Raw genomic sequence first — 71,036 nt, 5'->3', positions numbered from 1 at the left:
AACGGCTCTTATGCATATACTTCCCCTGTGCACGAACGCCACGAGCTTTTCGTGCCCGGACATTTTAACATGTATGACAGCGTTGCAGGAAGCGGGAATTTTGAGACCGCTAGTATGGTCTCGGGCCATGTGTGAACGCTTGCCCGACAATTCTCTATGGGTGTTACGCACGATTTGTCATGGATACACCATTCAGTTTCAATAAGGCCCGCCTCCTTTCCGCAGAATTCTTTCCACGGTGGCGAAACCGATGGAAATAGCGGTGCTGCGACAGGAGATGTCAACTCTGCTGAGCAAAGGGGCTATAGAGGAAGTAAACCCCTCTCAGATGGAGGCAGGGTTTTTACAGCCGTTATTTTGTGGTAAAAAAAAAAAAAAAAAAAAAAAAAAAAAACACGGCGGATTACGAGCCATTCTGGTTTTACACCATCTGAATCTTGCACTCAGGCCGAGGAAATTCAAGATTTTGATGATCATCAGGAGACTCAGGAAGTTCCTCAAATTCGCTTTAGAAGGCAAAGCGTATCAGTACTTCTCAAAGTGCATGGATGGATCTCTGGCCCCGTTGCGGCCCCAGGGCGTTCGTGTTTGTACTATTTTAGGCGATTGGCTGGTGTTAGCGCAATCGCAGACTCAAGCACACTCTCATGGGGATCTTGTGCTGAGTCATTTAACAGCCTGGGCTTACGCATGGAATGTTTCACCCCGTTGTCTCCGCATCGGGCGATTCCGGTGACACGGCGGTGTGTGATGTCGCTAAAACTTTGTATGTCAACCGAATTCTCCTGACCGGAGTTCGGCTGGGGATTTGCGCTTCCCGAGAGACTGTCACGACGGATGCGTCTTTGACCGACTGGGGAGCTGTTTGTCAAGGGAGTTGGCACATAAACAGGTTGGAATTACTGGCGGTTTTTTTCTGGCTCTCCAGTATTTCTCGAATCTGCTGATCGGCCATCATGTGCTGCTCAGATCAGACAACACAGCGGTTGTGTCATACCTGAATCATCAGAGAGGATTATGCTCTCGCCCCCTGTGCAGGCTGGCGAAACATGTTCTTTGGTTTCAGAACTAAATTCTATCGATCCGAGCTGTTCATGTCCCCGGACGTTGGACTTCAGAGCGAATTTGCTATCCAGGCAGACTCTGGAGCAAGCGGAGTGGGGATTGCACCCCCAAACGGTGAGTCTCCTATGGCAGATTTTTGGGGAAGCGAAGTGGATTTATTTGAGTTAAGCACGACTACGCATTACCCGCTTTGGTTCTCCCTATGCCCTCCAGCACCCCTGGGCTTGGATGCATTAGCCCACAATTGGCCCAGGACCAGTTTGTATGCGTTTTCCCCCAATCCGTCTGATTTCGGCGGTATTATGCAGAATACGGGTGGACAGGGTGGAACAGCTGCTGCTGGTGGCTCCGCGGTGGCACACACACAGTCGTGGTTTGTGGATCTGATCAATCTGTTAGCAGGCTCTCCATGGGAGATTCCCCTCAGACAGGATTTATTATCACAAGCACAGGGACTGATTTGGCACCCGAGGCCAGATCTATGAAATCTGTGGGCGTGGCCTCTGAGCGGAGTGAGTTCATATGTCCCGGTCTTTCTGCTGAAACTACCGAGACTATACTGAATTCTAGAGCAGCCTCTACGAGACGCTTATATGCTTTCAAGTGGAGACTGTTTACGACCTGGTGTGAAACTCATAATATGGATCCAGTTTTACTTCCCAGTGGCGTCAGTACTGGAGTTCCTTCAGGAACGTTTTTCGGATGGAGTGACACCAGCTACCCTAAGGTTTACGTGGCAGCCATTCAGCTTACCACGAATATATAAATGGTGCCTCAGTGGGCCGTCATCCACTGGTTTCTCGTTCATACAGGGTGCGCGACGGCTGAGGCCTTTCCGCCCCGTGCGAGTTCCTTCATGGGTTTTCCATTGTGTTGCATGGTTTATCATGCTACCTTGGAATTTGTTCCGGATAAATCCTGACTTTTATAACACGGACTCTGTGGAAGTGTTGTTGCGACCAAGGCCTAATTATGTCCCTAGGTCGCATCTATCCCTTTCGCTTTCAGCAGGTGGTCCTGGAGGCTTTTTCCCCTGCTGTGGCGAAGTCTGGAGATCTAAGTCTTGCCCTGTGAGAGCTTAAGACTTGTTTGGATCGTACTGCCCCATGGTTGAGTCTGACCAGCTGTTGTCTGTTTGGACAAAGGAATAAAGGCCATGCGGTTACAAACAACGCATGTCCCATTGGCTGGTGGAGGCAATATATTTAGCCTATGAGGCGCGCGGGCTCGCTTCGCCCTTAGGAGTAAAAGGTCATTCCACGAGAACAGTGGCTTCTTCTCAAGCCTTTCTCAGTGGATCTTCTATGGATGATATCTGTGCTGCGGCAGGCTGGTCCTCACCGAGCACTTTTATCAGGTCTTACAGTCTGGATGTGAGGATGGCTCCTGGCTCCCGGGTTCTCTCCGTTTGAGCAGATGCTTCCTTGGATCCCAGCTATCAGGTACGTCAGGCGTTATGGTATAGCGTTCCCATAGTGGTGACGTCACCGCAGCATTGAAGTGACCTATGAAAGGGAACATCTCGGTTACGTATGTAACCTTGGTTCCCTGAATAGGGAACGAGATGCTGCGGTTCTGGCCGTGCCGTACCTTGATAGCATTCTTCTTCAGTCATGAAATCTGAGTGAAATGGCGCGCGGCACCAGATATATATATGCGTACGCATGCATGGGCGGTGCCACGTGCTATTTGGCCAATAGGATTGGTGGGATGGTATAGGGCTTCAGACATTCGTCACACCGAAGGTGTTCCCATAGTGGTGACGTCACCGCAGCATCTCGTTCCCTATTCAGGGAACCAAGGTTACATACGTAACCGAGATGTTTCAAATGATCAACTGAAACACGACATGTCGCAATCTGTGACGAATTATGTGAGAACCAATGAGAGTTCGATATTAGTGCCGTAAACCATGTCGTAACTTTCCTGTGGCGCACTGGCGCTATTTTAAAATTCGAATCATAACGAGCGCGGGCTTTGACTGTGACGGGCGCTGTTGCTGAGAATGAAGATGAAGATCGATTGATATGGATATGTTCCTTGCAAACATCTGGATTCTAAAGATATGGAGTACAGCAAACAAATAAAATGGATGTGATTTGTAATTTTATGCTGTGCTTTTGTGTATCTATGGTTTGCAGCATGCACAGAAATGTTATTTCCTATTAAGTAGATGAGTAAACTGCTTTCAATAAATTCAATAAAAACATTTATTGATATGACAATTAAATACAACAGATTTAAATCATTAAAGCCACGATTTTAATATTAATACATGGGAATTCATATAAATTCACACTTTACGTTAGATTATTTATGTTTTTTTAGCTGCTAACACGTACGTATTTGTACGTTTTACTGCTATAAATACGTCTAAGTTGTACGTTTTTATGTGCATGAAAACGTAAGTAAATGTACGTGTGGTAGAACCACATTTAACGTAAAAATACACACGTATTCTCATGAGATCACGTTGGAATATTAAATAATCCATCAAATACATTTTAAATGCTGAACATTCTATTAAATGTCAGTTGGAATTTTAAAAAGTTAAAGGAATACTCACACCTAACATAAAAAATTCTGACATTATTTACTCACCATCATGTCGTTCAAAGCCTTTATGCTGTTTTTTTTCTGTGGAGGATAAAAATATATATATATATTAGAGAAAGATCAATCTGTTAAGCTCCAAAAAGGTCAAACATACACTATAAAAGCAGCCCACAGGTCTAGTTCACTATATTTAGAATTTTAATACTTGCAGCTAGATGTTTAGAACAAACCCAAATTGAAATGTTTGAGGGAAATCAATGCTGTGCTGGCTTGCAAACACTAATGATTCTGTGTCTTTGTGCTTTCAGTTTGTTCTTTCCATCCGTCTCCTGGCAGGCATTCAACTGAACTCAAACGGAGATAATTCACGCGTGAGGCAATTGCAAAGAAATCATCTGAATTAATTACAACCACTTACCATTTAGATCAAGCAAATTCTCAACACAAAAATCTTGTGACACAGGAGGTGATGTGGCTTTAAACACCAACAAAAGATATAAGTGCGAGTCGCACAACAGGTATCTGATTTTCTTGTCTTTTTGAAGCACTATTCAAACTTAAAATGAATGATTTTTGTATTTTAGCATTCACTATTTGATAATTTGGAACCAATTCTATTTTTATTCTAATTTGCATAACATTCTCATTTGAATCAGGTCAAATACAGATTGTTACCTCTGCGTGTCTTGAATTATGCTGAGATCTGCATTAAATAAATTGAGGCCCTATTATTTTTCCAATTAGGTTTTAGGCAAACGTGATTAAAAGATAAGTGCGGAAACGCAGTGCGGTGCGGAACTGACGTTCCCCTCCAGTAGACTGGAGAGCATCACTCCGCCTGAGGCGAAACCTTTGAACAAACAACAAAGATTTGAACCTCTGAGCCAAATAGCATTCATTTGAATGGAAGTAACGCTTTCCGAATCGAAATATCAAAATGAATGTTCATTTTGCCAGTAACACATGGTAGTTGTAAATAATTGCTAATTTCACAAAACACAAAACTGGCGGTTATGGTGACAGCTGATAATTAAACTACATTTTTACATTTTCTGGTGCAGAACTTACCACAACGATGCTAATGTTCTGCAAATTTGCCAGAAGCATTGGCATTATTAAGATGACATCCATGGCATTTGGATATGTGGTGTGTGGCAAATCTGATATCACTCTGAGAAGGAATATAATCTGGCTTTGAGAAATTATTTTGCCATATTAAATGTACACTGCAACAATTATTTATATTCCAAATTTCATGTTTAATTCCATGTATTGCTGTTTCTTTTAATTTTTCTTTTTACTAGCAAAATAAAATCAAAATCAAATTTATAATTTTTAATTAGAAAAATGACAATAGTAAAATGTACTCCAATAATCCAATAAACATACTCCAATAAAATAGTAAAACATTCCAAACAAATAATCTGTGTAATATTTTTTTTTAAATCCTTAAAAATCAATAAATAACAAATAAATGCATAACATTTAATTAACAGTGTGCACTTATTAATCAATTAAACAAAGTGTAACACTTAAAGATTTTGTCTTCCAGTGGTATTGCAAATCAAAACCTCACTTGATTTTTTAATTGGCCTGGCCTGGACTTCTGAACTGCAATACTCTCTGAGCACAAAGTCGTTTAGTTTGTTCTCCAGTGTTTCTGTGGTCCCCGAACACGCTTTAATTGAAATTGTCCCCCATTGTTCACGCCGACAGTTTTGATTTACAGAGATAAGCGACTTTGCCGTGACCTTGGAGGGCTGTGACATGGGTCATGGGCTTAGGTGCTTTTGCAAGCATCCTCAATCAACTCGGACTAGCTCGGATTAAACCGCACCATTGGCCCACAAAGATTAGTCCTTTATTTGCTCCGTCGTCTCTTTCTTCTCTGGTGGCGGCATCCTGAGGTAGGGGGGAAGGAAATGTGTAAACAGTGCTTCAGTCAGCAGCTTGGCAGCCCCTTTAGTTCCAAATGACCAATGATATTGATTACATAACACTGCGTGGACCACTCCACTGCCCTTCTATTGTACACGCTTATCAAACGAGGTGCACAAAGTAAATTCATTTACTGTTTACTGTCCCTGAGAGGGTGGAGTATAAAGTATGTGTGAAAAAATTCTGTGACATAAGGCTTCTTTGGTTCTTTCTATTAAATAAAAAATGTAATAAATAATAATAAAAAACAACTGCCAATTATTCCCAAGGAAACTAGGAATAAAAGACATGATTTGTATGTCACCTTGTCTAGAAGGAACAGTTACAGTACTTCAGAAAATGTATTTAGTTAGCCTCATGTTGTTTTTCTTCATCAGAACAGATTAGCACTACATCACTTGTTCTGCAATGGTTCCTCTGCAGTGAATGGTTGCCAACAAGTCCTAAAGATGAAAAACATCACAATAATCCACCAGTAAGACTCCAGTCCATCTGTTAACGTCGTTTGTAAGAAACCAATTGACCTTTAAGGTATCTTAACTAAAATAGTACAATATTTTACAATAATTTAGCTTCTAGCTAAAATACAGTGCAAAATTCACAATAACGCTTCCTCTAGTGGAAAAGCCTATTCCCTGTAGTCCTCTCACATCAAAGTCCACCGACATGTTTGTTTCAAACTGTTTTGAACTGGTTTCAATTCTAATTGGTGTTTGATGAGTGCATATTTCTCTCCTGATTCAGATTAGATGCCTTCTACACTGGAGAATGCAATGGGCAGTGGACTCTCATTTAACAATGGAAGCAATGGTTTCAAGTTGAAATGCCTTAATGATGGCTGTTTCTTACAAACATGCCACTTTTTATTTCTTAAAATGTTATTATGGACTGTAGTGGTGTGGATTATTGTGATGTTTTTATCAGCTGGATGTTTTAGAAGAAACAAACTCATTTACATTTTGGCTGCCGTGGGGGAATTTTATTTTTAATTCATTTTTAATTCTGGTGTGAATTATTCCTTTAAAAAGTCATAAAAACCATCTATAAGGTTTGTAAGCGAATAATAAGTCTTTTGGTTGATTTTGCTCAAGGGCTACAGGTTTTAAAACAACACAAATGAGTAAATAAGTAAAAGTTAAAAATTTTGGGTGCACTATCCCTTTAAGCAGTTACCGCACCAGTCACACGTCAAACGTATTCGTTCACTTCTATCATTAGAGCCAGTGAGTCTCAGTGAAGTGTGAAGTGAGTTTATTTCACATTAACTGTGCTCATTCTAGTGACCTTCCTTACTGTAATTGATATTAATTGCCTGCCACACATCTTGTTCTGTATACATACTTGGCTGAATCTTTGCTCTCCTGCTTTTAAGCTGCATAACATAATGAATTATTGAAAAGTCATATATTCCTCATGCCTGGTCAAGAGAAAATTGATTGTGGAGGATAAAGCTGTCAAGCTGCTTATACCGGCCTGTAGCTGCTTTACTGTAGCATTGCAATCCAAATAATCGAATGATTCACAGTGGCTATTGATCCAATCAATGAATTCATGAACAGAATTAAAAGTGCTGGGTGTGAAATATGTAGCTATGAATAACGCTTTGAATTATTAAAAGAAACAAAACTGTAGATAAAGTCTTTGGCCATAAAACATTCAGCCATTTATGGTTTCGGTACAGAAAACCAGCCTACAAATGATAATATATATATATATATAATTAAAGTAACTAACTAAATAAATGTACATGCATTTACCACATACTTTTATCCAAAGGGACTTACATTGCATTCAAGGCATACATTATTTATTAGTTCATGCATTCCCTGAAAATTTATCCTATGACCTTTCGTTGCAAGCACCATGCTCTGTTTGAGCTGCAAGAATACATAAATAAAATACATATAGAGAGAGAGAGAAAAAAAGAGAGAGAGACGGGTGGGGGGTGTTGACAAATAGGTGGTTAAAAATGCTTTTTTGTAAAAAAAAAAAAAAAAAAAAAAAAAAAAAAAATTTACTAATAATAATAATATTTCAAAAAGAAAAGCATGTGTTTATGTAGTGTGAAGTCTGATCTTTGAGAAAATATAAAGGTCACTAACTTTGTCAGTTCAATTATTTTATTTTATTTTTTAACATTTTTAAATAGTTTATACTTTAGTTTATACACATAAGTTTATACTTATTTTCATGACACTTTATAATAGTACAAGTTTTCTGTAAAAACATCAGAAAATTCGTTTAATGTAATAATTGCACTTAAGAACACTGAAAATGATTTTTTTTTAAAGCATAAAAAGGAGTTAAATAAATCTTATTTAATTATTTAAAATGCTTTTTAAAGAGACCTTGTCCTGTGGTGTGACAGTACAGGCGTCACATGGGAAGACATTTTCTGTTACACCAAAGGACATTTCAACATTTTTTGGTCAATTAATGACCTTGCTATTCTAAGCTAACCTGCCATTAGAGGTTTGCAAAGACACATCTGCATCATTTTCCATGATTATGTAGTTATACACACATTTAATATATACAGTATAAGCCGAAATGTTGGTATCAGTCCAACCCTACTTCATGGCGCCATTGGCAAACAAGATCCAAGAAGATAGTCTAACACAAAACTCATACCAGCTGTAGGACAGTAGACTTGAGATAAAGAGTGAATTACATGACTCTTTAGAGGAGCCAGAATTCAGAATCTTGGAAGTGGAAGTCTTTGAAGACTTGCACAATAATCCCGTCTGCACCCGTGCCGCCCCCTCCACAGCTTTAATTCCTGAAGTCTAAGCCCTTCTCCTGCCGGAAAGCAGACTGGGGGTCAATGCAGAGTGCCAAGATACGAGCCTTGCAGTGTTAGGATTGAAACAGATCACACTGTAGCCTTTTCCTGAATGCGACATTAATCCAGTATGGATAGTAAGAGGATAGACAGCTATTGTTGGGGAATTGTGTAGGGTGAATTCACATCTGAAGCTGAATGCTTGTATTTTTTTAATAATGGGTTATGCTTAGCATTGTTTGGGTGTTCAGTGGTCGATTATTTGCAGCTGTAAGTGGGCTGTCAATATCCTCTGGGTAATATCGAAAGCCAACTCGTATAACACAGACTAAGACTAATCCAGGATTTAAAAGAATTTTAGCATTTGCAGCGCTGCACTCGGTTTAATTTTACAGGCCGAGGATCGTAATCAATAACTAATCAATGAAAAAATGTAATGTTTCACATCACGGCTGATCACCCAACGGTGAAATGAGGAACGGTTCACCAAGAACCTATAAAAACGGACAATATATTTCATGTTTGTTCTGGCGTTGTGTAAGAAGAATGACTGTGGTCATACTTCTTAAATGGACGTCGCGTTTGATTTACACTCCAACAATAAGAAGCTCTAGAAAGACAGATGAGAAGACGTGAAAAATGGTGGGTGATTTTGTGCTCATGGGCCACTCTTTCTTTAAGAGTAAAAAATAAAAGAGATGAATGCCTTGAGATATGAACGAAACTGCTCATTTGCTTTTAAAACAAAGACAAATTCATAAGACTGGTAGTCAATATGTGGGATACACCATTGGACAAAGGTCAGGGAAGGGAGGGGTTATATCAATGACCATTAGCATACAAGCAGACGGTTGGTCGTGTGATGCAAATTCCATTCCATTGGTCTTTGAAGTTTTGGAAATTACACAAAAATAACTAGTGGCATGAGAATATTTAATTGCATGCTACAAAAGAGAAGAAACAAGTCACTTTAGTGAGGTTTCGAGGTAGATGTGGGTGAGGATTTGAGGTAAATATGATTTATAAATGAATACAGTTATTTAGAAAGGATGCATTCAGTTCAATAAAAAATGTCAGTAAAGATATTTATAATGTTACAAAAGATTTCTGTCAAATAAACTGTCAAACAAAGTTTTTGTTTTTTATTTATTCTAATAAATTAATTAAAAAAAACTATCACGGTTTCAACAAATATGCTGTGCAGATACTATAAAATATTAACTGTTTTACAGTTAATTTTTTTTTACATTTAGAATAAAAAAAATGTTTCTTGTGCAGCACATCAGCATCATTTCTGAAGGATCATTTGATGCTGAAAATTGAAAATTCACATTTTCAAGACAGGAATAATTTAAATTTGAAAATATATTAAAAAACAAAACAGTTATTTTAAATTCTTTTTTCTTCACAATTTTTGATTAAATAAATGCAGCTTTGGTGAGCATTACAGAATTTGTTTAAAAAATGAAAAACTGCAAACTTCCACATAGTGTAAAATTTCATGTAACACCAATGAACAGTTTAGTTTAGATTCTTCATGACTAAAGCTCTGTTCTGAAATCTAGTGATCAGCCCACCTATTTAATATGATATAAACTATAAAGCAAATTACAACTTGAATTGCCTTGTGCTAAAGCTGAATTGCAGGAGTGTTGTTGTGTAGATTGCTATAATATTGGGCAGCAAAACACCAGCCCACCCAGAAACGTGAATAGGATCAAAAAACAGCAAACGTGCCAAAATCCTCTTACAAATCATTGAGTGGTTTGACGTCCGCTGCTCGATCTATCATTCTGGGTGACACCGTCTGCCCTGCATCAGTCTGACCTTTTGAAAAACCAGCTGTTCCTTTTTGCAAAATGTGACCAGAGGGGCGGTTTTGCCAGACACCAATTGATTAGACGAGCATTAATCAAACAGAAGGATTATCCCCTTCCATTTCTATAGTAAACCAATTATAGCTCTCATCGCCGAGGAAGGTTAACTGGCTGGATGGGCAATCCGTTTAAACAGCTGACGCTTGAGATGTGGGAGAAGGTGAGCAAAGACAATGTGCAAGATGGACTTGTGGTGGAGACAAGCACGAATGGACACAATTGACCATTAAAGTTAATTGAGAAAATGGCCTTAAAAGGGGCATAAGATTCAGGGATGCATAGCACCCACCATGCACGTCCTGAAAATGGCCCTGATGTTGTTGTGTCGGACTGGGGGAGGCCAGATTAAAGCTTCACTCTCTTTAAATGAATGATGATAGCCACTTCTTAAAACTTAATGATCCTTTGCATTTCCAGCACAGCTAACCGACCTTGTTTGGGGCAACACTGAACCATCGCACCAGACTCCATAAAATGTTATCAGGTTCTCTAAACTGTAAATCCTTAATTTGGGGGGAGAGGTCTACTGCAGCCTAACTGTCTTTTCATTAAGTCCTAATACATGATTATTTCCTAGTCACTGCAGTCATATTCAAATGAATGCAGCAGTATTTAATGTGAAAATATTAAGCAATTTTCATAGCCATTTTGCCATTTGGATGCACTGCAATTTTTAGTTTATAGTTAACTAGCACTTTTTTTTCTTACCTGCTTTCTTCAGGTGAGCAGCCATGTCAGTCCTGGCACAGCTTATGTCCTATGAGATATGACATTACAAAAGAGAGGGAAAAAAACATTAATTCCTAACATAAGGTGTGAGATGTGTTAGAGTCTTAGTTTTTATTTAGCATGCAAGGGCACCGGAGTTCAAAACCCAACCCAACATGTGATGTTTTTAATTAAAGTTTAATTGTAAAAAAAAAATAATAATTGTACATTTTTTGCAGCTCTGGTATTTGCATAAGTTTCGGTACTCTATGGGGGAGAATTTTAAGTCACATGAGAGAAAATAATAATCAGAAAATTCTTTTTTTTTTAAGGCAAATTATCTGTTTTTCTTACACAATAACAATTATCAAAAGACAATTCATTTTTTGAGGAGTTGCATTTAAAATCTGACTTCCATGCACAAAATTTTATGGTGTCTGTCATTCAAGTTCACACTGTCTTTGGAGAGCATACGGTTGCTTTCAGGCATCTTTGATGTGGAAATGTACAAACTTAATGCTCTGAATGAGAAAGGGAATATACTTTGTGAAACTCATTTTTTAGCATCTCTCCACAACATATCTCTTGCATGATTGATCATATTCCACTGCAGAGTTTATCATCTATTCATGGGGCCAAAACAACATGAATTAATAACATAAATATGAAACTTTTCCCTATTTAACACCTTATGACTAAAAATATGTGGACAACTTCAACTAATAAACCACTTGAAGACAAATCTTAACACTACTAGAATAGTATGAACTTAAGTTTGTTGCCAAAGTCTGGGAAGGGACTGTAGATGTTTTTAAGAAATAAAGAGTACCGTAGTCATTTATTGGCATGTACAAAGGCCAGCCCTGAAAACATACAAATACAATACAATAAAGGTGTGACATTGGCCAGATGGATGGATGGATGGATCCTATAAATTAAAAGAGAGAGAATTTTTAAAATTCTGAATTTTGACCTACTCTGATGTTCACATTTTTAAAACAGCAGGAAGCAAAAGAGTAAGGCAATTTTCTCGTTTTGCTCAGTTGGACACCTAAAAACAATTTCGAGACCTCATATATTGTTATTCACACATCTATAACACCACTGCTGCTTTTAAATGCTCCAGTGGTCTGAGTCAGTGCATATGATGCAGTAGGAACAAGCCGAATTTGAAAAGGTCACCATGCCGATTATTAATGGCATGTCAAATACCAGAGATCTCTATTAGCATTTTAACAATGTTGTCCCTGATATCTAAACGTCGGGTAGCTAAATATAATCTCAGGCTTGATATGAAGATAAGCACACATCAGTATCTGGACTCCCAAAAGCTGTACTCAAACATGTCACATCTTAAAAAATACATGTGAAATTCATCTCCTGTTTCGGTTAAGGGGTGGTCCTGGGGTTTGATTGACAAGGTTGCCCCCCTACGTTGACCTTTGGAACTGGGCACAGGTGGCGCTTCTAACACTTCTCCATTCGGGTCAAAATCACTTATTGATGTCCTTCATGAGTTTTATAGGTCTGTAATGCTGTGTGTTATTTTAGAAGAGCCAGTCTGAAGGGAGTCTTGCTCAGATTTGATTAGATTCAATGACATGTGACAGGTTTATGTAGACAATAGTACATTGCTGCATTTCTCCCTTTTAGATATTTTATATAAGTAATAATAAATTATGGGCCGATGAATCTAAAAAAATAAAAATAAAAATACACACTGCAAGCAGTGCACATTATTAACTGGCTGAGTCTTCTCCTATTGTGTCTTCACACGTGTATTGTTTTTTATCAAAATTTAGCATGTGACATATTATGTCCCACAATTTCTGTGTGAATACATTCAAATCAGATCTGTGCGGCATTAAAAAGACAGTATATTTGCTGCTTAGATGCAGATTCTATAGGGAGAACAATTACACAGTTTATAAGTTTAACCCTAATATAAACAAATAATTTAACAATAAGTGGAGTTTTGCAGGAGTGTCCCATAATCCAGAGGTGGAAACGCTAATCATCAGTCAGTGGCTCAGATCCATTTAGGAATCCATGTCAAATTCATTTCTGTGTGAAGTCGTCATCTCTGGGTCCCTAAAAAAAAAAAAAAAAAAAATAGAAATAAGAAATAAAAATAGTCAATAAAAATTTAGTATATACATTGTATTCAGCATATACAAGATGTCTAACTATTTTAATTCATCAGAATACAATCATTGTCTTTATGCTACTAAAATCCTCATTCAAATATTACCGCTTATAAATTCAAAGAAATATGACATCATGATGAGATTTGAATGGTTTTACATTGTTAAGTAAAGACATGATTCAATTACTCGACATGGGACTCTGGTCTCTAGAGGCCACAGGGCTTGAGGATTTAAACTGAAGTAAGTCATGAAATATTCATTGCTTTAATAGCTTTAAATGCATGTTTTTAATTACTAGTAATCTGTACTCAGCAAGTCAAGTAATAGAAACCGTCAACTGGACGTAAGAATTAGGGTAAAAATAAAAATGGTAGGTTTATCTTCAGTTATCAAGAAAAAATGAATAATAAAAATCTTTAGATGTAAATTGTTTATTTCTTTAACCATCTGCAGTACCATTGGATTCCTTTTTGTCAGCAGTTGATGTTGAAGTTAAAGCGCTCCATCATTAAACCAAATGCCTTTTTAAGATATGAATGTACATAACTCACCGTTAGTGTTAAAGTTCATCAGATGGAGATGGGCAGAGATAATCTGGTAGCTTAATCCAAGATAGTTTCTTCTATGTTGTCTGATCATGCAGTAAATTGTTTCAGTATATTCTGCTTGGCTTAACCGAAACAAAAATGTGTTTGTTGAAACAAGCTATTCTTCCAGTTCATGACTGCTGGTGTTCCAGAAAACTCCTCGCGGGTCTCTTAGATCCAGATGGTCACTTCATGCGTTTATGCTGTGACGCTACACTGGCCATGTAAACAGCCGTGACAGACCCGCGGCTAATTGATATGAATGAATGTGGGTTTCTCACTGGTGCAAGAGTCTCAGGAGCAAAAACAGTGAAATCATTTTTGGAAGGAATGCAAATGTTGCCTTCCATCAGTGCTGGCTTGATGATTTCTGCAAGATGAATCGGTCTTGCTGACTTACTGAAACTTGTAACTTAAAAAAGGAAAATGTGACTGGTAACATGACAGCTTGTGGGACAGACCTCAAATTTGCGAGTCTGTGAATCTATCCTTTGTAAAATCCTCTCCTTTTGGACATAATGCGGGAAAAGTAAGACAGTGAGCTAATTGGAGCAAAGACAGACACTTTGAAGCTGATGTGCGCTTCGTTTGGCTTCCTCATGTCACACAGAGATTTGCTTGTGATTGGTATTCCTACAGAAACTCAGTGGCACAAAAAGTTTAATGCTCTCAGTTGTCCTTTCTGAGGAGTGATTGATACAAATAGAGTGAAGTCCTTTGAGGCAAGAGCTCATGCATTCTGAATGTGAGGTCTTGATTTTACCAAATGAAAGACGGGGATCTCTGACTCTGTTTATAAGATGAGCAGAGTGCTGCTGAACTTAACCGTGACATCTGTCTGACAGTTCCTGGAGAAAAAAAACATATAAGAAAGAAATATATTGTTAGAATTTATATGAACATATCAGCTTTTTAATTGTAACTTTGATTTTAAATGCAATATATACTACCTTATATTTAAAAGGAGTTTAAAAAGATAGTTTACCCCAAAATTCTGTCCTTAATTACTTACCTTCATGTCGTTCCAAACCCATATAAGACCATCGTTCATCTTATGCGTATCGAATTCTGACACAGAAGATAAGAAATTATTGAATAAATTCATTAATTGTTAAAACTGTTGAATAAAGTCTTTCTTTTGGTTTTCTTTCTAGGCCTTAAACGTGGAAGTTCCATTGCTGTCTAAAGCTCTCGGATTTCATTGGTGTTCTGAAGATGAACCAAGGTCTTATGGGTTTGGAACGACATGAGGTTGAGTAATTAATTACATAATTTTCATTTTTGGGTGAACTATCCCTTTAAGAAAAACACAAATAAAGCATGTATCTGAAAAAACATCACTACTACATATGACTTGACAAAAAAAGGATAAATCGAAACAAATATATATTTTTTTTAAACAAAAGACCTTAATAAATGTGATAATATGATTTTTTCAATCAACGTAGCTGATGATAAGTATAAAATCATCCTGTATTCCCATGTCAACATTGAATGCTAGATTTGTCAATATTTTAAATAAAACATGGCAGTACACATTATTTTTGTATCTGATAATGTTGACATATTATGCACAAGAGAAATAGCATACTTTGTGGGAACAAATAAGGAAGCAGGAGGTTATACCAAAAGATGAATACCTCTGAGCATGTTTAATCCAAAATAACTCTTTTACTCTTTTAATAACTCTTAAATAAATTTATACATTTCAATTTAATCTGTCAGTTGTGCAGCCCAGCCTTGCCATATCCTAGTACCCCAGAAAACATGAATTATGATAATCTGCTCATTTTTACTTACACTACATCTATATACAAGCAATGTGTACTTATTATACTAATTGCTCATTCACAAACTCTAAATCCCCCCTGACTACATAATTACTGAATATATATCAGAAATGAATAGAAATGAAAGTGGATTTTGGATGGTGGAGGGGTAACAGAAAAAGGGTATAAACTGCTGTTATATTGCATTGTGATTGACAGGATTAGATGAACATGCCCCTTCTGAACTTTCATTCAAAACAGCATTTCATCAATTCAATGTGCCTTTTCCTATACTCAAAGGTAATAATTTAATATTATCCATGAACATTTCAATTCAGCTCAAAGTGTTATGCTGTTAATACAATTTGCAATGACAAAAAATAATTGAACTAAATTAGGATATATATATATATATATATATATATATATATATATATATATATATATATCATTTTGATTTTATTTATTTATTCAATTTGTAATGACAAATTTAAAGTAACAATGATAAATAGTATTGTGCCATTTATTTATTTGTTTTTGCTATAGAAGGCAGAAGTTAATTTGGGGAAATTATCAGAGATGATTACACTAAGCATTGTCCCATTTCCTCCATATTAGTCTAGAAAAAGAAATCTTTATATGCACCTTCAGCCAATTAAAAGTGATTTTGGCAACCTCCCATCCCTTCTCAGACAAACCCTGACAGAAAGAAAAGGAATCAATGTTTTTCCTCTGGTCATTGGTAACAGCTGTCCCGCTGTCCCACTGCAGTAAAGAGATTTCGAGACGATGCCAAAGACATCAGATTTATCCAAAGAAGACCAACCCCCACCACGCAAAGCTCATACAAACCCCATCATCTACATGAATCCTATTATCACAGACTCTTGCCATAGACCGTCACACACACGCAGAGCTGGTTATTCCAATATATGTTTACACCTCTGTCTCTCATCAACTAAAAATTTGAATTTGAAAACACCCCATGAATCAATGTTTACATTACCTCTTACTCACATCATGACTGTGAATAGCGAGTACCACGTTTGTAGCTTGTTGCTATGAAACAATGCAATAATTTAACCACAACAAAGACTCATTTTGGTGGATTCAAACATCAGACAATTAAAAGAAAATGATTACACAGGGACAAAAAACTAAAAGCTCATCTAGAAATGATACATTCGTGGAAGCCAAATGCAATTAAAGTTGTACTCAAGCATATCGTGCATGCCTGTAGCTTGGTTTCATTATGGCGCAATACACCTATTCCTCTGGGCTCCACGAGAAGCCCACATGAATAAACATGAGCGAATTTTTTGCCAAACGCTAAAGGCCATGATGGTGCCTCCTCCTCTCTGACAGACCACCTACCTCTCATTAACCGAACCCAGAATGGGCTGCAACCTTCAATTCACTGTCCCTTGTCCACAATACTCTGTCATGCTCCTGTTACAGTCTGCGAGGTTCAATGCCTCTGCAAAGACAATGAAAGATTTAAAAAAGGCCATCCAATGTCTAAAACAGCCATGCAAGTGAAACTGAAATAAAACTGCTTTGATTGGGCATGCAAATATGTACAGAATCAATTCAATTCAATTCAATTCCAACATAACCTATTCCTATACCTATAACCTATAATTCAATTCCAACATAACCTATTCACGCATTATAGATATTTTAGCAAGTGTGAGGGGTATTTTAAGGTTTTAGTGTCGAGTCCTTTATTGAGTTAATACAATTGTTGCAACAGAAATATGATAAATAAAACATATCAATGTAAATACATTTATGTTCATTTACATGTAAGCATTTAGCAGATGCTTTTATCCAAAGAGACTTACAGTGCATTCAGGCTATAATAATTTTTTTACAAGTATGTAAAAATGTTTTTAACCATAGTTATGATACATTATAATACTTTTCTATTCATTATTATCTTTAGAATGTATATTACAAAATCAGCCAATTTCAGATGTAACAAGCAATCTGCAAATACTATAGTGATTTTTAATTGTGGCTACAACTATTTATGGCAAGACATAATGCATTACAGTGTACTTTAGGAACAACTTTATATACAATATAGTTTTTCAGAAATGTATAAAACCTATAATGTTTTGGTTGACAATACTTTTTAAACGAAAGTTAATGCCTCTTAATTTAGGTCACTAAAACCTCAAAACACCCTCATGCATGTTTAACTCACTGTATTGGATTTTAATTGATTCTGTATATTGCATCTTAAATCTGTGTGATTTTAATTACAAGGCATAATTAATGCTTAACAGTGATGCATTATATATAAAGCCTTCAAGTAAAGTGTTACCAAATATTATTTTACCAATTAACACAGTAATACAGCCTAAATGTAGGCTGTTTAAGCAACTCAGCTACTCTGTGCATTAAAACACAATTCAACTGTGCAGTCACAGTAGACCGAGCTTCACAATAGCTTTGAATGCAGCTTTTAACAGAGACAGAACAATCCGATTTCTAATGAATGATAAATAGTGCACAATAAGGCTGAGAAAGTCTTCTTTTCACAGCATTAAGCCGATAGTGACTAGCATTATAGTGACAGACAAGCATGCTGATAGAGCACTGTCTATGTTATAAATCCCATGATTAGAGGAAACTACTTTGCCTTGTCTCGTCTTTTGTCTGTCTATAAGACGTGATGTGTCGAGGCTCATAGTGTCCTGCATTAATGTAACTAGAACATGTATTACAGTCTCCAGTGAGCATCAAGCTGTCTCAGAAAATGTAGTGGGTTGTAAGACAGCGATGCAATTTACCTGAAATATCAATACATACATTCACACTCGCTCTTTCTCTCCCTCATACACAAAGGCAGAAAAACCTTATCGATTAGAAGACAACTGCAAGGGGAATGTGCTAAACCTAGAAACGCCAGAGAGAAGCAGGAAAAAGTAAAGCAAAAGAGAAACAAAAGGGTTGAATATGGATGGACTGTAATTAATATTTTTTTAAGAAAAAATGGTAAAATTTGCAATGTTGATATGTAAATGTAAACAAAGCAACTGTTGCGAATACAAAACTACTTTAAAACACTATTTTGATGACAATTAAGCAGGTTCTCCTGAATCGTTATCATTTTACTTGAGTGTTTTTTTTATTTATATAGTGATTCTTGTTACTGTAATACAGCATATATTAACTGTATTTCAGCACAAATCAAAGGCAGTACAACAAAAAGTGTCATCACGTTTACCATTTTAATAACATATCACTGTGTTTTGCATTACTGTAATATGAATGAGATGCATCTCATTACAGTAATGAAGGAGAAAAGTGCTTAACTGTAATTAAAATCAAGTGATAAATTCTTAAAACATCTTAATAGCTATAATAAAAGTCCTCAGTTTCTTTAAGCAAAATGTTATTTCTTGTTCTCTTTCTTTCCCAGATGACATTATAGGTATGTTTTGCATTGTATTTTTAAACAATCAGCAAACTGAAACGGAGAAAAGGAGAGTGGGAGAGAACACAGAAGAAGGTGTTTGGCTGCATGCATCTTTTGGCTCTTCTTGGAGTCAAAGTTGCTCATGCTGATTTTGGACCAGAATCGAAATCCTGAGCCATGCTATCAGGATCAAAGCAACCACAAAAACGAAATGACTAGCAGAAGAAGTGTGGAAGTGCTTTTGCCCAATAAAAATCCACTGTTTCATTTCACTGCTGCAGATTCATTATGATTCAAAATGCAGACAAGAACATCCTTCTTAACTTTCTCTTTTCCAAATACGCCATATTCCAGATCTGATGTGGCCTTTCTCTTTAAAACCACATGGACACACGATTATCATAGAATATCACATTCAAACTGAGAAATGTACAGCAATGAATACTAAACTGACTAAAATCCAAAGTAATGCACATTGTGTAAACAATTTCAGAGACATACCACTAGAGGGAGCCAAAAAAGAGAAACCTGGTGTCAACATCACACATCTTCTCCCTTAAAATCTCTTTTCTTGTGATGACAGCAATCAGATTTATAAAATTATGGAGCTACAACATGTTCTTGCTGCTGTGCTGTGGCCTGTCAAGTCATGTAGGGCTTATTGGCATCCTTGTCCTCTGTGGTAAGTGCAACTATACGTTTAGATTCTGCATTCTGAATTATAAAGTGTTCTCAAATCAGATCAGTTTGAAGGACAACAACTGCTATGATTAAATTAATCCATAAATGAAGATGAGTTATAAACTGCCCAATGAATGGAAATAAAACAGGACTTATTACTGAATATGAGTGTGAAGTAATATGGTCCATTTTTTCAATGGCCAGTAGCCATAAGCGACCAGTGTTACTTTAATCCTAGGAGAGAATAGGACAAATTCAAGACTTTAACATTATGAATCAATGACATGGCTTGATAGTCATATAACATGGTTTTAACCTCTAAAAGGGTTGCAGCAACCAACTCACTAGCAAGTTTCACCATAAAACCTTCAAGGTACATCGCATTGGTCCAAGGATGAAGTGGCTGTTCAAAGCTGTAGTAAAGGTGAAATCAAAGCAGAACATGATCATCCCTGCAAGTGCCAGATTTACTAAGAAGTGCTTATGATTGGCCAGTGACCACAAGAGTCAAACTCTTCTGTGGCTTGCTGCATCGCAGCGGTGGTTTTTATTCCTCAAGTAAATTGACTTAGAGAGATTAATGAATATGGACAAAACTGGATCAGGATTGATGCATGTAAAGTGACGGACTGAGAGCTTATCTGATGGGGCTTCATTAAAAGGTGCAAATCATGCCAAACAATTGCTTACCGAGTCCAATAAGAGATCGGAGGGATTATCATGGTGTTTGACACTGACCTCATAAAAAATGGGAATTATCCAATCTTGTCAGTTATTTATAATAAGTAGGTAATTTGCATTACTGAGTACTTCAATGTCAATACAGCATTATCATTAGATTGTTTTCAACTCAAAGCTTTCTTTTTTGCTAACAAATAAATCAGATCAATACTTTGAAATGTTCTGGTGAAAAAAAAATCTATTAAGAAAGCAGGAAGCATTTAAATGTTGACTTTTATCTTATTCTGTCAAAACCCCAGCTCTTATGTGTTCTTCGGCAAGACACTAAATCCTGAGTGACTGACTGACCCTTTCATCATCTGCCTCCGCAAATGTCAAATGTCATTTTCTTCCTACACAAACTGACATTAAATGGCAAAAATGAAGAGTTCTGATTTGACAAGGACCCACCTTAAATTACAACAGAAATACTTAATTGTTGTTCCAGAATAGCAGTAATCGTGTGATGGACCATTAATGTCAACAAAAGTACCTTTTGAAATGGCTTTTAATGAAAAGTGAGAGGCTTACGGTGTACAAATCTGACACAAATATAAAAAGCATTTATAACATCATCCAAATGTCAAAGTAACTGCACTTTTGGGTCAAGTTGTGATGGACGAGACATTATGTCTTATTGTGGGCAGCCTCTTTTTTCCATTCCATTTTTTAACAGACATTTCACTTTCTGCAGGCAGACAGAAAGGTTGCTAAAATCTGTCTATATATTGCAACAGCTTTACCCTACTTAAAGTTTTGCATTCTTTGTCATTTCAGGGCATAACAATGTCACATTAAATTATATAAATGTTTATACCATAAACAGCCAGATATCTTGTTATTCATTATACTGCTGTTTTCTATCCATATAAAGTATCTAAGAGAGCCCAATCAGCTGTTGTATAAAATGCGCTACATCATAACAAATAAGTCCAGTGATTTAAATGAATGGTGTCAGTTTTGCTGACTTAGCCAATGCACATCCTTTTCATTATGGCAAAATAATATCACTTATTGCAGCTACAATGAAGGCTCTGTCCGAGCACAATCATTACAATCATTTGTTTCCTCAACACAGTTAACGGCACAAGCAGACAGTATATTTATTCATTATGGCATAACAACTATTACTTGTGAATGCAGATCCATTTCATTAACTTCAGCACATACATCACAATAGAACCGCTGCTAGGCATAGTTGAGTGGACCTTAGAAAGCTGAATATATTAATTGAATTAACTTTTGTAGCCAAATCTGACTATTTTCTGTATTTTGTACTTGTTAAATTCACATCTTTCAAGTCTGTTGTAGCAACAAGTGTCACTAATCTACAGGGGTGTTATTTTTTAACTAAAATAAACAAACAAAAAGTCATAATTAAAAATAAAGCTAATTTAAAATGCAAATATTGCATGAAAAATTACTGTATAAATATGTTTTAGTTGTAGTAAAACTGCTAAAACTGTAACTGAAATAAAAAAAATTATAAAGCAATATAAAAAAATGCATATACATTAAAATTAAAACTAAATATAGGTCAAATACAAAATAAGTTAAAACATTAATAACTACAATAACAGTGTATATATATATATATATATATATATATAACTATCCCTAATTTTTTTACCTTTGACAAGCCTGGTCTACTTCACTTCTGAGTGTTTCTGATTCTGCAATAAAGGACGTGGATGTTATTTAAGGTCCTTGTGGTGGGCGTTCTCTATCTGCTCAGTTTCCTACACAAGGTAATCCTACCAGAGCAGATTTTTTATTTTTTGGTTGTCTTGCAACAGATGGCTCGAGAACTTAATTGATTTGATAAACTCTGAGCAAGTTGTTGTTTCTTTCTAATGCTATGACAACTGATTACTTGAGGAAACTCATTAACAGTCCTCTAAAAATCAAGTCAGTCCCCTGGAGAGTTAATAATTGCTGTGTTTTCTGCACCACCATTCAGTGGCAGTGCTCCTGTGAATAGAAGGTGATGAAATAAAAAAGCCTGTTTGCAACAAAGTAATGCTAAATGCTGCAAAAAAAACATATAGCATGACTAGTATGTTGAAATCAAGAACAAATTTATATTCCGAACTGATTATTTTATTGAATCACACAACAACACTAAAAAGATTGGTTTGGATCAGTCTGAGGAATTCATGTCCGACTCAAAGCATAAATGGTTTTGTGACAAAAAGGCATGTAAACTGAAAGATTTAGTAATTAAAAAAAAAATTAAACAAATACCACAGTCATTAAAAATTTTGGAACATTTCCATTTAGGAACACGAGTAAGCATATATAGTTCAAACCATAAGGTTTAAATGAATGCGTTTGTGAAGGTTGAAACCTTGAAATACAATTAACTTCTCCTATATTCCCACAAAATGAACCTACAGTCCCACAGTACAGCTTTGATGTTATCACAGCACCTCTTCAAGTGTTGGGAGCACCTCATCTTTCAAGTAAGAATCGGGATCCAGCTCAGGGTCATCCAGATCAATACTGAGGAATTTCTCCACCACCTCAACACACCTGAATCGGGAAATATATTTTAAGTAGAAGGAGGAGAGAATTTAAGAATAACTGTTTTGCTGTTCAGACTATCCCATACCTGCTGTACTGTTCATCTAAGGATGGGCTGTTCATCTTTCTGATGGCCCTTCCTGTTCTGTATAACTCTGACACCTGCATAGATGATATTTAGGAAATTAAATCCTATAATGTCAAAAAGAGACTATACAGCACACACACATTTAACACTGATAACGGCAATAGATCGCTATTTAAAGTTAGACTTTGAAATTGAAAACTTGTGCAGATATCCATGAGCATGAGCAAGAAAAAACACTGAAAGAAAAAACTGGACATGTTCCCAGGGAAAAATTTCTAGGATATCTAGAAATTATCTGCATAAAGTAAAAAAAAAAAAAAAAACATTTTAAAAGTTCATAGACGATAGAAACAAACCAAATATGTTTAAAAAAATAGATATATATATACTGTAGATGGAAATAAAAGTTTGGTTTATGTAAATGCTACTGAAGTGAAGATTTCTGACATTTTGAGGAGACAGCCTTCGAAGATATGTACTTTAAATTAAATCTACAGATGCAAATAAATAAAGTGTAATAAAATAAACACTTAAAAGTCTATTTTGCAGACTTTTTCTTTCCACTAGTCTATAAAAACATGTTATGAAAAGCCAAATAGCCCAAAATTGACCAGTGCCTGAAAAAACAATGCTTTTGCCTGTTTCTTGCCCTAACATTCACATAACCAAGAAAAAGCATTTTAAAAAATGTAATGTTTTTGGAAAGAGAATGTTAGAAACATTTTCTTGTAAAAGATAAACAGTAGGAATATCCAACATCTGACTTCAATATAAAAAATGACTGTATCATACCTCCACTCCTCTCTTGACCAGGTCATCGGAAATGCCGGCCAGAGTGGCGATATTAGCAGCACAACTCGACTGGCAGATGCCGTTTTTCACTTGGTACAAAAACACCAGCTCTTCTCCCTCTATTGCTGTCTCTAGAGTCTGCAAACAAAAACCAAAAATGCAGAAGTTGGTTTATTAGTCTTGAAATCACAGTGATGGAAATGGTTCATGAAAAATGTATTTTCTGGTCATGGCATGTTTCTGTGGCACCAGTAAATCCAGCAGTGGAGAATCAGAGATCAAGCCCAGCTGTATGAGGCTGTGGAAGCATGTCGACATAAGTAAGTGAGGACACTGGAGCCCACGACGCATCCAGTTATTGAGACTTGCAGTCAGGAGAGCCAATCCATCCACCTGCATCATAAACACACACGCAATATTATTTGCAATGCTTTTCAATTCTTGCTTTTCTATCAAGTCCTTTTGCTCCTCCTGTTTCTTTAACACTTACAGTGTTGGTTCCTTTACCAAACTCATCCACTAGAACAAGAGAATCCCCAGTGCTGTGGTTCAAGGAACCTGTCATCTAGAGAGGAATCGTAATTATTTGAAACCAGCTGAAGGATGATATTGCAATCCGCTATGTAAATATTTCAATGACTCATCAGTGGCAGTTCTGAATGGCTGCCTTGCAAACACAGTTATCAAAACCAATTCAAGCAGCATGAATGAGAGACATGACACTCAAAATGGGATAATCCAATATGGATGTTACAAAATTAAAAAAGTATACAGGGCTTTTGTGTGTTCAGGAGGATGTGATGGTCTCACCTGGTTTAAGTCTAACATGAAGGTACTCAGACCCACTGATACAGACTCACGGCTATGCATGCGGCTGAAGATTGCATCCACCAGCCCAATCTCTGCCTCTTTAGCAGGAACATCTGAGCCAATCAGTGCCATGAACACAATCAGTCCCACCTATAGAGACCATACAAGATGTTACAAAAATGATGAAATGCTTACATGAAGGATTATTACCAAACAAGTCATTGAACCCTGACTTTAGTAAAGTCAAGTAAAGGCAGTTCACTCCATGGTTATATTTGTAACGCCTCCTGGCAGCTATTTATGGTACGAAAGACTAATTGCTATCTATTTGGGAAATGTGAAAATATCAAAATGTCAAAAACTGTTTGCCAAACTCAGATTTAAATAACATTTTAATTCAGCAATAAAAATCTACCATGTACTGACCAATAAATGTTGTTTCTTATCTTTAAACCTTATGTCATGTAAGATGTGCATGTACAGTTAAAAGCATGCAATTCAGCACACTAATTGTGTCTAAGGGAACCGGAGCTTCTAATGAAGGGAGTTATTCCACTATATTGCACGTTGCACTTTCTCTTATTCATAGTAATATAAGTGAATCGTCTTGGTATATTTATTTAATCTTTTTAAGTGTTGTTCTGAATTTGTCTATTATTTATTTATTGAATACTTCAGTGCACAGCTTTATGTGAAGGTCTGTGATGTTTGAGGTCTATAATGTTTGTTGCTGTGTTTGCCTGTTTTAGATAGATGCTCTTGCCGGAGGAATTTGGTCCTGTAATAACTTTAACTTTGCCCTCAGTTTCAGAGCTGATGTAGGTGTTTGACACAAATACTGGTGTACACAGCTCCAGCAAAGGATGGCTGAAAGAGAAAGAGGGATAAATATATGAACACAAGAATACAGAATTCAGAAAATTCATCTCATTAGAAGAGATGATTTGTACCGTGACTCCATCAGGGCCAGTCTGTGGTTTGATGTCAGGGTTGGACAGCAGTAGCCGTGATCCAGAGAAGCCTGAGCCAAAGCAATGAGACAGTCCAGCTCTGCACACAGAGACATGACCTTATACAAACAGTGGCTCCGCTGAAGCACTGAGGCCTGAAGCTTCCTCATTACCACCATCTCCAGATCTGGGGGAAAAAAATTAGCATGATTACACACAGTTTTAAAAGACATTGTAAATGTTTTGTGCAATTAATTCATTAATCAACTGAAGAAAGAAAGAAAAGACCCAAGGTGTCACAATGCAGGTCTCCCAGCATGCTGTCCAGCTCTTTGGTTCGAGCGCTACGGTAATGCAGTTGATCCTTTGACAGGAACTGAAATAATCCACAAATTAAATGCAAAAATCAGCTCTTGTCAAGCCCTCAAACATTAATTAGTCTAAGACAAAGGTGCCTGAGATGTTCTCCATGTGTGCACATTATTAGTTTTCATGCTTTTCAATTAAGATTTTCTGTTAAAAGGAAGCACTTTGATCAATATGCAATCATTTCTAACTATAATATTAAACAGTAATGAGTTGGCACAAATAAGACTGAAACTATCTATGCAACAAAGTCTGTACAATAAGTGGTTTCCAGTTTAAAACAAACCCTAACAAGAACATTTTAGAAATCAAACACTGTTCTGCCTTGAAAAAAATTGTTAATAAGTACTACCATACTCACCATGAAATCAAGACCCTCAATCTCAAAGCTCTGTTTATCCAGCATGGTGGGTAATCTTGGCACTGACAATAAAAATCCAATCTGTCATCAAAACAGAATGAGATACCAAGATGTAATCATGTACAGTATATCAGTTAAATAAATGCAAGCACTAGCTATTTAAATTATTACAGGCATCTGAATTTATGTTCTACAACAATTTTTCCCTTGAAATGCATACCTTATATTGCTTGTTATCAATTAGCAACTCTAAAACCTTTTCATTTTGTTATTTCAAATAGATCATTTAAGGTGAAAACCTTTAACAGGCTGATTCTCCCCTTTCAACATTGCAGTGTGTTTGAGGGGCTCAAAATGTCTACAGATGGCTCAAACAATGGTATGAAGTGAAGGGCTTAGTGAAGGGCTTGCTGTTTGCATAATCAATAGAGCCAGAGGATTTTAGAAGTGTTTAGGAAATCTATTTGGAAACAATTCTGTTTGGTGGCACAGAAATGTCACAAATTGAAATCCTGTGAATAATTGCAAGCTATTTCCCTATTAAACAAAACAGCACTGAATGCTGCTTTTGTTAACCCACATGCCATAGTCGTTACAGCTGCTTCTCATTTAGCCACAACGCAGTGCTCTAATTACAGAAACAGAGCGAGCTGGTGTCAAGTGGCCTTCTTAGGGGCACAATGGCCACCTCACTGACTCTTCATTTATTGGGTCGCTCCAACAAGATATTGAACCCACAATGTTTATGTTAACAGGTCTGTGTCAACAATTAGGTTACACATCACACTTTAATGAATGGAGGGCAGCATTAGTCACATCCTGACCAGAGGGATGTAGATGATGCTGCAGGTGGAGAAGCGAGGGTCCAGTTTTTCCAGCTCAGCACGAGCCACGTCCGTCAGGAAATCTGGGAGACCCATCATCCTTCTTTTCTCTGTAAAGAAGCAAATAAACCAAAAATATACTGTATGTAATAAAGATGAAGAGCCAACTAATTTCCAACTATTCACCTATTTTTAATGTAAAAGTGGGTGTGGTCATTTTCAACTTCAATGTGCGAGATTTCTTTTCAAATTATTCTATTTGTTTTCATGATATTATTATAGCAATCATGAACGCACTGATTTGAAGCACAAATAGTTAGGTAAAAAATGTTAGCCTGAATGCACTAAGTCGCTTTGGATAAAAGCATAAATGCATAAATTTTATTTAATTTAAATAGCTTTTGCCATTTACTGCACTTTATCATTATTCTAGTTATTTACCTATAGTGGCAATATTAATCTGAAGTTGTGTACATTTACAGAAAATAACTTAATTTCATGTTAAAAATAAGGTGGATAAACAATGGTTTCATTTTCCTAGTTATCGTAAATAATGTATCAGCCACTGATATATTGTGGACTTTTAGTTATTGCATCAGAACTGAAGACATCAATAGAAAACCACTCACTCTCGTCAATAACAGGATCGACATTTGGCCTGACAGTGAATCGGTTCTCAGCTACACTTCCTTCAAAGTCCACCTGCAATGAAGAATGACAAACCCAAAGCAATTACATTAATTCAGCAATAATTTAACAACAGAAAGTAAAATAGTATTAAGACTCACCACTTTACTGATGTATGTAGCGATGTAGAAAAGATCATCAGTGAAGTTTTGACTGATTTCACTGAAGAGTTGGATGGACTGAGGCATGGAGCGAATAGTGTCCCTAATGCACAATGCATTGTACACCGTCTGATAAAAGAGAAACATGATGAATGAAAAAAAAAACCGAATGAGCCAAGATAGGCAATAATAAATTAACTGAGTGCTGTACCTTATATAGACTTTGCCAGACAACAACCTTCGGGTTAGCGAGAGACATTTTATGCAGTAGCGTCTGTATGAAAGACAAGCTAATTGTCACTTTATATGTGTGGCTTTTGTTGTTTTGTAATTTGGCTCTGAATAAATAATGTTGAGCTTTAGACAAAATGCTGAAAACTGTACCGAGATGTTCTTGATATTCCGCAGGGAACTCTGCAAAGTGTTAAGATCAGCAAAGTTACGAGGGGATGTGAAGAAACGGATCACTTCCTGGCGCTTCTTCAGAATGTTTAGATCTCGAGTAGGTCTGTGGAACCACTGCCTAAAACAAACGAGAAGAAGGAAGTCTTTGTTAGGGCTTAAACTCCTTTTAAATGTGCTGAATTATCTGTTATAAAACCAGGATTGTACCGTAAAAGCAGAGAGCCAAACTTGCTCCGACAGCAATTCAGAACACCTGCAAAAATCACAATGTGGGTATTTACTCCATTCACTTTTACAGCATAAAAAAAAAATTAAATCAGCATAAGCATTATCCAGGTTTTCTTTCAATTTGAATGGAGGGTTTGGAAATTACATAAGTAAATGATGGCAGAATTTTCACTTGTGGGTGATTTATTCCTTTAAATATTCCTATTATTTTCCATAAAACAATGACCAGTCAAATTTTCTGACTATCCACTAAAACATTAAAGAAACTATTCATGTATAATTTAGCACATATATTTACTGATTAAAACTTTGAAAATATTAGAAATATGAGAAAATATTATTTAGAAAATATAAGGTTTCTTGTATTGCATTTCTTCTATTCTTCTCTGTTCTTTTAGATTTTAATTTTTTTCTTTAAATATATTTTATTGTATAACAATTTTATTATTCATATATTGATTTGAAACGTATTTTTTTATCACTTATTTGTTTTTACATTTTTACACCATTTTTATCTAAACTTTTTCATGCTTCCCCTAGCTTTCCCAAAATTTCCCAACAATTTGATTCATTTTAAATAGTGCACAGAATAATAAATATTACCATAAAGACTCAATCCTTCTTTCTCTCCTAACTGGAGCTTAAAGACGGAAGGATGCAGCTCAGACTTAAAGATCTGGAGTGCACTGAGGAAAGAGTGCAGACAACTTTTAACAGATCCAAAGAGTTGCATTTATAGAAAAAGGAACAAAGGATGGGACATGTTTTTTGACCAACCTATATGTGTCTTTGTCGATGTACACAACATCTTTCCTGCAAAATAATGAACAAATAAACAATTTTTAACCCCCCCCCCCAAAAAAGAGTTATTGATACACAAATGTCTTACAGTGTGTAAGCCAGAAACTGCATTATGGGGACGCCCATGTCTTCCATGTCTAAGCTAACTCTCCTCCTCTCCAGACACTTCAACAGCCCTCCTATTGACCTCATCTACAGCAGAGAAGATCGTCATGATATGCCCATTTATTCATCCACTATAAAACTTGTGATGTCTCACCATCAGCACTGAGTCTAATGGGATGCAGGAGGAGAGATATGGGATTTTTTCGCTCTCTGTGATGGTGGGAGGGAGAGATGGGATGTGTGCTGAGAGGAGACGCTGTCTGCTGATCTCCAGACCTGCAAAAGATGGTAGAGGATCAATTACTGTGACTGTTTTTCACTAAGCTGGAGAAATGCTGCAAAATTAAATCCACACATATGTACTATTTGATAATACCTCTACTTCTTATCATTTATTTTTATAAGTATAAACATTCCACAGATCAAATACAGATTCTTTTTTTTTTTTTGCCATTTTGGCATCCCCATCCACTTTCAATGTAAGGACAAGAGCAGTAGGACCATCCTACGAAATTTATCTTTTTGTGATTCACAAAATAAAATATTGTGATACAGAATAAAATAAAGCTGTGTGTAAATACTTACCAAAGTTTGCATTTGGAAACATGACTATTTCAGGCTTATATTCAGGATTTAATTCTGAAATTGAAGCAAAATTAGATGGTGGTTTGCTGTAACTCGAAAATAACAACTGAGCAAGAGATCATCACTTCTAATCACCTACAATAAGAATTTAAAATTGGAGAGTTTACCAAGCTTTTCGATCAATTCTAGCAAGCTCTGCTCTTGTTTTGCACTTGTTATTAAGACGTTTGGACTCAGCTCCTGTATAACTGAAACAGAAAATTCATGAAGGCGTAAACAAACTAACATAATAGACATCAAAGCATCTCCAATCAATGTTTCCTTCATCTTGGCTTGACATGCAAGTCAAGTATTCTGGCAGAGACAACCAACGGACAAAATATATGAACAAACAAGCATTTGGAGAAGCATGGCTCAATGCAAATGCTCAAATACACAAGACCAGCAGAAAGAGAGAAATAAAGTACCTCTATCTAGCAGCTGGAGGTCGCTGTTGTCCATGGTGTCCGGCATAAAATGCAGCGTATAATCGCAACTGTCATAATAACTTAGTCCAATTTGTCCTTGTTGAACAAATACACTCAGAAAAATCTAAATTTAAACCAAAAAGTACACACCACTGTGTTACTAACGCAATAAGTACTTTATAACCGAGATATTTTTAAACAATAATTTACCTCACGGTTTCCTTCATCCTCTTCAACTTCATTTATATTCAAAGCTCTAACGTTACTTTCTGGTTCTTGTAAATTACTGGCTTCAGACATATTTCACTGTGCAAAAAACATTGTACAAACAATCCGTGATAGTTGAGGAAAGCGTTTTTTTTTTTTTTTTTTTACTAATGTTCTCATTAACCCTGAGGAAAATAAACAGGTTACGCGCGAGCAATAAGGTTAACGTTACCTGAGGTTTCTAAAGTTGACGTCGAGTAACGTTAACTAAACTAACGAAAGCAAAGAAAGGCGCAACGAGAAAAATAAGACATATGGTTAATGGTATGAACTCGAAAATAATTGTATTGCCTGTACTAAACACATGTTGCTGTTTTATCTTCTTCTGTAACGTTAGTGTCTCCTCCTCGAGCCAACAGCGCGCGAAATCAAGCATCACAGAGAGCACGAGCAGGACCAAAGTTTATTTGTTTTATATAAATATAATATAAAATAATAATTAAATAAAATAAATTCCATTATATAAAAGAAACAAGTCTGTAGACACCAAAACGTAACTTTATTTGAATATAAATGTATGTGTCATTTGTATGCATGAAGAAATGCTGATAAAAACAAACTATTCTTGTTAGAACTGTTATAAGGCAAAGAAGAAATAAGAATACATTAATTTACATAGAAATTCTAATTATGCTAGATAAAGACGTGTGTGTGTTACATTTTGACTGCTCTCTTGTTCTAGTTAATTGAGCTTACTGTAAATAAAACAGTGTCAGAAGAAGTGAGAGCAGGGTGCTGGACAAGATGAAAGCAGAACTGCTTGAGACACCATTGCAGAGAAGAGTATCACAGCAGTCATTGGTGAAAGTGAAGTTTAAACCCATGGCAAACTTCTCTCCTGTAAGTCCACACAGGGCTGGAATAACACAGCTCTTTTCATACAACACGACCTTAAAGTCCCCTGTTCAAAGACAATTACACACTATGACATACTACACAGACATGCAAATCTGTCTCCTGTATTTTCTTTAATAATCACTTGTATAAGCGGTTGTATAATCAGGGCTTTCATTTCCGATGAGCTTATTTTAGTAAAGCACTGAGATGTCCAAATGTTTGAATACATGTTTATAAAATATGCTCTTCAAAGTATGAATCCTGAAATTCGAAGTTCTCGCAGTTTTAAATTAAATCAAGCACAGGAAAATTTACACTCATCTATGACTGACTGAAAGACAATTTTACAGTAACATACCGTGCTGTGCTACAGCTTTGCTAGAAAGACAGAGCTGGCCCGGTGGACAATGGGTTGGGAACTTGAGACATTCCAGTGGTGAGACAGAAGGAAATACACATGTATAACAGAACAGAGGAACTAGAGAACAAATAAAAGAGCACATTCATAGTAAATGATACACATTAGAAACATATAATATCCAGTTCGTTTAGGTGGAATACATTAAGGTTGACATTTCATATAAAATGAACTTCACTCTAATTTAAGCTACTGTTAAATTGACACAAAACAAAGGTAAAAAAAAAAAAAAAATGACAGCAATGACTTATTTTTCCACTTACCCACAGATGGGAGAAGACAAAGGAAGAGAGTGCATCTGAAAATTGGAGACATGTTTTTCTTGGTCTCCGATTATTAATCAGCACAATTAATTTACAATTCAGAAGGGTCCAGTTTGTACATTATCTGACCCACAAATCAGATGCAAGCAGTAGAATATCATCTTTCCTCTAACTCTTCCCTTTAAACATTAAAAATGTGTCTCCACCTTGAAACATAATTGAATTCAGGCTTAAGCAGAGTTTGTTGATGGCAGCTCTGAGGTCAAACTTTGGCAGAGGTCTCGATGCCCTATTACTCCCTATTTTATATAATCATGCAGGCAGAAACAAGTTTCAACCTCATAACAGTGATCTACCAAAAAAAAAAGCTGTATTACCTTTAGGTACATGACAAGAATTTTATAATGTTAAAGGGATAGTTCACCCAAAAATGAAAATGTTATGTTTATCGCTAACCCCCAAGGCATCCAAAATGTAGGTGACTTTGTTTCTTCCGTAGGACACAAACCAAGATTTTCAACTCAAATGGTTGCAGTCTGTCAGTCTTATAATGGAAGTTAATGGGAATAACGGCATTGGAGTGAAAATCAGAGAAAAAAAAGGACATACGGTTCAGTTTCTTGCAGAGACCTATCGTTTTCTTGTCTCTACACGAATGTATCTTCACAGGCCACAGGGTTTGATTTACTTTTATGTTTTTTGACTTTCAAAGCTGTGATTCACATCCACCTCCATTATATAACTGACAGACTGCAACGTTTGGAGTTAAAAATCTCCATTTGTGTTCGACCGAAGAAACAAAGTCACCTACATCTTGGATGCCTTGGGGTAAGCAGATAAACATCAAATTTTCATTTTTGGGTGAACTATTCCTTTAAGGTTACAATCTTACGCCTTTGCTGGCAAGAGTAGAGCAGCAGCATGTATTTGATTAGAGAATATATGTTAATGAAAGACACGCAGGGGAGAGGATGGAAAGTCAAATGACTGAGGATCTTGTGACTGTAGATGCCCAAAAATCATGATTTAACTAAACTGTGACTCCTCAACGCAGTTTAGATCAAAAACAAAGCAGAAAATATTCTACAAACATAGTTTGTATTACATTTTAACAGCATTAACTACAGTCAGACATTACTTTGGGACACATGAAAAACTGACTTTTTTCAGAGGTAGATCAGCCAAAAAGAAAATAACATTTGTAGGAACACCAAAATTCACCCTAATGTTCATGTACACTACCTGACTCTAAAAATAGCAGTTATATAGGCACCAAATCATTTCAGAAAATAAATCTGGACAAGAATAGGTTTCACTCTTCCTTTATTGAGATTCAAATTTGTACAAAATGGAGATTAGCGGTTAGACTTGGCCACTCTCTCCAGCTCATCTTTCTTCTTGATGGCATAAGAGTTGGAAGAACCCTGCAACAGACCAAAAAAAATTACTTTAATAGCAATCAAATAAAAAAGATTCATGACATATGACTGTAGATAGTGAACATTGTAAAAGTAAAATGCGCCAATCAGATTGTTTATCTTTACCTTGGCGGCATTGATGAGCTCATCAGCAAGACACTCTGCAATAGTCTTGATGTTCCTAAAAGCAGCTTCTCTTGCACCAGTGCAAAGCAGCCAGATGGCCTAAAATCATGACACACAATAAGTGACCACACTTTCACATAAGACCACATCTTAACTCGCCATTTCTGCACTCTGCATTTTCTATGAATGGCCACCCAAATATTACAGAGTGTCTTGGGATAATAAAAGCACGTAACGAATCCCTTAGAAGTCAACATGTATTTTCTTAATGCCATGTTCCTGGTCCCACTGTGAACATTTCATTGGTATTTTTACTCAGTCAGCCAATAGACAACTATTTAGGCAATTTTTTTTATGCAAACTCTCACTCAAACGGACCTGGTTGACCCTGCGCAGAGGTGAGACATCAACAGCCTGTCTCCTCACGGTTCCAGCACGTCCGATACGAGTGGAGTCCTCACGAGGACCACTGTTGATGATGGCGTTCACCAGGATCTGCAGAGGATTCTACAAAAGAAATAAAAATTCCCAACATCTTAGAAATAGTTTGAAAATTTTTAATACAACACTTACACTCAACTATAAACTTAAGCCAGTCCAAAGGCAACCAGGCATTAATAAATCTGTGGAAAGTGTCGACTCACCTCGCCGGTGAGCAGGTGGATGATCTCAAAGGCGTGTTTGACGATGCGGACGGTAAGCAGTTTCTTGCCGTTGTTGCGTCCGTGCATCATCATGGAGTTAGTGACGCGCTCCACGATGGGACACTGAGCTTTACGAAAACGCTTGGCTGCGTATCTGCCGCTGGAATGAGGGAGGTATTTGGCATATTTCTCTTTCACGGCTATGTAATCCTAACAAGAGAGAAAAAATACATGTTCATTTGTTCAGTCATATGAATTTCTACAGCCTCTAAATTATCAATGTGATCAAAATGTTAAGGAAAATTGTACTACATGCTTTCTGCCATCTGATTTATAGCTTAGAACTATATTATATACAAACATATTTTTTTTTTTATGTGATAGCTTCTATTATGCATTTGTTTAATTTTATAAATAGGACTGTAGAGAAAGAGGGAGCGGGATTAGCAAAGGACTTCAAGTCGAGATGTGCTGTATGTCGACACACTAACCACGAGGCTATCAGCACTGACAACTTATACCTTTTTAGTAAGTAAATGATCCTTTAGAATAATTCTAAAAACATTCCAATTCAGGTCACAGTACATGTCTTTTTGGCATAATTTTAAAAACCTAACTTTCATATTAGTAATCTTTTCAATATGAACATTTATTGGACGGAAACAACTTAGATTTACTTAATCATACATATTTAGATATGCTGAAAGTATTAAATATGATTAAACAGACTTGTGAGAAATGCCATTGGACATTAATAATTGTATTGAATCATGTTCAGTCCGTCACAATAAAAGCTAGAGATATACAATATTTGTTGATCAATTTATATAAAGAACATGAATAGCATTAACTTATTTGCGGGGGGAAAAAGAGACTATTTCATATGTCAGAGCTGACTGGCAAATAAAAAACAATTCTCACAAAAAAATGTAGTCTAGGAAAACACACCTGCAGGGAGATGTCGTTGATCTGCACATCATCTGTGCTCCATTTGCCAAAGAGTTTGATCTCTGGTGTTTCAGCAACAGCTGGCACAGCCTCCCAATCTTCAGCCATCTTTCAAAGCAAATGAGAATATCAGTTTATATACATAAGGGAGTCCAAACACAAAGTATTCACACAGATGCAAAATAATCAAATAAAAACTAAGTTTGAAATGATAAGTGAAGTGAAATTCAGCCAAGTATGGTAACCCATACTCAGAATTCGTGCTCTGCATTTAACCCATCGGAAGTGCACACACACAGAGCAGTGAACACACACACACACACACACACACACACACGGAGCAGTGGGCAGCCATTTATGCTGCGGCGCCCAGGGAGCAGTTGGGGGTTCGAGGCCTTGCTCAAGGGCACCTAAGTCGTGGTATTGAAGGTGGAGAGAGAACTGTACATGCACTCCCCCCTCCTGCCGGCCCGAGACTCGAACTCAGACCTTTCGATTGCGAGTCCGACTCTCTAACCATTAGGTTGTTAAATTGAAAATGCAACCCTAACGTATTACAAAAATAAACTAAAAAAGCAATATTTATCAGTTAATACATTACATAAAGCGCAAGGCTGTGTTAAATACAATTTACATTGACATCTAAAAAAATGGCTGCCACGTTCTGTTGAACGCATTAGGAATATATGACAATAAACTACTCCAATTACACTCTAAACACTTTAAAAATCTGGCAAAACAACTCAATAATACAGGTAACATGATTCAATCAACTATTACATTGTTCGAAAACCAGAAACCAAACTGAAGCGGATTCGCTCCTGGTCTTTTCTTAAGAAACACCGGAGCGCTTACAGAACACCTTCAAATTCATTATTTTACCGTCTTACATGTGACATATATGGGTAAAAATATGATTGTAAGTCTTTTAACAACCAGGTGTGTATACTTTGATGAGTTAGGAAGGGATATAAACGCTTTAAAACTGTTTTTTCTTAGTTACCTTCGCAGCGTGTGTGTCAATGGCGCACTCGAGCAGGCGGAAAGGAAGAGCGACACGAGGAGCGAGAAAACCCCACTTCCGCTCAATGCGCTTCCGAGTCGACCTTTTCTTCTGCGCTCTCATGTGAACTTATTTTTTTACTTTATTATTAATATTATTTTTGTTGTTGTTGTTAATGCCAAGGTTCCAAAGATAAAAGTGCATAAATATCAACATAATGTACAAAGAGGTGACATTACATGCAAAGCATTGTAATTAAATTATTAACTGTTTTAAAAGCTTTAAGATTCTTTGAAGATATAGTTTGGATATAATATTGAACCTATTTATTAAATAAAATTAAAAAAATGTTTTTGATGAGTGAATTTACTGGGATGAAAAAAATAAACCCAAACACTTAAAAAATAAAGACTTCATTTTCCAAGAAACAGTGTACATGAGTGTACATAACTATAAATGCTGATCAGAGACCTAATCAAACTATTTATTAAATTATCTACTTTTTAAATTCATATGTGTGGTTTGCTGTTTTGGAAAGGTTACAATTACAACCCTGTAACAAAAATGTAAGTGTTAAGAGATATACATAACATACAGTTTAATATTATAAAAAATCCCACAACCCCCCCCCCCCCCCCCCCCCCAAAAAAAAAGACTTTCTCACAACAAGGGTTGCTGTTTACACACAATATTTTTTATTAAGATGTGATTTCAAAGTTTTATAAAATTGTATTCAGTTTTTATGTGATGAATATGAAGCAGTAGACTACAATCAATACGACATTTCTGTCCCTCTTTAATTTCTCTCTTGTGCTGTGAGTTTTAGAAGAAATCACATCTTCGGGATTAAACTTAATCACATATCCTGTCCGAGGGCCAATTTACAAACAAACACCTTGTTCTTCCTTCTGTCTAGAACAAATACAGTGGATCTTTTCCGGTCTTTATAATAGTTAACCGTTAGAGGGCGACAGAGCCAATACCACTTTGCTTTGAGCTGAGGTTCTCAACCAGGGGCCCTTTAGGGGGCCTCAGCATTTTATATTTCCTTTATTCATTTTTGCAAATTGTTTTGTAATTTATTTTGCAAATTGGATGACTAAGGGTGCCTGGACAAGATAAGAGCAAATTAACTCTATTTAAGACTTCATGGACTTTTTTGGATTATGATTAAAAATCAAAACGAATGTCTATGTACTCCCTTAATAAATGTACATTATTTTGTACTTCACTGTGTTTAATTGTTGTATTTTAATTTCACAAAATGTCGCAGTTTAAAATTCCCATAAATATTATAAATATTTCACTCCATTAAAAAAAGTAGGCCTACTTTTTGCTTTGTTGTTACATGTTGTTATTATTATAAAGGCATTGACCTATTTCTATTTTAAAATAAATTAATATGTTTTTGTGATACATATTTACATTTGTGAATAAAGTATAAAGAATTTTGTATTGAAACGGTTTCTGTACACGGCGACCTCTGATAGCGTCGGGGGCTTTTATTTTGAAATCCTCCTCGCTGCAGGTTTGCGGAAGTCCTGCTGTTCGTGCAGTGGTGCTTGTAGCCTGAACACACACACACAAACACCTATTCACACACACAAACACCTATTCACACACACACACGGTTGTCCGCACAAAACAGGCTAAGAAACAACAAACCCAAACATCATATTCCAGGACTTCACGTACAGCACTGTTCTCTAGAGAAAGCCGAAGGAGACTGAGAAAAGGTGTGGTGTTGATGTACTTCTCTTTTGTTGGGTCTTTTTGTGTTATAAAGTGCATGCAGAGGCCTATCACAGCTATCATATGCAAAAACCACAAATGGATTTTCGCACAAAGTCTGATTCGGCAGAAATACTTATGGAGGAAAGGGACTTCTCATCTTTTGTGGTTTGCACAGCCATTTAAAGATAACCAAAGAAGTGGCTATACATATCTGTATCCATCACACTGGGCCTGTGCTTGCGCAAAAGGACTGAGCTGGGTTTCAAACCAAGTGAGCAATTTGGGATTTTGAACCAGTGATGATTCTAGATAGACAGCTGACTAGGTTTGAAGTAAAGCCACTCTGTCATTCAGATTGATGTTCATGGGTTTATATCACATTAAGACATGGACTGCAGATAAGCTTCACAACTTCTGCTGATTTGCATAGATATTGTTGCTGTATTCATAATGTGTTGTTATTAACTGTTTAGATGTGTTCAGAGCTGTAAAGTCGATTATCTGCATTGGCATCTACACGTAGTCCACTAGTCTCTCATGAAGTAAATAAAAAGTTTTACAATAAGTAAGGATGCAAGTGTGTATGCTACTGCTTTTTATTAGCCATCTCCTGAAGCTTTTACTAGATACTAAACTGTCACTGAACTAGCCTTATGGTAATTGTAAAATTACTGGTATCAGCCAATAATGTTGTTAAATATGTTTTACTGTTTTGTTGTAAATGATATTAATGGTGATGTTATTCATATGAATTTTATGAATTCTATTTAAAATATTTAACGGTTAATATTATTATAGTAAAGTATAAATTCACATCATCATAGTATAAGGGGGTAAGTTGTCACAATGTTAACCTGCTAAAAAACAACCTAAATGTTATATATTAAAATAAATATAGAAATAAACATACAATGCCGTATCCAACTTCCTTAATAATAAATGGAAGTTCTGTACTTCACTCTTTTGTTGTTTTCAATTAAATATGTAAAATCACTTGATTTTGCGCTTATCTGTTTATTTTGTTATCCAGGTCTACATTTGGTTAATTAAACTTTCAGTTTCTTTATAATAATTTCCAAGGTTTTGCTAAATTGTAAAACTACAATATGTGGTCGTCATCAAAGTTTATTAATTGATTAATAATATATAATAGACTATCAGAAACTGTAGTCAATAAATTGTATAGAATTACAACATATGAAACACACTGAAACCAACATGAAAAAAAAATTACTCGCAGTTAAAAAAAAAAAAAAAATAGATTCTATGATTTAGCCCTTGTGGCATGTGACAACAAACCCCAGTCTCCTGCAAATAATTTAATACAGTATTGTTCAACTTGACAGTAAATCTTATTGTTTGATTTCTGACAGCTTGCACATATTAACATCAGGTGCAACAACTATAATTGGTGTAAACATAACGTGGCTGATCAGACAACCTGTTATCGGTCACATGCAACCACTGCAACTTCAGTGAAGTGAACATTTAGAGATACATCCATCTGCATGTAACTCAGCATGCCAGTCGTCTGTCTCAGTGAGCTGTGGCATCGGTCTGGGTTCAGGTTTGTGTTGGGGCAGACATGGCGAGTGTGTGGTCACCAGGTCAAGGATTTGGCCTACTTGCACAAGCTGCGTGGAGATTAACCAGCTGAACGTATGGTCCTGTGATGCACGGATCCCACAAGCTGCGGTATTCACAGCATATGTGGCAGCATAATAGTAATTATTAATAATAATAGAGTAATTGTGTGGTTTTGGGCAAGGGTTATGAAAAAAAACCTGCAGCATTTATGGATAGCTTGTATTCAGGTTAGTATTTATTGGGTTTCTGTTTCATTTCTTATAAAGCATGCTTGAGTTTTACTGCTTTGATCTTTATAAAGGAAGCCAGCATGCAGCCGTATTCATTGAAGATAGTTTTGCTGCACATTTCCTGTTTGCTTTGTCGACTTTGTGGCATGCGTTGTTCGAGACACCTGTGTATTTTATTTTTGTTTTGAACAGCAAGTGTGAAACTGCACTCTACTACAGTCATTCAGCTAGTGGCACATGGCTACTACAGAGTGTGCAATACATGTGTGTGTTGTATATGTAGGGTGTGGTTGATGCTGACATGGATTGATCAGTGTGTGCAGGGTCTGGTTTGTTCAGTCTGATGATTCTGGATTCCAGTCTTTATCTGCTGATCTACTTATGTCAGATGAAATGTCTTCACTTGAATTTTAGAGTTATGTTGATGGCAAAGTGAGCACTGAACTTATTCCGGTTTGCTACATGTTTAGTTTTATCTACATTTCATTTGTCTTCCTGCGGTCAAACAGTAGCACATGACACTAGCAACCACAAGGTCATGGGTTCAATTCCCAGAGAGAAGCAAGTGCTAATAAAATATTTGTTTGTTCATTAGTTCAATAATCTGCTCATTATTTTATTGGTTTGTACATTATTTTTTTTTTCTTGTGTTTTTGTTTAATCTTTCATTAGTTGTTTCTCTTTGACTTTTACAGGTGGGCTCTCTGCTACCTGTTTGCCCTGGTAACATCTTGCCATGCCCTTCCCTTTTGGTAAGTCTCACAAGTGTCCAGCGGACATTGTGAAGAATCTAAAAGACAACATGGCCATTCTGGAGAAACCGGACCTTTCAGACAAGAAGGCTGAGAAGGTATTGAAGATGTATGTAGTGTGTGTAAAGATATATGCGATGTTTGAGCCTGTACTATGACTATTTCCCATTAAAAGCCGGTAATGAGAGGGGTGTGTGTCCACAGGCCTCTGAAGAGGTGTCCAAATCTCTGCTGGCCATGAAGGAGATTCTCTACGGCACGAATGAGAAGGAGCCGCAGACAGAAGCCGTGGCTCAGCTCGCTCAGGAGCTCTACAACAGCGGCCTGCTCAGCACCCTCGTCGCAGATCTGCAGCTCATTGACTTTGAGGTGCTTTTATAGACTTTGGAGTTTAATAGACTAGGCCAGAAAATGACACCAAACTTCACAAAATTGCAGAAAGTTACTCAAAATCTGTTGAGCAGTTCTCAAATGCTGTTGTTGTTTTTGAATTACATCAAGACATTTACTTTTATTCATTTAGCAGACACATTTATGCAATGTATGAGTCAAAACGACCTATGCCTGACAAATGAATCATATTGTGATGTGGAGGTGATCAGCCTTTCTGGCTTTGAGGCTGTAATGACAAAGCAGCTTATTTATTAACATTTTATTTGTTAACAGAAACTAACAATGGCCATTTAAATTCAAAATGACTTATTTTCAATATAAAAAGTGACTGTGGACTGGATATTGTTTTACCTTTTATCACAGTCTTGGGCATGTCAAAGATTAGTAACAAGATTGGCTTTGCATTGTTAGTTTTTGTGCAGCATTAGATTTTAATTTTTTCTCCCTCATTTGTTGTTGGTGGCTGTTTTTGCCCCATTGACCTCCATTATAACGACATTTTTTGATTGCAAAGCCATGACACCATATAATCATGCATTCTTGATTGTTTGTGGTTTTTCCTTTTGGGAAGAGGTACATTTTTTTTATTTTTACAGTTGATCACTAGGTGGGACCATTAACCCTTTAGATAGGCCTGTGCAAAAAAGGGCTTAGTTTCTGGCTTTTATATGGAGTTATATGGAGTATAACAGCAAATTATAGTGTTTGTGTGTGTGTGAGATTCTTGATTGTTGGTGGTTTTCCCTGTTGGGAAGAGGTAACATTTGTTATTTTTTACAGTTGATCACTAGGTGGGACCATTAACCCTTTAGATAGGCCTGTGCAAAAAAAGGCCTAGTTTCTGACTTGTATATGACATAATTTATGAACTTGGCAATTAAAGGGTTAAAATCTTGGATTTTTTTAAAAAACATTTGGTAGTTTTGATCAGGACTGGAGTTGATGCAAAAAAAAAAAAGAAAAAATATGAATCTGATACATTTTTACAGCAGTTTAATCCTTTAAAGGATGATGTTTTCATCCCGAACATAACGGAAGGGTAGTGAATTTGAACAATGCACAAGGTTTAAAATAGCTACTTCTACCTGATAAATTATTTTAGAGCTTAATGTAACTAGGAGAGAAAAAAAATCTTGCTTTTTTATTTTTATTTTATGTTTATTAATTTTGCATGGCTTTTCCAGGTCTAAATATTAATATTAATACATTTAAAATTCCCTTGATATAGGTTTTCCAAGACTATATTGTATGAACATTGATTTTGATCTTAAATTAAAAAGCAGTTGTTAAGGAAACAAATTAGAGTAGGAAATAAAATAACCACTTATATCTGAATTTTTAAACTGTTTTAAAGAACATTTAGTCTTATTTGAAATCATTTTAAGCCAGCTGTGCTGAGGCCCGTGCTCAACTGCCTGGCTGAGAATCACTAGTCTAGCCCCTTAACATATCTATTTCAACTATAACTTTGTTTAATAGGTAAGAAACAACCATTCAATTGAAATCATGAAGTGAAAAACCTTCAGAGATTCTCATCTAATCAGAAGTGGCTTCTTATTTTGCAGCTGAGAGACGTTAGTTTGATACCATTCTCTCAGATTCACTTTTCTGAACTGCATGATTTGTATTTTGATCAGTTGAGTTTTCAGTAACTGTTCTGCATATTTTTTGTGTTTAGGGTAAGAAAGATGTGGCGCAGATCTTTAATAATATTCTGAGACGTCAGATCGGCACACGGACCCCTACAGTCGAATACCTGTGCACTCAACAAAATATACTCTTCATGCTGCTTAAAGGGTGAGACGTGTACACAAAAATATTCTGAAGACATTTATTGGTTTTACTTCATATATATAACCTGAATCTTTGCAGTTGTCTGACTAGCTCAATTAGCTTTTTCTGATTTAGAGGCTGGTGTTTAGATCACATCTCAACCAGAGAACTAGTTTGGTGACTAATATGAAGCTTTTGTAATACCAGATTATTTTAAGATAACCTTATGAGTAAACTTGATCTGTGTGTGTACATCAGCGATATCATCTTAAATGTGAATATTTTGGAAGTTCCCTGTCAAAGTATAAATTTGGTTATCATGCCAATGACGTTTTAGACTTTCTGTGGAACACAAGATCAGATGTTTAGACAAGTTGATGCTTTTCTATACAATGGACATGAATGGTGACCCAGCTTCAAACTCTATAAAGTACCCTAAAAAAGGCCATATGACTTCAGAGGGCTTAAAACTAGTATAGATTACTCTTGTGGTGCCTTTTTGTCATTTTTAGAGCTTGACAACTTTTTGTTTTGTTTTATTGTATGGAAAAGAATTGAGCAAAATGAACATTAGCATCTCCTTTTCGGTCTGCGAACGAAACTCAAACATGTTTGGATCTACATGAGCATGCGTATATGTTGGCAATATGTTTCTGATGTTGAGTTCCTGTCCTCTGTGTAGTTACGAGTCTCCAGACATCGCTCTGAACTGTGGGATCATGCTGAGGGAATGCATACGGCACGAGCCGCTGGCCAAGATCACCCTCTGCTCAGAGCAGTTCTACGATTTCTTCAGATACGTGGAGATGTCCACCTTCGACATCGCCTCGGATGCATTTGCCACTTTTAAAGTTAGTGTTTTTGTAAATATACACGCTTTGAGTGTTTGTGTTGTCTGGGGGGGCATCTTTGATTATTTCATCTTCAGCTGAAGTGTATAATTATGATGTCTGATGGAGTCCATTTGTTTGGTTTTCTTCCAGGATCTTCTGACGAGACACAAACTGCTCAGCGCTGAGTTTCTGGAGCAGCACTATGACAGAGTGAGTCACGGCTCTTCTGTCATTGGTTTGCTTTCCGTCATTGTCTGTTGTTTTTGGATCTGATTGTATCTGTCAGTCATTCTGCAGCGGGTTCTTCTCAGAACTGTTTGCATTAAATTTGAGCGTCAATACTATTGGAAGTGATTTGAATTTTAAGTGGGCCCAAAGAGTATGTGAGCACTTATGTCTGACTTCAAAAATGTCTTAATGCATTAGGTAACAAAATACCAAAAAATGGTAGTAGATCTTTTCTTAGAACTAACATCATGGCTAAATATATGCACAATGACTTTTAATTAACTGCTGTAAAATTAATTTCATTGGATGCATGAAGTCAGTTCCCCTCATGTTCTTCAGAATAACTGTGGGTGGCTTTCAGTAACATTTGGCAACCAGGTGTCCAAATAGTTTTGTAATAATTGTGGACTGTGTGTGTGTGTGTATATATACACGCACACTGTCCAAAATTATTACAAAACTATTTGGACACCTGGTTGCCATTTATTTATTTATTTATGTATTATATATATATATATATATATATATATATATATATATATATATATATATATATATATATATAATATAATATAATATAATATAATATTATAATATACACATACAGTCGTGGCCAAAGGTTTTGAGAATTACATAAATATTGGAAATTGGAAAAGTTGCTGCTTAGGTTTTTATAATAGCAATTTGCATATACTCCAGAATGTTATGAAGAGTGATCAGATGAATTGCATAGTCCTTTTTTTGCCATGAAAATTAACTTAATCCCAAAAAAACCTTTCCACTGCATTTCATTGCTGTCATTAAAGGACCTGCTGAGATCATTTCAGTAATCGTCTTGTTAACTCAGGTGAGAATGTTGACGAGCACAAGGCTGGAGATAATTATGTCAGGCTGATTGGTTTAGAATGGTTAGAATTGTTAACCATGGTGACCTGCATCATTGTGTTGCATAAAAATGGCTTCACAGGCAAGGATATTGTGGCTACTAAGATTGCACCTAAATCATCAATTTATAGGATCATCAAAGAACTTCAAGGAAAGAGGTTCAATTCTTGTAAAGAATGCTTCAGGGCGTCCAAGAAAGTCCAGCAAGCACCAGGATCGTCTCCTAAAGAGGATTCAGCTGCGGGATCGGAGTGCCACCAGTGCAGAGCTTGCTCAGGAATGGCAGCAGGCAGGTTTGAGCGCATCTGCACGCACAGTGAGGACAAGACTTTTGGAAGATGGCCTGGTGTCAAGAAGGGCAGCAAAGAAGCCACTTCTCTTCAAAAAAACATCAGGGACAGATTGATCTTCTGCAGAAAGTATAGTGAATGGACTGCTGAGGACTGGGGCAATGAAGCCCCTTTCCGATTGTTTGGGGCATCTGGAAAAAGGCTTGTCCGGAGAAGAAAAGGTGAGCGCTACCATCAGTCCTGTGTCATGCCAACAGTAAAGCATCCTGACACCATTCATGTGTGGGGTTGCTTCTCATCCAAGGGAGTGGGCTCACTCACAATTCTGCTCAAAAACACAGCCATGAATAAAGAATGGTACCAAAACACCCTCCAACAGCAACTTCTTCCAACAATCCAACAACAGTTTGGTGAAGAACAATGCATTTTCCAGCACGATGGAGCACCGTGCTATAAGGCAAAAGTGATAACTAAGTGGCTCGGGGACCAGAATGTTGAAATTTTGGGTCCATGGCCTGGAAACTCCCCAGATCTTAATCCCATTGAGAACTTGTGGTCAATCCTCAAGAGGCGGATGGACAAACAAAAACCCACTAATTCTGACAAACTCCAAGAAGTGATTATGAAAGAATGGGTTGCTATCAGTCAGGATTTGGCCCAGAAGTTGATTGAGAGCATGCCCAGTCGAATTGCAGAGGTCCTGAAAAAGAAGGGCCAACACTGCAAATACTGACTCTTGGCATAAATGTCATGTAATTGTCGATAAAAGCCTTTGAAACGTATGAAGTGCTTGTAATTATATTTCAGTACATCACAGAAGCAACTGAAACAAAGATCTAAAAGCAGTTTAGCAGCAAACTTTTTGAAAACTAATATTTATGTAATTCTCAAAACTTTTGGCCATGACTATACACACACACACACACACACACACACACACTACCGGTCAAAAGTTTGGGATCAGAACGATTTTTAATGCTTTTTAAAGAAGTTTCTTATGCTTATCAATGCTGCATTATTGTAATCAATGCTATTATTGTAAATATTATTACGATGTGTTAATATACATTGAAATCGAACTTGTTCCTGTCATACAAAGGTAAATTTTGTAGCATCATTACTCCAGTCTTTAGTGTCACACAATCCTCCAGAGATCATTCTAATATGCTGATTTATTATCAGTGCTGGAAACTGTTGTGCTGCTTAATATTTTTTTGGAACCTGTGATACTTTTTTCTGGATTTTTTAATGAATAAAAAGTTCAGTTTATAAAAAATAAAAAGAATAAAAAAGGATAGCATTTATTTAAAATATAAATATTTTCTAACAATATACACAACCATTCAAAACTTTAGGGTAAATGATTTATTTTTTATAAGAAATTAAAACTTTTATTCCACAGAGATGTGTTAAAAAAGAAGTTATAGCAAATATTTATATTGTTAGAACTTTTTAACTTTTATTCATCAAAGAATCCTAAAAACAGTATTGCCATTTCCAAAAAAACGTTGTCAACATTGATAATTCTAATAATAAATCAGCATATTAGAATGATTTCTTAAAGGTCATGTAACACTTTATACTGGAACAATGGCTGATGGAAATTCAACTTTGCATCACAGAAATAAATTATATTTTAAACGATATTAAAATAGAAACCATTATTTTGTATTATAATAACATTTTGCAAGATTACTGTTTTTTTCTGTATTTTTGATCAAATAAATGCAGCCTTGATGAGCATAAGAGACTTTAAAAAACATTACAAGTCTTAATGATCCCAAACGATTGAACAGTAGTGTATATTATTCTTGACATATAAAATCAGACCAACTACTTCTTGTGAAGTGGATAAGTATTCAAATATTTTTGAGGATACTGTATGAGAAGCTAAACAACTTTTTATTTACTCTGTATCTCTTTCCTGTCTTTTTTCCCACTTTTGATCTTCAGTTCTTTAGTGAATATGAGAAACTTCTTCACTCAGAGAACTATGTGACTAAGAGGCAGTCGCTAAAGGTAAGAAATGGGTAAATCTGTGTGTTCTTTTTTAAATTACTATCCGAAGGTTTGGTATCACTGAATTTTTTTTTGTCACCAAGGTTGCAATCATTTGATCAAAAATGCAATCAAAATAGTAATATTGTGGAATATTACAATTTAAATTAGCTGGTTTCTCTTTGAATATATGTATTTTAAAATGTAATTTATTATTTTAATGCAAAGCTGAATTTTCAACACCATTAGTGTCACATGATTCTTCAGAAATCATTTTGATATGATTATTTACAGCTTTAAGAATTTTTTTTTATCACTGTTGAAAATGGTTGTGGTGATTAGTATTTTTGTGGAAACAGGCCATAGAAATCTTTTTTAATATTCGAAATATTTTTACTGTCACTCTTATTAAATGTAATGCATGCAATATGAATAAAAATTGGAATAAAGAAAAAATTGTATTCACCCCTTACTTTAAATGCTAATATATAATTGTTTATGTGTATAGTCGCTATGGTATGGAACAGCTCTATAATGCGTTTTAAACTGAATTCTGTGCCTGTTTACTATTGCAACTAGATCTTTATTTTTATGATGCGTTATGTCGTTTCTCTTTGTCTCAGCTTTTGGGAGAGCTGCTTTTGGACCGGCACAACTTCACTATAATGACAAAGTACATAAGCAAACCAGAGAACCTCAAACTCATGATGAACCTACTGAGAGACAAGAGCCGCAACATCCAGTTTGAGGCCTTTCATGTATTCAAGGTATGGATTGTCAGCTGAATCCAAGTTCAACACCAATATGCCATCCCAAAACTTGTCTCAACGTTCAACGGAAGTTCTTTCTCTATGCATTTAGGTGTTTGTGGCCAATCCGAACAAGACCCAGCCAATCCTCGACATCCTGCTGAAGAACCAGACCAAACTCATCGAGTTCCTCGGCAAATTCCAGAACGATCGCACCGAGGACGAGCAGTTCGGAGACGAGAAGACCTATCTGATCAAACAGATCCGAGACCTCAAGAGGCCAACCCCGCAGGACGCTTGAGAAGGCCCACGATTGTATACCAATGCATGGAGGACGTCTAGACAGTCTTTAAGGCAGCGTCTAGACGGTGTTTGGCTCTCTGGGACGTTGAGTGGCCGCAGCGCTGGGCATGTTTTTGTCTTTTGCAGGAAGTGTCAAATGCCGTTTGAGCTCGGTGGGTGAGAAATATGAAGACAAGGATGAAAAGTAGTCTTGCTTCGCTGGACATTCAACCTCTCCCCCTACAATGTTTTGTTCTCATGTTTAAAAAAAACAAGCAAAATGAACCGAAAACATGGATGTTGATGCTGCTGCTTTATTGCACATAAAGAAGGAGGGTTTTGTACCTCATACACAAACATACACTCAAATGTCTGTTGATGCTTATTGGATGTTAATGAATCCCAGGAAATTTGACATGCAAAAAGCACTTAAACACACTCCTTTCAGCTCTGTGAAAGTGAAAAGTGAAAAACCGCAAATGTGACGCATAAATCATGCTTTGCACATTTCGCTTATCCTGGTTTAGTGAACGTGTACATAGGCTTTTTTCATCTTTAAAGTTTCTACCAGTGTTGACTGAGGAGGGTTTAGTGATTTGTTAGAGTTGTGACTGTGATGTTGAACCTGATTTAACTCTTTCCATTCTTCTCTCATCGTTAGTCACTGTGCAGAGTGGGTGGAAAGGAACGTTCTTTTGTCTGCTTTCTGTGATTGTGACCTTTAAAGGTTTGTGCTCTGATTATGACTACTATACTAATTTCAGTATACTCATACCTTTTAGTTAGTTTATATGTTAAATTGTCCCTTGTTTGGATAATTGGATGAGTTCATGGGTGAAATCTCACAAATAAACACGTCTAGGTCACATTTCACCCCAAAATCAAAAAAGAATATATATTTTGGGATGTTCCTCTCACAATTTCTCCTTACTTTACAGTATCTGGTCTTTTATTTTCCGAAGTAATTTTCATAAGTGTCTCATTATTTTGATTGTATTTTTTTTTTACTTAAATTACGTTAATTTTCATTACTCATTTAAAAAAGTAAAAAGTCTGCACAGGTACTAATATATTTTAAACAAATGTATATTTATTCGGGGGAAAAAATAACATGAGGGACGTTATAAGCAGCAGACTAATCGGAAATGGCTGGATGTAGAGAAACCGCTCATATTAGCACCTGATTGTGGCTGCTGAGAGGAAATTGGAGAAGTCATGTCCTTTATGAATGTTTTATTTAGGTTTGTTTTAGCAACAGTGCAGTGGTTGATGGGGGTTGTCATGTAATACTTTAAATCTGTTGCAAGAATGAAAAACCACACAAAACTGAAAATGATTCGGAGGGTTTGGTTGATAATTTTCGAGTTATGGTTGGCATTACTGCTCTCTTACTCACAAGACAGACACAATCATCTACCATAAAACCCTACATTTCTTCCCTAAACAAAACCAGGTGTTATTCATAATGGTAACCTTACTCCGTTTAAATGCAGAACTAAAACATTTTCTACCGAATGTTTACAGTACTGGTCAGAATAACAGGGATTGACATAACAGTATTTTATTTTAGTGAAACCTACAATAAACTTCATGTAGCTTAAAGATGTACAATTTTCATATTTCAGTCTCAGCCTATACTGTTTATGTGGTGACTGACAACTCACCATTGGTTGGCACATGTAACAACAGCCAATCACAGTCATCTTGTATGCCTGACATCATAATGGCCCAGAGCATTAGGAATTCTGAGAATTAGCAAGTTTATCTTGCATATCAGTGCATGTTTCTATTTTGCAGCCTTAGATGACGTCTAACGGACGGCTGGAAACCACTTGGCCTGCTGTCTGTTCAATTAAACAGTCCAATCTAACCTACGTAGATCTGGCCCAAGTAATAAGACTTGGGCACAAAAACTGTGGAGTTTCATCTGATATGTCAACCAGACTAACAGTTGGAAATAAAGTTTGGAATAAAATTGTTTCTACTGTCGTTTTTCTTTGATTATCAGTGTATTCACTAAAGTACATTATACCATTTAGGACCTTGTACGAGGTAATGCCATTATATTATAACATCGCGGCACCTGCTATACATATATGTTGATATAGATGGAAGGATGGATGGATAGACGGATTAAAAAAAAAACAGCTAAATTCGTACACACGTATATGATTTATACAAAACGTGCGCGCGCTTGCTCAATCTGGGTCGCGCGCATCATCACCAGTGTCGCCGGCCACTGTGACTTTAAGAGCAATTTTTATATATATATAAATATATACATAAATAATAGATTCTTCCGGTCCATTATAACAAACGGCAAATATAGTGTCAGAAAGCCAAGAGGGGTATTATACAGGATCTGTTCTCGCTAAAAACAGCGTTTTTTCCCCCCCTTCATCATGGTGAAGATCAGCTTTCAGCCCATAACGGGACAAAAAGCCGAGAAAGAGGAGGCTGATGGAGATAAAACTCAAATATTCATACCGCATCCACACGTAAGTTTCGCTTTTTATGTACATCATATGAAATGTCACGCAAATAAAGCGGTTGAAACGAACCAAAAGCCGGAAAGGAAAGATCATCTATGGTTAACCATTAATCGTGTCATTTCCTGGGATGATAATGATCTATAGACAACACTCCAGGATCGAGGTTTTATGTATTTGTAGTTTTCTTCTTCTTCTGAAATACAGAAATATTGTTGCCCTTTGGTTTCATAACAAGAGGACATGGATGCTGCAGCACCTGCACCAATCACATCATATACCGTGCATCATCTTCATCTCAGCAATAACATGTGCACTGTCTCCCTACGTGCTTAAAATGTGTGCATTATTGAGACATTTTAATAACATGCTCTTTAATTATTTAATTAAAGAACATCTTTGGTTCAACTAATATAAAATAGCTTAAAGCATCTTGCCCTTTATTTTTAAATATATTAATTATAATGAATGCTTGGATTGTTATTGTCAGTTCTTAGGGCATTTATTCTTAAGCGCTTATAATGACAAGGGATGAAATTTGACAGTCCAGCACAGGTTTATGTGTCTAAGCAAAAACACACACACACACACACACACACACACACACACACACACACACACACACACACACACACACACGCACAAATCCAATAGAGACAAAATGGCAGATGGCTACGGTGAGGAGAAATGACTTCCGTGAGCTTTAGCTGTTTAATATCAGCGTGTGTGTGGGGGGGGGGGGGGGGGGGGGTTTGCTGTCTTTGGGGACCAAATGACCTCCTAACGATGAAAAAACAAGGTGAAGGGAGTAATTCATGGACCACTCACATCTCTAATTATTCCTTTTGTCAGAGATTGCATACTTCCCTGCTATAAAAGATGCAAAAATTTTGTCAATTAGGTATGAGTATGCAGTATTTAAGAAACATAGGCAGGGAACGATCTGGTGAGGTTTCCTTGAAGTTATAAACAAATCAGTGACAGAAAAGAAATCATTAATATAAAGCTTGTTCAAAGTTATCTGGTCTTTAATAGCATTCTTAAAACATTAGCGCAGAAATGTTATTTATATATCGTTCATGGAACATTATGCTGAAACGTTTCCGTCTAGTGTTTTAAAAAATAACTGCTTAATACTTATTACAGAACATTAATGTAATATTACCATAAAACTGATCAAATGGAACATTCACTAAATGTTTTCTATAACCTTTGTATTCAGTAAGAATGTGTTCATAACTTAAAGGGAACAATATGGCAATGGGGGCCATGTCTGGATGACCTCCTGCATATACAGAGATGCTAAATTGCGCAGTTGCTGTACACTTTGCTTTCCCATAAGGACACGGGAGCCGAGGATCCAGAACTGAAAAATACAAATTGAGGAAAGAGAGAAAAAGATACAGACTTCACTTTAAACAAATAATGTATTTTGCTTTTTGTAAAAATGGGGTAGGTGTTACGTTAGCGTTTATTTAAATATTTCTTAATGCAAAAACAATAAGCTGACAAGTCAAAAGGAAGTCACCATCATGATGTCAAACCAAATGTGCATGTGTAAGTGAGTTATGAATGAGGCCAGATCAGGCCATGTGCCGTGCAGTTGGCAGATGGGTAGCAAGACTGGGGGCGTTATTAGTCATTGCCTATCGGCATCTCGCATCTAATAATTCCCCGCTGTAGTACGAGAGCACTGAATAATCCATTCCTGGCTGCACGGCATACAAGTGAGTGTAGTGCCGATTGTAGCACGTCTCCCAGTGTGTGGGTGATCATACTGAAAGTGACACGGTATATTGAGGACATGATGAATTCATTACTGCTTTGTGTGTGTGTGCGTCGCGTTTTGCCATCTTGGTAAGGACCAAATGTCCCTGCAGAGATAGTACATCCTAAAATGACCTACTTTGTGGAGGCCTGTGAGAGGAGCTTATGATGAAAACAACTTCATAAAAGGGCTAAATATCTTCATTCAAATTAGGGTGTATTAGTATGCTAAGGAAAAGAAACATTTGTAAATGTCCCTAATATGATATAAAAATATGCATGTGTGTGTGTATTTGTAGGTGGACGAGGAGCTGGTCTTGCCTGTCGGACGGAAACGCTCCTCTCTGAGTGGACTTTGCTGTCTGACAACCGCACTGATAGTCTTCACCTGCAGTTTGATATATGCTTCAATTTATATCTACCGCTACTACATCATTCCTCAGGTAGCACACAATTAATTGCATGAGTGGCATAAAGCCCGAAACACACTGCATGATTTTTGGCTGTCCAAGACGAAAAATTGGCAGCGTGAAACAATCGTGGCTCCTAATCCGTGGTTCTGTGTCGCACAGTGAGAAAGATTCAAAGATGGCTGTTGTCACGGTCTTGCGAAGAAATATAGCCTATGATCATTTTATGCCATTGTCAGAAATACAACGTGATCATTGCACAGTGTGTTTGCTGCTACGACCCACGTTTAATGACCAGCCAAAAACAACAAAAAAACACAACATGAAATCAACTGCTTCCTCTTTTGCCACTTCCATTTTTTTAAGCACACATAAAAACTACAACTGCTAAAGTGTGATTCATCAGGCTCTTTTTGTTTACCACTTGCGCATGCTGATGACATTTGATTCTTTTATAGAAACGTGCAGTCTACATGCATGTCGTACCCAAGTTTAATAGATTCACGTCACACAGTGTGATCTGCATTGATCTTATAGGATTGCTGTATTGGGATAACATTCACAATTATGATTTTATAATTAGTTAAGCTGAAGCCTCTGGTTTGTTCTGGTATTCTATTTTTCTCTCAAGAGCTTAAATGTTTTGTTAATGGCTCGCTGCTGTGATTCATCCGCTATGTGAGTTCATTATAAACTACTACTTTGTACTATTACTTTGTTTTCCCATTTATTGACTGACAGCTCTTTTGTCTCTTTTGTTGAGAAAAATCCGGAGTAAGTGCACTGTGTAGTTCTAGTAACTCATGAACTCGCACAAAAACAGATTCAGTATTCCTCAGAATTAATAAAAACTGACATGCAAACTCAGAATATGATGAAAACCTGCAATAATTATATATATATATATTATACATATATTTATCCTTTATGTATTTAATCCCATTTTATTAACCAATATCTTTGCCGCTGATCTTCGATTATCCAACTCAACCATAATAATAAGCAAAAATGACTTTAGATAAACATGACATTTGTATTTGTAGTGTTGAACTTTGTTTTCCTACAATGCAGAATCACAGCACAGCTGAAAGCTTTGTTTGAGCCGTGAATTTTGAATTGACATTTCCTTCAGCCGGCATATTCTTTGCCCTTTTGGCATGAAAGGGACAAAAATAGAGCTTATCTATATTGAAAACAAACAAGCAAACCCATCCCAGATAAGAAAAAGTAATGCAAAAGTAATGTAATGCATTTCTTTCCATAAAAAGTAACTAAGTAAAATAATTAGTAACTTTTTTAATGGAGGAACATAATACTGTAATGCATTACTTTTAGAAAGTAACTTTCCCCAACACTGCTCAATATCTTATCACATTTTATTCAGACTGCAAACACAGGAAAAAGTCAGACTGTAGATTTAGAGACACCCGCTAAAACAGTTTGTTCGTGATAGGATAGTATGAAAATCAATATTGTTTTCCCACAATTTTAAGCCCTATTTGAAAGTTATCGGTTATCTTTTGTTCTTTTGCCAGGAATTTTTGTTCAGGTGACAGGAAGATCAAAACATTATTATAATATAATTTAAATCATGTATTGTGTGTGATGGTTATTCAGACTCCGGATCAGAGTCGGTTCCACTGCCGTGTCGTGTACGAGGATTCGGTAGCTGCTCCCCTGCGAGGGTCTCACGAGCTGGAGGAGAGCGTTGGGATCTACCTGAAGGAAAACTACGAGCAAATCAGCATTCCTGTCCCCGACTTCAGCAACACTGACCCTGCTGATATCATTCATGATTTCAACAGGGTAACACTTAGCTCTTGTTCTATATACTAATACTAATGCATCAACAGAGTATGTTTTCACGTGTTGTGTTTGGGTTTTTAGGGTCTGACGGCTTACCATGACATTGCTTTAGATAAGTGTTATGTCATTGAGCTCAACACCTCTGTGGTCATGCCACCACGTAACCTTTGGGAACTGCTCATTAACGTCAAGGTACCTGTAGCCTATTGTTTGTATATAAATGCAGTTGAAAAGTAAACTTTTATTTATTTGATAATGTTGCCTTTTTGTTTTTGTGTAGAAAGGGACTTACCTCCCCCAGACGTACATTGTCCAGGAAGAGATGGTCGTGTCTGGCCGTGTTAATAATATGCATCAGCTTGGCCGCTTTATTTACCGTCTGTGTAACGGTAAAGACACGTACAGGCTCCGCCGCCGCACCTCACGCCGTCGTAAGTTTACATATTTTTGTCTTTTTCTTTAGTGTGAATAGTAGTGGTCAGCTAATATGGATCGGTCAAATGCTGTTTCCAATAGAGAGCATCATATCACCCTGAAATTAGATAAAAATGACATTATATTTAATAGGATAGTTCACCTAACAATTAAATGTTAATTCATTTTTAAAAACTAAGGTATACGTTTTTCATCTCAACAACAAGCTACAAGCCCAATTTGGCAATACAATATTACAGCATAATTAATTCTTCATCTTCTTGGTGGGAGGAAACTGTGCTCCTGTGTGGTATCACAGCTGCCATACAAATCTGATTGACGTCCAGCTTAATAGCTCATTGCAGCTAATTAGCGGAACAATTAAGAAACTCCCGCGGAATGGCTTCCTGTATTAAGCAATCTACTTCTCCCTGGTTCACGAAGATCATTTTGTGGGAATATAATATGATAATATCCATTATCTGGGACAATTTCATGGAGGCAGGCTATGAAATTATGATCCATGAATATTAAATTGTTAATTCCTATTTGATGGTGTTTTACACAACATAATTTCCCATATTTTGCGATTGCATTATGTTTTATAATATATATTAATCCATGCGCTAAATAAATACACTGAAAAATAATTTTTCAAATTTGTATATAAAACGATATTCATTAAAGAACTTTTTGTAATGATTCTAGGGATATGCCAGTATCATGTTGCATTTATTTGCTAATGCTTTTATCAGGGTGTATGGTATTATCACAGTATTAAAATTTAGTTTTAAAAAAGTGGTCATAATACAGTTTAACAGGTTTAATAACTTTTATCTTATAACAAAAATAACTGAATAATTAAATACAAATAAAGAAATACAGAAAAATATATAGAGTTAAACGTTTTACACAGATTAAAGTGCAAAAGAATTATAAAGACCAATAGGTACTGTATCACTTTACAATAAGACCTTATTAGTTAACCTTAATGAATGCATTAACATTCACAATGAGAATTTTTCATTAGCAGTTTATGTTATAATAAATTAACTAATGTTAACTAAGGAAGCCCTAATGTAAAGTGTGAATGAACAATAAAGAATCAAAACACTTTCAGACAATATCTAGAGCATGCTGTAGTCCAGATTAGAATGTAAAAAAAGTTTGAAAATGAATAGCCTATTAAGTCTAAATATTTAAGTATTTGGCGCTGTGATGAACACCCAAGCAAATCCACAAATCTGAATGGCTAAATTATTTAAATACTTTGTAGAAAGTAGCGCAGCTGCTCTATTTATAGGGTTTTAGCTTTTGTTAATTATAATAACCATTTTTTTGTTCACATTATTTTATGTTTCCTGTTAGGTATCACCAAGCGTGATGCGCAGGACTGTCACCGAATCCGTCACTTTGAGAACACTTTCGTGGTGGAGACAATGATTTGTGAGACTCCATAGGCTGTTTGTCACTTGGCCCCGCCTATATCTGATGAGATCACACCCTCTGGTCTCGGTAGCCACAACAATTTGAAAATCACACTCTTGACCTCTAATACTTGTCTTTACACCCCATTTCTCTCTTTTTGTACTTCTCTCTCTGTACCTAGTAATTCATTACAAATGTTCCCTTAACAAATTCTGAACAGTTTGTTTCTGCATATTTGCAATAATCCACATTTTCAAATTGATGCATTTAAAAATGTAACAGTAGCATCTGAAGTCTTTAAATGAGAAAGTTACACGGGCATTAAGCTGCACATTGAATGCATTCACGTACCTGTGTGTAATTGGCTGTTTGTGCTCCTTCAAACTGCTCTTTGCTCTCTTATGTATTTGTGTGTTTTTAGATCTATTCTTGGATAGAGATGCACCAAAACTGTGGCCAAAAATTCCATAAAATGATGTGGAAAATATTACCAGAAAGCATTACTCTAACATCTAATCTCTTTAACTGCAAAAATAATTTTCTTAGTATTTTTGTCAATTCCCCTGTTGGGTAAAAGCACTTATAATATACAGATTTCCAAAGGTAAATAGTCTTCTTTTGCCCTGATTTGTGTATTCTTAGGCACAATATTCACTTTTCTTTCAGTGCATCACTACTCATGAATATCCTTACTGATCCTAGTGCCGGTTAAAAGTCTGATAAAAAAAATTGCTTCCATCATAACATTTATCATATGTATTAGTTCACGAAGTATATTGATATTGACTTTAGTGCTTCTACAACTTGCTTCCTGTGCCACTTCCTCTTTTCTTCCTTCTCTCTCTGCATGCTTTTCAAGACGACTCATGCATCATTTGAGTATTTTCTTATCATATGAGCGAAGCCTTAGGCCAGATTCATGCCCTGGACTAATGTATACAATCTCAAAAGCTCTTTGTGATTATATTTGTGTGTGTTGAAGTTAAAAAGCTTGTTTAGTTTGGTGAAGCAAACATGTAAATAAACCAATAAAACCTAACTATCCCACATTTTTGTCATTTCTGTTACAAAACCCTGATAGCATGGCCAAACCCAGTTTTTTTATTTAACAAAAGCAATTGCACAATACAAAAATTGCAGTTTATGTTGCATAACTGCTTGTTTTGCACCTTAAGCAGGTTCTAGAAAAATATCCTGGTGATAAACAACAAACAGAACCCATATCATAGCTGATTTTGATGTTAAATCAGCTGGGAAACTTCTCCAAAGCCCAGAGGAAGTCTGTGTAGTATCAGACCTCTTGTACTGTATGAAACTGTAGGAAAGGGGAAATGAAATACATGTCACTAAAAAACGTTATTCTCAAGCATGACTTGGAAATGATTTTGCACAATCTTGTGTTTGATATGCCCATCCTCTTTGCTCAGTCTGAGGTTTCAGGTTAGATTGTTAAATCATGCATAAATCTGAGTCATAGTTATTTCTAGAGGGGTGTCTGAGAGCAAATTATATAAATAATTCAGTCAAATAGAGTAGTTCAATCAAAAATCAACATTTCAAACATACAGCTTTCTTCTGTGAAACAAGTTTTTTTTTTTCATGCAATGATGCAAAATGAGATCCAAAAATGATAAAAAAAAGCACTATAAAAATAGTTTTTTGAAGTCATGTGAGAAGCAAACTGAAAAATGATTCACTGTTAACTTTCCTGCTCATACTCTGTTAACTGAGAAACACTGTGAGTGGAAAATTGAGTCAGTGAGTATGTCGTTAAAAAAAATAACTATTAATTCACAAATTGGACTTATTGGGTTTGTTTAACAGACATTGCTCACTATAAACTGTTTTGGTATGGAAAAGAGCTTTGTGCAGGTTTGGAACAATGTGAAGGTGAGTAAATAATATGAAAATGCAACACTTTATTGTGTCCTTGTTACATGTGACATGTTTTATAATACCAATAAGGCAAACTCTAACCCTAACCATAAGAACATGAAGTTAATTACTATTGCTCAGTAGGTCACCTTTAAATAAACTGTAACCCATTCACAGCAGAGGATCCATTGGTGAGCAAGTGATATAATGCTAAATTTATCCTTATCGGTTCTGATGAACAAACTAACTCCCCTACAAGTAAGATTTAGAGTTTTCTTTTTAGCAAATTGTAATTTTTCGATGCACTATTCGTTTAAAATATTTTTCTCCGAACTTTGACCTTATCCATCCATGTAAATATACTTATAAGTTACTTTATAGCTGATGAAATATGCTACCAAACGCAAAGGACTGCTTCCAAACGGCATCGTTCCAATCCTGCTGTGCACATGCATCAGCTGTGTTAGTTTATAAAATCTAAACACAGTTTATAGAACAAATTCTTAACAGCTAAGTCATGCTTAAAACTTCAAATATTTTTCATCAAACAGGTTTACTAGGATTATATAAGGTTATTAGATTTGTGGCAGCTAGACAACAAAAACACACTATTTTGCATTTATCTAAAGAATGTATAAAATCTTCTCTGCTGCTCATAATTTGAAGGCATATTAATTATTATTATATTTTTATTTCATTTTTTTTATTTACTGAATTTGGTTACAGTAGTACACAGGAAGTCAGGGGGTGAAATATAAGGATACATGACATTAAATATGACACCTGCAAGGCAACCGATCATACAGATTTAAATTAATCATAAATGTTGAAAGATAAACCAAGGGTATTAATACAAACTCCTTTTTAATATAACATATAAAAAATAGGTAAAACTGACAACAGTGAGAAAAGACACTTCAAGAATCACTGAAACCTCAGATTCATGATTACATGTTATACAAAAACTCTTTTAAATTCAATATTGTGGTTAAAAAGTCCATTTTAAATGCTTTAGATGACAGAACAAAAAAAGTGCTTTGAAATCATCTACATCAGCTATACAAAATAATCAGATTTCTGTCATCTGACAATAATGATGGCAAATTCAACAACAGACACATTTATCACAACACTGTATAAACCACAGCAGCCATAACTGTTATCGTGTTATATGAAGAAACCACCTCAACTGTAAACATCTATGATAGCAATGATGATGACAAAAAAGGGATATGTTAGTTTTCATCTAAAATATCTTAATGTTGTCCGAAGCCAATATTCTTATATAATATTTAAGCATCAGGATCCCCAGATGACCTCAGATATATTCATGATTACTAATACAGATGGAACCAGACACTGCGTAAATGTACGTTTTTGTTCATGTGACTGACAATGCAACAGTTGGACATAGAAGTTCCTCTGAAATGTTCTTAGGACAAAATGCAAAAAAAAATAAAAAATACAAAACAAAAAAACGCATTGAAAGTGAGTGGATGTTTTCACACCGGCATCACAGGAAGTGGAAAAAAAGCATAGCCTCAATGTGGTTCATCATTCTAAAAATAAATAAGCATACAAAACTAAACCATGTTTTATAGAGTATCAACAAAATGTAACACTTATTTTTTATTATAGACATTCTGGAAGTCTTTACATGATGCTTCACCACAGATAAGCCTAAGTTTCAAAAGTACATAAAAAAGTAATTAATGATTTATATGTATAATCAATATGTCACTTAACGGGTTCAATAGACAACAGTGCACATTTAGAAATTTAAATGGGACATTTAAACAAAATATGTTAACAACTCTGCAGTTTATCCTGCTCAGGAACATTTTAGTGGAAGAATGAAATAAGTTTTCAAGTTCAAACAGGTGTTCTGGAAGATAAACCACGGAAGTAGTTAGTCATATTAACCAAGAACATGTTCCACTAACATTTGATGCTCATAAAGTGTCCAGGTAAGTTTTGAACACCATCTATATTTACTTTATCCAAAGTGTCCTAACACTTTCTATCTTCCTGTATGGTTTAAAGGGCTTGATGGTGAGGGAAACAAAAGAACGTCGGAGAAAGACTACAGGTCTACAGTCCTCTCAAAAGTGTCCCAATTTGCCCGCAATTCACTCTTATTCAATACTTTTGCGAGCAAGCGCATTTTTTCCCAGTGGAACGAAATGCTTTTTTTTGTTTGTTTTTTTTGCGAAAGAGCTCAAAAACATTGTAATATCACTTTCCTTCCATCTTCATCCATCTCAATGCCCTATTGTGGGCTCCGTTGTTTATCCTAACTGTTAAGACATTTCCATCGACCTGCTGAGAGAATGAGTGCCTGCTTCCGTTTGTCTTTTCCCCTTGTCCTGCCAGAACGAGTCCAGAGAGAAGTAGTAGATGAGCGGATCCAGACAGCAGTTGACACTCGCCAAGCACACGAGCGCGAGTAAAGACTCCCCGCAATCGTTCTCAGTGTACGTCAAGAGATGTAAAGTAAACGGCAAGAAAAATATCACAAACACCAACATGTTGACTATAAAAATCATTATCACGTTCATTTTGTTGTTCACCTTGGCCGCTCCAGCGCTGGGACGCTTCCTCAGAACGATTACGACCACGGCCGTGGAGACGATGTTGACCATAAGGAGTACTAATAAAAATATCGCCTGTGAGATCGAGACGACATGCGAGCTTTTGGAGTGCACTTGAATCTCAAAGCACGGTATTTTTGGACACCCCTTCAGGGCGTCATAGAGTCTTCCAATCTCTGGGATGCAGAGGGTAGTGAGGAGGATCCACACGACCGCGCAGCACTTCAGCGCGCACCCGGAGGTTCTCAAAGACCGGGAGCGCAGAGGGAAGACGAGGGCGATCATCCGGTCCACGCTGATTAAAGTGATGAAGATACAGCTCGTTCTGATGTTCACGCGAAACAACATTAAAGCAGCGGTGCATGTGGCAGCTCCAAACGGCCACTGGAGCGTTGCGTAAAAGTAGACGCGCAGCGGCAGGGAGAGCGCGAGGAGCAGGTCGGACACGGCGAGGTTCACCATGAGCACGGCGCACGGTGACCGTAACCCGTGAGAGCGCAGCAGGATCCACAGGGACAGCGTATTGAGCGGTAGACCCACTGCCAGAACCAGGCCATACACCACGGCCGACGCCTGGAACCGGTTAGAAGGTTCGAGATCAGCAGTTATACAAGACGAGTTGGTCCAGTTCGAACACATGTTCGCGTTTCTGAAGAGAAAGGCGTGCGAAATAACAAAGCTTGAGTCGAAGCTGGTCTCTTAGATTTTGATTGACCTCTGAATGAATTTGAAGGTGGTTTTGAGGGAACCCAGTGAGAAATGAAACGACTGAAGAGGAAGGATGTAGAATAAGGTGAGGGGTTTTCTCCGCCTCTTTAGTGGGGCCTGTCCTATTTCTCACGGTAGGTTGATTTTTAATGTCAAATTTAATGGCAAACTTTATTGACTACAAAAATATTCCACTCTCTATATTCAGAAAAAAAGTACAGTTCTCTGACCTCATTTTGACCTCTTGGGACATGTTGTTCACAAAGTGACGTCACATGTGAACCTGCTAAAAAAAGGTATTATGTACTCGAAGAAACATTTCAACAGGAGAAGAATACTACACAAGCGATGTAAGGTGACATTTTGGACAACAAAGATGGTAAATAAAACAGAAATATAGCGGTTAATAAATCTTATGTCTACTTATATTTTACAAATGCATTTGTATTTTTTTTATCCTTAAAATAATGATTCTAATGAATTTTTTTTTCATTTTTGAAAGTGAAGTGACATTCAGCCAAGTATGGTCACCCATACTCAGAATTCATGCTCTGCTTTTAACCCATCCAAAGTGCACACACACAGAGCAGTGATAACACACACACACACTGTGAACACACGCCCGGAGCAGTGGGCAGCCATTTATGCTGCGGCGCCCGGGGAGCAGTTGGGGGTTCAGTGCCTTGCTCAAGGGCACCTAAGTCATGGTATTGAGGGTGGAGAGAGCACTGTACATGCACTCCCCCCACCAACAATTCCTGCCGGCCCGAGATTCAAACTCACAACCTTTCGATTGGGAGTCCGACTCTCTAACCAGTAGGCCACGACTTCCCCATTTTGGAGTTTTTAATAATTGGTATTACTATAAAAATCGTTTTAAATTACATTTAAGGCATTGATGTGCTTAACATTTTTCTTTTTCTTATTATTTACTAATTGTAATGTTACAGTAATGAGAAATAAACTTAATTTTATATTTTCCATCATAGCAAAGAGGCGAAAGTACCCTATTGACTAATAAATAAATACAAACCTGATTCCAAAAAAGTTGGGACACTACAAATTGTGAGTACAAAAGTAATGGAATAATTTACAAATCTCATAAACTTATATTTTATTCACAACAGAATATAGATAAAATATCAAATGTTGAAAGTGAGACATTTTGAAATGTCATGCCAAATATTGGCTCATTTTGGATTTCATGAGCTACACATTCCAAAATAGTTGGGACAGGTAGCAATAAGAGGCCGGAAAAGTTAAATGTACATATAAGGAACAGCTGGTGGACAATTTTGCAACTTATTAGGTCAATTGGCAACATGATTGGGTATAAAAAGAGCCTCTTAGAGTGACAGTGTCTCTCAGAAGTCAAGATGGCCAGAGGATCACCGGCGGAAAATAGTGGAGCAATATCAGAAAGGAGTTTCTCAGAGAAAAATTTGAAGAGTTTGAAGTTATCATCATCTACAGTGCATAATATTTTCCAAAGATTTAGAGAATCTGGAACAATCTCTGTGTGTAAGGGTCAAGGCCGGAAAACCATACTGGATGCCGTGATCTCCAGGCCCTTAGACGGCACTGCATCACATAAAGGAATGCTACTGTAATGGAAATCACAACATGGGCTCAGGAATACTTCCAGAAAACATTGTCGGTGAACACAATCCACCGCGCCATTCGCCGTTGCCGGCTAGAACTCTATGGGTAAAAAAAAGAGGCCATATCTAAACATGATCCAGAAGCGCAGGCGTTTTCTCTGGGCCAAGACTCATTTAAAATGGACTGTGGCAAAGTGGAAAACTGTTCTGTGGTCAGACTAATCAAAATGTGAAGTTCTTTTTGGGAAGCTGGGACATCATGTCATCCGGACTAAAGAGGACAAGGACAACCCAAGTTGTTATCAGCGCTCAGTTCAGAAGCCTTCATCTCTGATATGGGGTTGCATGAGTGTGTGTGGCATGGGCAGCTTACACATCTGGAAAGGCACCATCAATGCTGAAAGGTATATCCAAGTTCTAGAACAACATATGCTCCCATCCAGACATCGTCTCTTTCAGGGAAAACCTTGCATTTTCCAACATGGGAATGCCAGACCACATACTGCATCAATTACAACATCATGGCTGAGTAGAAGAAGGATCTGGGTACTTAAATGGCCAGCCTGCAGTCCAGATCTTTCATACATAGAAAACATTTGGTGCATCATAAAGAGGAAGATGCGACAAAGAAGAAGACAGTTGAGCATCTAGAAGCCTGTATTAGACAAGAATGGGACAACATTCCTATTCCTAAACTTGAGCAACTTGTCTCCTCAGTCCCCAGACGTTTGCAGACTGTTATAAAAAGAAGAGGGGATGCCACACAGTGGTAAACATGGCCTTGTCCCAACTTTTTTGAGATGTGTTCTCTTTCCCTTAAAATGATAAATTTTCCCAGTTTAAACATTTGATATGTCAATCTATGTTGTATTCTGAATAAAATATAGAAATTTGAAACTTCCACATCATTGCATTCTGTCTTTTTTAATTCACAATTTGTACAGTGTCCCAACTTTTTTGGAATCGGGTTTGTAAATAAATAAAGGTCTTAATAGCAGACTTCAATATAAAAAGATTTAAAAAAAAAGGAGATGGGGTATGGTTTTAACATGTGGAGAGTTGTAACAACACTATTTCCACCTATCAGGGATAAGCTAGGAGCCCTATGATAATTTGATTATTTACCCACTTCCCACCTGAATCTTATATGAATGGTTGTCACAGCTGGAACTATATATATATGCAGATTCTATAAAGAAAAAACTGATTTTGATGTAAGAATCCAATTTTTTTTATTATTTATTTTTTTACCAAAATTATATTTTTCTTAGTGCTTAAGCTGTTGCAGAATAAATCATAGATTTTATATAAGAATAAATTGTAGATTCTCATGCAAAACTTTTTTTAAACTGCTAATTTCAAACCATTATGCTAATACAGCTAAACATTGGATGACAGGGGTGGGTAAGATGTAACACATTTTAGCATTCCCATGGTTAAAACTAAGAACTTTCATATTGTCTATATGGAGCTTTTTTTGGCAGCATAAAAAACCAAAGGAAATGTAGGTAAAATGTGCGCTTGTGCAGTTTCTGGATCCACCAAGCCTGCGCTCTAGGGTTAAAAATGTTGTTTTGACACCACTGTGAATATGACTGAAAAAAAAGTTGCACACAGACACAGTATCACACACAAACTGTATTTTCTATCACCCTAAACCAACCCCTTACAGAAAACTACTGGCAATTTTTGGATTTCATAACACCGTTTTGTATGTTTTTTAAGCCTTTTGTTTTACGGGGGCACAGGAAGTCTCATCATAAACCATTTTCACGATGTAGTACCCATGTCATTACACACATTTGTGTTTTCATAAACCATATATATCAGTACACACACACACTCCTGCATTGAACAGAAAGCGGACTTGAGAGCTGTGGTCATTCGTAGAAAGCACGTTGTTTGTGAACTTTTGAACTCTATGAGGCGGCTGCTGTTTTTGCTTCTTTAGTCCAACTGTTGCAACTTACCCCAGTATGTGTTACAACATCCCTGGGGGGTAGATTGCAACAAAGGCACTCCCTCCATGTATTTGACATCAACTTATAAGGGTTTGAATCGGTGCCTTTTGTAGTGAACAAATGTGGGTGTTTTGTATAAAAGTTTGAGCACTATAGCTAATAAATTCAGTGAGTTACAGATGCTGAAACAAAAAAGTGTTACAACCATACCCAGTCTCCCCTTATGTAGGCCTATGCATGTAAAATGTGACCTGGACATCTTATTTTCATTTTGAAACGAGGTGTATGTTAAGTAAACATATATCTTACTCCAACCATTATCCTTAAGTGTTATGTGAGAAAACACTACTACTAACAATAGAAATACCAGAGTAAGATTGTTACAATAACTTCATTTTCACATTTATATAAATCAGTTATGTCACATATACACTAATGTGTCACTGAGTATTTACCTCACATCAACATGTTTCTGTATCTTACTTTCTGCTGCCCAATATCAAACAATTTTAGACAACAAATATTGTAAATATAGCCATAAATATAGGGGGTAAATAAATTGTGCCCTATAAAATTTTAACAAATGTGACAACATGCCCCTAACTTGATATTTAAGTAGAATAAACTTTCAACCTTTAAGTGAAAGTAGGTTATGTCGGTGTTGCATTCATACAAAACAACTGCTGGGGAAATTAATTTGGACTGAGAGGGTTTCTGAGAGGGTTGGTGGCGTCTCTAACTGTACTTGAACACGTTCCCACAGCTAAAAATATGTGGTTTATATTTTATAGGTTGATCTGATGTAGCAGCACTAGCAATCATCTTCAGAAAGCTGAAATGAATATGCCTCAAATGGAGCACACATATTTTAATACAAAGTCTTATTTATTGCAATAAATAACATGAACACAGACAAAGGGAGATGGAGACAACAAAAATTCAGAAGTACCTGCACATTCTGCGTGAGGAACCTCAAAAACTGTAGCTGAAGCTAAAATACTCTTCATTTTAGCTTCAGCTAAATTATTACAATTTATCATTACAATATTATAATAGAGTCAAGTTAAACTTTTATAAAATGACTCGGCTACATTAAAGCAGCATTATCTTTTTAATTATAAAACACATGAAAGTATATCTATAAGCAGAGCATATGGGGTGTGCGATATGAGGATTTTTTATCGTGGACGATAAAAATGTCTCCACAATCTGCTTTTGTAGAAATATCGTGCTACAGCGCACATTCTATCAGCTGCAGTTCTGGTGTCTTTGTCATATACTGAACAACACCACATGCATTCACAGCAGTGTCAACTCAGCAGTAGTTACTCTCTCATTATTTGCATGTGCTTTTAAATGTTTCATTTGCGTGCTGGTCTGACCTTTGCTAATACTGTCAAAACACACAGGGTTTACATGTAGACTCAGTTGGTTATGTGTAAAATTAAAGTTAACAGCTGAGAGAAAAACATATATGTGCCTGTATATTAGATGTGTGCAGGTCTTAAAGGGACAGTAGGCCTATTAAACATGCTGCCTACTGTCATTACTGTCAAGGGATAGATCACCCTAAAATGTAATTTCTGTCATTATTTTCTCACTGTCACGTTGTCCCAAAACTGTATTCATTTCTTTCTTGTGCTGAACAAAAAAGAAGATATTTTCAAGAATGTGGGTAGCCAAACAGTTGCTGGTCCACAGTGAATTTGATAGTAGCAGAAAATACCATGGAAGTCACTGAGGACCAGCAACTGTTTGGTTTTCCACATTTCTCAAAATAGAATTTATGTTCAGAAGAAGAAAGCAACTCATTCAGGTTTTAAACCACTTTTGAGTGAGTAAATGGTGGTATAAAAATAAAACAGCTGACAGAATTTTTATTTTTGGGTGAACTATTCCTTTAACGTTTATAAAACATCAAAACACAAAGAGAAAAATCACCCACTGCTCTTGACTGAAGAAATTTTATACAGTTGCCTTAGGAATCAGTTTTTATAGTGTTTTATTTTTATATTTGTTAATTCAATTTATTGAATGCTCCTGCTAAACATACCTATTGTAACTGAAAATAAACTACTGTTTATTTTATTTGTATAATATGTGTAGTTGTAATGTATATCTTTGTCATTCTTTTAGCTTTGTTATTAAAAAATAAGAACAAAGATTTTTATCTTCGCCCCCTTTGGCCTAATATCTTCCATTCTTTTTTGTTGTGTTTGTTGTTTTTACCTTTTTTCTTTATTATAGGGAAATTAGTTTGGCTGTAATACTCAGACATATTGCAAAATAGTAAAACCAACATGAAAAAAGAATTGTGATCAAATCATGAATTGTGATATTTCTAAAAAAAAAAAAAAATGATATATTGTTTCCATATTTCCCACCGCTAGCAGAACAACTTTTTACTGGTGCAAAAATGAAATGGTTGAAAAACTGAAATGTTGCAGTTCCCTGCTGTAAAACAAGACACTCCATGCATTTAACCTTTACTCTCTCAAAGCACATTTCTATGTACATTTCACACAGATGCATCTGCTTCAGAACTTGAACCTTTGACATCAACTTAAATTTATTCTATGACAGGAAGATAGGGCTAAAGTTAATCATTGGTTTTAACACCGTAACTGAACTCACATAATGTGATTATGAACCTCCTGTTGACTGACAGGCTTAACCACGATTAGAAAAACCTGAAGTGCGTCCTCTGCTGGTGAAAAGAGGAATAGGGTTGTTGAAGCCAAACAAATCATGAAAACATTGACATTTCTAACGGGTTTAAAAAAATTGTCATAAGGTTAAAAAAATAAAAAGTAAAGTATATTATTAATATATATATATATATATATATATAATTTATAAATTAGGTTACATTTATAAATAAAATGTAACCTACAATTAGCACTTTATGATATTATTTTTAGGACAATTAAACAAATGTTACCACCCAATTCCCACTACTGTAATGCATCTGACTTTTTAAAATAATTCTTAATGATTCTTATCACTGTAATACGATTTTTATTCCTCTGTATTATTGTAGAAAATAAATTATGAAATGTTTAAAAATAAAATGTTTAATACATCAAAGGCAATTTAAAATCAGTATAAATAACTTATATTCTTTTATTATTCTATTGGAATAATTAGATACTCTATTCTATTATTCCTAGTAATTTTAACGATCCAGTAATAACTTATTTATATATTCTTTGTTTTACTGTCTTCATTAAAAATGTATTGATATTAATTAGCAAACTGTATTTTTTCAGTATTACAGATGAGTAAAATGACATGTATGAGTGATGAGAATCATCATGTAATAATTAAGATGGTAAAGAATAATAAAGATGTTAAAATTTGCTTAACTGTCAATAATGTCACAATGCAAAAATAAATAAGTAGAGTAAGGCTTATATAGTACAATTCAATACATTAAAAAAAATATTTAATTTTTTTTGTTTTGTTTTGATCTGTTAGGGGGGAAATCTGACCAGGACACACTTTTCCTAAGTAAACATAAAATTTTCTCCAAAATGACAAAATGTTAATATCATCATGGCTCATATAAACTAAACATTACCTTTGTGTTATGTGATTTCACTGCTCAATTTTTGTTACAAGAATGTTCCAAAAAGAAATTGCCATAGTTTCAGATTAAAAGCAGTGATAAAATTCCAGTGCATAAGAGTTACTGCGATTTTGTTTAGTACCCAAAAATTCATCTACATCACATGTAAACACACATCCTGTGTGTACATACTTCCCATCCACCTGCATACTCAACTATATGAGCATGTCTTCCATCTTCTTTCATTGTGTTCCTATAGGATTAATCATCCTTGCATTTGCTCTCCATGAGTTTTAATGTAGATCTTTACGTAAAACCAGTATCCACACATAATTCCGTATTGTCAGTGGCTTTGGGCGTACCACTTTGTATTTCTCCAAACGTTAAACTCTTTGATCCACGTATGCGTTTCTCTCTGACGCGTATAGCCATTCTCCTCTCTCGCTGCGCAGACTCCAGGTTCTCTTTAAGGATGAAATAGTAACATGCGCCATCTGCCAAGATGTTCACATTGCTAATGCATATGCTTATGTGAACAAAGTACCGTAGATGATCGATGGTGCTTTGGTGCCACTTGCCTGTCTTGGCATGGAAGTATATGGGCGCTGCTATATGGTAAGGAATGAAACATGTAAGGAAGACGGCTAGGTTGCTGAGAACAATCTTCATGCTCTTGTTGTTGCACAGTTTGGAATCTCCAGGGTAGCGCACCCTCAGTTTGTGCAAGATTTGTACCACACGCAGGGAACAGAACACCATCACCAAGGCACTGCTGCAAAACACTGTTTCCATAGATGCCAGAATCCAACTTTTCGTCCAAGTTGAGTTGGAGAATTGCTCAAAGCAATACACTGTTTTGTTTGCTGGATTATCGTGAAGTTTGTAGATGGGGAAGCTGCATCCAAAGACCAATATCCACAAGATTAGGCACACGATCATTGCCTTGCGTGGAGATCGCAAACGACGTGCAGCGAATGGAAACTGTAGAGCGATGTATCGGTCGACCGCAATGCACACGCTCAACATGATGCTGCCGTAAATGTTGACATAGAGCAGGCTCTCCAGCAGGGAGCAGAAAGTCTGGCCTAGATTCCAGTGCTTCTTGTAGGCATGTATTTTAAAAGGCAGGGACAGCATCAGCAGGCTGTCGTTGATGATCAGGTTGCAGAGGTAAACCGTGGATTCGCTCCAGCGTCGAACTCGGAAGAGCAACTGCCACAAAGCAGCCAGAATCAGAGGGAATCCGAAAACCAGAATGGGCACATACACACACATCTGGACCCAACACACCCAATCACAGTGGCCTGTCCTGGGGAGAGAAAGACAGAGATGTTTTTTGTTTTTTTTTAAATTGTTAAGTTAAAAGTGCTGTATGGAACTTTTGGACTGTTCTCAAGCATAACAATTTCATAATATGTTTGCAGGTATTTAGGAAACATACTTTGTGTTTCTACAAAAAACAATGCTACAGCCAGTTATTCTACTTCTAAATGTGTGTTCCGTGTCGGAATGTCTGTAATCATTTTGGTTCCACCCACTGCCACAAATACTATTTCAACACCCCGGGTTGCTAGTTAGTGGAAAACACAGCATACTGCAGTCATGGATGCAAGCAAATGAACTGGGTCAGAGATTGTATATTCTACCCCTACCTAGCATCCACATAAAGATCAGAGGCATATTAAAACATGGATAAATCAACTCAGCCACTTGACCATATGTATGGCGTGCTATTTAGAACTTCCAGATAAGGATAAGCCAGTTCGTACTGGTTTCTTCTTCCGGTGAAGCTCATTTTATACGTGCTATATATACAGTAGGTAGAGACTCTCACAGAAACCTATTCTGCCTCATTCTTATTAGAAACTGAGAAACAAAATAATTCTTATATAAAGTATATATAAACTCTTATATTTTATATGCAGATTAAATAAGTATTAAGTAAACTTTTGGCTTGACTCCTGAGGCCAGAGGAGGGCGCAATAAGCAATTAAATGAAGCGCATTAAATTTGTTTTTTGATGCAATGAAATAAGACCATATTTAAAAAAAGCATAAAGTCTAAATCAGGGGCCCTGCAGAGTTTAGATTCAACCCTAATTAAACACACATGATTCAACTAATCAAGTCCTTCAGGCTTATTTGAAAACTACATGGTATGTGTTTTGGAGAAGGGTTGGAACTAAATTCTGCAGGGCTCTGACTGACCCTCCAGGATTTGAGATTGACACCCCTGGTCTAAATGAACATACAAAGAGCCGGTGCGCAGATCACAGATCGCATTTAAAAACGTGAGAATTAAGTGGAATCAACCCCCACAAATTCTCCAAACATGTTTTCTAAAAATTAAACCTCTTTTAACTTTGACGTGAGTGCAACAGTTGTTTGTCTTGAAAATGTGTTGCATATGC

The 71,036-nt window shown here is 36.3% G+C and overlaps 7 protein-coding genes across 13 annotated transcripts; 2 read left to right on the top strand and 5 right to left on the bottom strand.

The window, feature by feature from the left end:
* Positions 1–13,621: 13,621 nt before the first annotated feature.
* Positions 13,622–30,974, bottom strand: msh5 (mutS homolog 5). Of its 6 annotated transcripts, XR_009424354.1 has the most exons (27): positions 30,561–30,751; positions 30,351–30,474; positions 30,051–30,131; positions 29,884–29,937; positions 29,453–29,574; positions 29,282–29,385; positions 29,170–29,205; positions 28,996–29,078; positions 28,372–28,417; positions 28,144–28,282; positions 27,971–28,033; positions 27,760–27,888; positions 27,601–27,673; positions 26,972–27,081; positions 26,148–26,228; positions 25,709–25,796; positions 25,421–25,607; positions 25,211–25,337; positions 24,471–24,620; positions 24,151–24,225; positions 23,910–24,053; positions 23,661–23,798; positions 22,869–22,942; positions 22,687–22,789; positions 19,854–19,950; positions 16,804–16,906; positions 13,622–14,508 (listed from the first exon to the last, which is right to left on the bottom strand). XR_009424354.1 is itself a non-coding variant. In XM_059513927.1 (26 exons), the coding sequence occupies exons 2-26, from the start codon at positions 30,648–30,650 to the stop codon at positions 14,482–14,484; spliced, it is 2,448 nt and encodes an 815-aa protein (XP_059369910.1). In that variant the 5' UTR covers positions 30,651–30,656; positions 30,790–30,974; the 3' UTR covers positions 13,623–14,481. The 6 variants fall into 6 exon arrangements, 4 of the variants coding, with proteins under 4 accessions (XP_059369910.1, XP_059369912.1, XP_059369909.1 ...); XR_009424355.1 differs by lacking the exon at positions 16,804–16,906 and having other exon boundaries at positions 13,623–14,508; XM_059513927.1 differs by lacking the exons at positions 16,804–16,906; positions 19,854–19,950 and adding an exon at positions 30,790–30,974 and having other exon boundaries at positions 13,623–14,508; positions 30,561–30,656.
* Positions 30,975–31,116: 142 nt separating this feature from the next.
* lypc (ly6 domain containing, pigment cell) lies at positions 31,117–32,728 on the bottom strand. Its single transcript, XM_059513925.1, has 3 exons — positions 32,136–32,728; positions 31,813–31,932; positions 31,117–31,518 (listed from the first exon to the last, which is right to left on the bottom strand). The coding sequence occupies exons 1-3, from the start codon at positions 32,185–32,187 to the stop codon at positions 31,310–31,312; spliced, it is 381 nt and encodes a 126-aa protein (XP_059369908.1). The 5' UTR covers positions 32,188–32,728; the 3' UTR covers positions 31,117–31,309.
* Positions 32,729–33,441: 713 nt separating this feature from the next.
* Positions 33,442–36,401, bottom strand: LOC132108358 (small ribosomal subunit protein uS7-like). The gene is made up of 6 exons (XM_059515062.1): positions 36,275–36,401; positions 35,272–35,379; positions 34,324–34,533; positions 34,058–34,186; positions 33,680–33,778; positions 33,442–33,559 (listed from the first exon to the last, which is right to left on the bottom strand). Exons 1-6 carry the CDS (start codon positions 36,395–36,397, stop codon positions 33,491–33,493), a joined length of 738 nt encoding a protein of 245 aa, XP_059371045.1. The 5' UTR covers positions 36,398–36,401; the 3' UTR covers positions 33,442–33,490.
* A 1,415-nt stretch (positions 36,402–37,816) lies between these two features.
* On the top strand, positions 37,817–48,377 carry LOC132107752 (calcium-binding protein 39). 2 transcript variants are annotated; one of them, XM_059513922.1, is made up of 9 exons: positions 37,817–38,010; positions 40,521–40,675; positions 40,782–40,946; positions 42,649–42,767; positions 43,426–43,594; positions 43,727–43,786; positions 46,933–46,998; positions 47,601–47,744; positions 47,839–48,377. In XM_059513922.1, the coding sequence occupies exons 2-9, from the start codon at positions 40,562–40,564 to the stop codon at positions 48,025–48,027; spliced, it is 1,026 nt and encodes a 341-aa protein (XP_059369905.1). In that variant the 5' UTR covers positions 37,817–38,010; positions 40,521–40,561; the 3' UTR covers positions 48,028–48,377. The 2 variants fall into 2 exon arrangements, with proteins under 2 accessions (XP_059369905.1, XP_059369906.1); XM_059513923.1 differs by lacking the exon at positions 37,817–38,010 and having other exon boundaries at positions 40,554–40,686.
* Positions 48,378–50,203: 1,826 nt separating this feature from the next.
* itm2ca (integral membrane protein 2Ca) lies at positions 50,204–57,361 on the top strand. The gene is made up of 6 exons (XM_059513921.1): positions 50,204–50,506; positions 52,564–52,707; positions 54,292–54,480; positions 54,562–54,672; positions 54,761–54,911; positions 56,263–57,361. The coding sequence occupies exons 1-6, from the start codon at positions 50,411–50,413 to the stop codon at positions 56,352–56,354; spliced, it is 783 nt and encodes a 260-aa protein (XP_059369904.1). The 5' UTR covers positions 50,204–50,410; the 3' UTR covers positions 56,355–57,361.
* Positions 57,362–60,252: 2,891 nt separating this feature from the next.
* lpar5b (lysophosphatidic acid receptor 5b) lies at positions 60,253–61,576 on the bottom strand. The gene has a single exon (XM_059515061.1). It carries the CDS (start codon positions 61,425–61,427, stop codon positions 60,498–60,500), a length of 930 nt encoding a protein of 309 aa, XP_059371044.1. The 5' UTR covers positions 61,428–61,576; the 3' UTR covers positions 60,253–60,497.
* Positions 61,577–68,170: 6,594 nt separating this feature from the next.
* On the bottom strand, positions 68,171–70,421 carry gpr55a (G protein-coupled receptor 55a). Its single transcript, XM_059513690.1, has 2 exons — positions 70,396–70,421; positions 68,171–69,935 (listed from the first exon to the last, which is right to left on the bottom strand). The coding sequence occupies exons 1-2, from the start codon at positions 70,419–70,421 to the stop codon at positions 68,933–68,935; spliced, it is 1,029 nt and encodes a 342-aa protein (XP_059369673.1). The 3' UTR covers positions 68,171–68,932.
* Positions 70,422–71,036: the final 615 nt, after the last annotated feature.

Source organism: Carassius carassius, chromosome 28 (assembly GCF_963082965.1).
Source record: "Carassius carassius chromosome 28, fCarCar2.1, whole genome shotgun sequence".
Classification (NCBI taxonomy): domain Eukaryota; kingdom Metazoa; phylum Chordata; class Actinopteri; order Cypriniformes; family Cyprinidae; genus Carassius; species Carassius carassius.
This window is presented reverse-complemented; position numbering and strand designations above follow the sequence as displayed.

Coding starts and splice junctions, on each gene's coding strand:
- msh5 (XM_059513927.1), bottom strand. CDS start 30,650: ATGTCTGAAGCCAGTAATTTACAAGAACCAGAAAGTAACGTTAGAGCT. Junction 29,386..29,452: donor CATTAGACTCAGTGCTGATG/GTGAGACATCAC, acceptor TCTCTGCTGTAG/ATGAGGTCAATAGGAGGGCT. Junction 27,889..27,970: donor TCTGGCAAAGTCTATATAAG/GTACAGCACTCA, acceptor CTCTTTTATCAG/ACGGTGTACAATGCATTGTG.
- LOC132107752 (XM_059513922.1), top strand. CDS start 40,562: ATGCCCTTCCCTTTTGGTAAGTCTCACAAGTGTCCAGCGGACATTGTG. Junction 42,768..43,425: donor CTCTTCATGCTGCTTAAAGG/GTGAGACGTGTA, acceptor TCCTCTGTGTAG/TTACGAGTCTCCAGACATCG. Junction 47,745..47,838: donor AGGCCTTTCATGTATTCAAG/GTATGGATTGTC, acceptor CTATGCATTTAG/GTGTTTGTGGCCAATCCGAA.
- itm2ca (XM_059513921.1), top strand. CDS start 50,411: ATGGTGAAGATCAGCTTTCAGCCCATAACGGGACAAAAAGCCGAGAAA. Junction 50,507..52,563: donor TATTCATACCGCATCCACAC/GTAAGTTTCGCT, acceptor GTGTATTTGTAG/GTGGACGAGGAGCTGGTCTT. Junction 54,912..56,262: donor CCGCCGCACCTCACGCCGTC/GTAAGTTTACAT, acceptor GTTTCCTGTTAG/GTATCACCAAGCGTGATGCG.
- lpar5b (XM_059515061.1), bottom strand. CDS start 61,427: ATGTGTTCGAACTGGACCAACTCGTCTTGTATAACTGCTGATCTCGAA.
- gpr55a (XM_059513690.1), bottom strand. CDS start 70,421: ATGAGCTTCACCGGAAGAAGAAACCA. Junction 69,936..70,395: donor TTCACCGGAAGAAGAAACCA/GTACGAACTGGC, acceptor TTCTCTCCCCAG/GACAGGCCACTGTGATTGGG.
- lypc (XM_059513925.1), bottom strand. CDS start 32,187: ATGTCTCCAATTTTCAGATGCACTCTCTTCCTTTGTCTTCTCCCATCT. Junction 31,933..32,135: donor TTGTCTTCTCCCATCTGTGG/GTAAGTGGAAAA, acceptor TTTGTTCTCTAG/TTCCTCTGTTCTGTTATACA. Junction 31,519..31,812: donor CAAAGCTGTAGCACAGCACG/GTATGTTACTGT, acceptor GTCTTTGAACAG/GGGACTTTAAGGTCGTGTTG.
- LOC132108358 (XM_059515062.1), bottom strand. CDS start 36,397: ATGAGAGCGCAGAAGAAAAGGTCGACTCGGAAGCGCATTGAGCGGAAG. Junction 34,187..34,323: donor TCCACCTGCTCACCGGCGAG/GTGAGTCGACAC, acceptor TTTCTTTTGTAG/AATCCTCTGCAGATCCTGGT. Junction 33,779..34,057: donor CTCTGCGCAGGGTCAACCAG/GTCCGTTTGAGT, acceptor TCATGATTTTAG/GCCATCTGGCTGCTTTGCAC.